General features: G+C 43.2%; 1 long non-coding RNA gene across 1 annotated transcript; it reads left to right on the top strand.

Annotated features, from left to right (window-relative positions):
• The first annotated feature begins 11,157 nt into the window (after positions 1–11,157).
• Positions 11,158–26,293, top strand: LOC115477286. Its single transcript, XR_003943308.1, has 3 exons — positions 11,158–11,168; positions 20,015–20,021; positions 26,205–26,293. It is a non-coding gene; the product is annotated as an uncharacterized LOC115477286 (long non-coding RNA).
• The last annotated feature ends 34,655 nt before the right edge of the window (positions 26,294–60,948 follow it).

Raw genomic sequence — 60,948 nt, 5'->3', positions numbered from 1 at the left:
TCTCCCACACTGCTATGCAACCCAACAACATCCAAAACTCATTTTACTAACCGGACTGAAGTCGTGACTGCAGAAGCAGAGTAAAGCCGGCTCAGCCTTCCCCTTCTCTCTCAGCATCCTGCCCTTGCGTAAACAGGAAATGAGGGCGGGACCAGAGCTGAGAGAGAAGGGGAAGGCTGAGCCAGCTTTACTCTGCTTCTGCAGTCACGACTTCAGTCCGGTTAGTAAAATGAGTTTTGGATGTTGTTGGGTTGGGGCTAGTTAGGGTGGGCGGGCCTGGAGCAAATGTGGCTGGGCCCATCCAGGCCTGTCCGTGGCTACGCCCCTAGGACCCTTTAGTAATTTTAAACCATCTCGATTCTTCCCATACATTAACAAAACCCATCACAAATTTAAAAGCACACATCTGCCATTATAAGAAAATCTCTCTTTTTTTGCATCAGCTCCACATACTTCATTCATTCCTAGAAAATAAAGACCTGCTAATTCTTCTTCATACATTTATTCTTAAGAGACTGACTACTGCAATGCCATCCTCACTGGCATTTCTGTAACTAGCATGAAGTGCCTTCAACTTATTCAGAATTACTCTGTGACACTCATCATCCTTTCTAAGAAGCTAGATCATGTTCTCTCTCTCTCTCTCTCTCTTTCTCCCCCCCCCCTTTCTAAAAGCCTTACACTGATTTCCATTCCCCTATCATGTCAGGTTTAAAATACTCACACTAGCCATTAAGTCTATCCTTACTGACACATCTATTTAATCACTGTGTCCGTTATTCCCCACTACAAAACCTGAGATCTTCTCATTTGTCTGTTTAGGGGTACGTTTACTAAGGTGCGTTAGCATTTTTAATGCGCCTATAAAGTTAAGGCATGTTAAACGCTAATGCGCCAATACATTCTTATAGGCGCGTTAGCGTTTGACGCGCATTAGCATTTAACACGCATTAAAAATGCTAACGCGCCTATAGTGCGCCTTTGTAAACACAGGTGTTAGTAATTTCCTTTTTATCCCCCCCCCCCCCCAAATAATTAGACTTGAATGTACTCATCAGATACATGTGTATAGGGGACAAGAAGACATTTGTCGTCATCCCCTCCCTCACCCTGACTGGCTACTGCATCACCCTTCCTATTACTAGTTGCTCCATAGAAAGCTCTGTTGGATAATGCAAAAATGTTGTCCCCCCATTTGAATAAATTCCCCCTCCTCTTTTCCCGTCCCCTTTTCCTTTCACCTTTTTCCTTTTCTCTTTCAGTATTTTACAATCTACTCATTCCTTTAAAGTTGCTTATATGCATTTTTGGGACATATGCTATGGTAATGTATATAATTTTTTTTACCGTTTACCACCCACCTTTGTTTATTATTATTTAGCAGCTTTTCAAACATCTTTTAAATAGAATATTTAAAAAATAGAATATTGTTTTATTGTACCCTTAGGGTTGTGTCTGATTATACTACTCGATGTTTGAGCATTTCACAAAAACACATCAGGCTTCAGGTTGGATTTATTTAAATAAGCTGGTCAGATAGCATTCAACTATAGGGCTGCCTTACTCTGCAATTCCTTGCCAGCTTATCTTTGCAGTGGTTTGCAAAATCATAGCTCTTCCAGCAAGCTTTTGGCCTCACCTCCACCTGTCAGAGGAATGGGAATCTGTGTGCTGAGAGGAGCACTATTGAACCTAGGCCTCTGCTTGACCCTGACTTGATTTATGCCAATGTCTTTCATTTTGTTAACATTGATCTTCCCTAACCTCAATTCCCAGCTTCTTTCTTTCCTGCTGTACTCCTTTTTTTTTCTTTTTAATTGTGTAAACCATTTTGTTGTGAATAACTCAAAGAAAAAATTGACTCTAGTGTCCAATAAACCTAATCTGGTGGGATGTTGGTTGGATATTTTGTATTGGCCTAATAAAAGTTGTATAGCTGTTCAAAGATTCACAATTAGTTTAGTCTGAAGGAATAGCACCTTTGAGATTGTGTATACTTTGGAATACTTATGAACCAGTTCACTTTCTCATCCATAAAAGCCCTTGTATTTCAGAGGATGGCTAAGAATCAATGATCCTACTTAAATTAGATCTGGACTTCCTCTGAGCCTTAGGTGTCCACAATAATCTTGGCTTCTGGCCACAGTCACATTAGCCCTGAGGCATTTCTGAATAAATCCGAGCCTCTTTGAATATTAGAAAATAAAATCAAAGTCGAATCTGTTCTTATAATCTGAGACCATAAAGATTCTTGAATCAGATTCTTGCTTATTGGTCAATTGATGGTTAATTATTGAATGCAATGAAGGTAGACAGATAGATTTGGAAGCAGATAGCCTTTAAACAGAAGCATAGGTTTGGTACTTTATAGCTGTTTTTTTTTTCATTTAGATGGTGAAGATATAAATTCAACTGCACATTATAAATTTGAGTATCAGTGTTAATGGGGTCAAAGCAGGAGAATTTTATTTATTTGGGGCCCGATATTCAGCGCTATTTAACCGGCCAGGAACTACTCCTGGCCTTTAAAATAGTGATTAGTTGGCTAAGCGCTGATAGTCAGTGTGAGATAGCCGGTTATCTCTCCTGAATATTAGCGCTTAGCGGCTAGCTGCTAAACCGCTAAGCTGAGCAGTTAAGACAGGACTGTTATTTAAGTAGCCTATCTTTAATCACTATTAACTTAACCGACTAGCGTTGAATATTTGCTTAGCCAGTTAAGTTGCCACAGCCAAAACTAAAACTGGATATTCAATGCCAGTCACCAGATATAGCCTGGCATTGAATATCAAGGGTCAGTGTTGCCGGTGGCAGCTTACCATGCTGCCTACTGCCGGCATAATATTGGGGATTAGCATTTAGCTCACACCTTTCCAGTATTGAAGGAGTAGACTAATGGTTAGTGCAGCAGGCCTTGATCCTGGTAACCTGGGTTCAATTCCCACTGCAGACCTTGGGCAAGTTACTTAACTCTCCACTTTCCTAAGTAGAAAAACTTAGATTGTGAGTCCTCTAGGGACATAAGTACATGCATAAAATCACTGGTGTTTCTTGGTCTGCTGACACCTGGGGCAGATCGTCACTGGGCACTCCCCCCCCCCCCCCGGGTGCAGCTTCCCCCCCCCCAGGTACAGCGTCTTCCCCTCCCGGTGCATCACCTCCAAACACCTCCCCCCTGGGTGCATTGCTCTTACCTCCTGGGGTGCTAGGAGCAGCTGCACGGCTGTCAGCTCCGCCGGTTCCCTGCTCCCTCTGCCCAGGAACAGGATGTAACATCAGAAGGAGCAGGGAACTGGCGGAGCTGACAGCCGCACAGCTGTTCTCTGCACCCCCCCCCCCTGCAGCGTGCACCCAAGATGGACTGCCCCCCCTGCTCTCGGTACGCATATAATGTGTACAGTGCAGTATAAGTCTGGTAGCACTATAGACATAATTAGTAGTGGTAGTACAAGGCAAGTTACATTCAGATACTGTCACGTTTACAAAGCTGGACACTGGGTTTGTGAGCCCTTGGACCACTGCCGAGGAGCGGCAGTGGCAGGCAAGACCACCCCACGCTAGAGACAGGGCAGATCTCTGACAAACAGTTAGGCTTCACCTGCACCTGGCCACTTTTCACCAAGAGTTGAGCTCCAGGCTTCAGGTGGCCGGCAGGACTTACTGGAAAGGGCAGGACTGGATAACAGCTAGGCAGCACAGGGACAGCAAGGCAGGGAAAGGATAGGCTAAAGGACACGACTGAAAGCTGTGAGCAGCCACTGAAACAGGGAACAAACACCGCTAGACAGGAGACTGAACTGAAAGCTGCAAGCAGCCACTGAAGCAAGGAACAAACACAGATAAACCCAGAACTAGACAAAGACATACAAACAAGACACAAGACTGGGAAACAAGCAATACAGTAAACAAGCAATACCCTAAACTAAACATAGACTAACTAGAACAGGCAAGACTTCAGGCAAGAACTAGAGCAAGGAAACAAACTCAGGCTGAAGTGCAAAAGCACCAACATACCAGGGCCTTAGACGCAATGCAAAGGCAAAGCAGAAAGGTTTCAAAATGGCTAATAAGCCCAGCAGCAGCTGAGACTCACTGCAACAATCACCAGGCAACTAAGGGTGCTGTGAAGGTTCAAACAAAACAAGCAGGTCTGGCAGTCTGGAAGATCCGGACCGGACTGGGCTAAAGTCTGGAACGGGTGATAGTCCATAGCAGCCACCGGTTCTGGCCACCAGAGGGCGAGGGGAGCACAGACGTAACAGATACAGTGGGTATTTCCCTGTACCCAGAGAGTTCACAATCAAAGTTTGTACCTGAGGAAATGGAAAGTTAAGTAGCTTATACAAGGTCACAAGGAGGTGTGTCAGTGGGATTCAAGCCCTGGTCTCTCTGGTTCACAGCCTGCTGCTCTAACCAAATACACTAATGAAATTCTATCATGTTATTCCTAGTTCTAGAATTCAGTTTGCCATCTCTAAGTTTGCCTCATTGTTTGTATTTATGCTTATGTTGGATTATTTCCTTATTGTTGCGTTGTTAACAAGATTGCAATTTTAATGTCAAGCTGTACCTTCTGTACCTGCTGTGCACTGCCTTGGGGGAATCTTTTCATAAAAGCAGTTAATAAATCCCAATGAATGCAATCTCCTCAGACTGTGATGGATTGTGGTGTTTTGTCTTGTTACACCTGCAATTGCTGGAAATATATGGAGCTGTTGCACACACAGGGCCAGATTCTATAAAGCTGCACGCCCAGATTTCCGACTAGCATGCAAATTTGGGCATGCAAGTTATGGAATAGCGCCAGTTTCATGCCTAACTTAATTGTTAAATTAGGTACCAACTGGCCTTAAGAACCAATAATAGCCTTTAAATGGTGTTAATTGTGCTAATTGGCTCTAATTTGTAGTTACACATTTAATTGCACTTAGTTGCTATTCTATAAACTTACCTCCACTATTCAGCCTGCAGGAGCAGGCCAGCTAAGCCTCATTGTCAGCGCTTAGCCCAGATATTCAATGCTGTTTCCTGTGACCAGCATTGAATATCTGGTGGTGGGGGGGGGGGGGGGGGGGGGGGGGGGGTGGCTGGTGGGTGTCAAAATATTTCATCATTTTGACATCAAAGGTGTTACATTTCTGGACTGTCTTAACATTTCCTTTTAATATTCTCAACATAAAATGATTGATGCAGTGTTTGACAACCACCAGACAGGACTTAACAAAGATCTAGGTTATCTATCCCATTATAAAAACCATAAAATTCTACTGCTTTGATACCCTCTTATCAGCCATCCTTCTCTCCCTGTCTCTCTCCCACCCAGCTCTCCCTGTTTCTTACCTAACTCACCCCACCCTCTTCCTGTGAGACTGTCATTGGAATGCTTTTGTATTTCACTTATATATTCTGATATTTGTCAAGATGTGCTCATTTCCTATCTGAAGAATAAGGTGTTGTCTTTGAAAGCTAATAAAAAAATATATATTGTTAGTTCAATAAAAAAGGTATCAGCTTATTTTCATTTCTATGTTTTGATTTGTTTCTATTTATTACCTTTAAAAGTGGACTAACATGGCTACCACACCACTTTACATAGAATGTGGAGACTACAGGGATGTACTCAATTCCAGCATTACTTTAGAAAAGGCTCTTCCAATGCTGCCATGTGCAGTGGGAGCAGCCATTTTAGAAATATGCACATGGATAAATTAATCCCAGCAGTTTCCAACTATAAGTGGAACCACTTTCATAGATAGTTACCTCATTTTACTAACCAAAATACATTCATAGTGGACCAACTTGCCGAACAATTAAAAAAAAGTTTTTTGTATTCCTTATTTTTTGAATTAGAGATGTTTTTATTGTTCGGCAAGTTGGTCAACTACTAATCTATTTTGTGTTATACATTTTTTGAGTTAGTGGACATTTTTCTACCATCCTACAAACCTACACTTGTAAGTGCTACCAATTAAGTAGTGAGGCTGCTATTTTAATTTGATTTCATTGTGGAGGTCAAAATAAACAATGGAGAATTAAGGAGAATGACTCCCTTAAGGGCCCTTTTATGAAGCGCTGGCAGATGTACCTTTGCATCGCCGCATGCCAATTCGGCCCTATCACCGTGCCCAGAAGTGTGCCCACGGTGTGCCCTATCACCGTGTTTCAGAAGCCCAAACATTACATCAGGCTCAGTGATTACAGCACTAGAAAACACTTTTATATTTTCTAGCTTAGGGGGCGTGCCCAGTGATGTTATTGCTGGGCTTCCACCGGAGCCCCTATCACCTCCTAAATAGGAGGCAGTAAGGGCTCCCCCAGGAAATAGCCGCACACCAATTCCTTGGCTTTGCACATAGTCATTTCCTTCTGGAAAGAAAACACCTTTTACCAGCGGAGGTAAAAGGAGGCTTCGGCCAGCGGCAAACCCATGTGCCGATGCCACCACAGGGCCATTTTTACTACCATCTGGTAAAAGGACCCCTTAATCCCTTGTATAAAGCCCTTGCCAAAGCAAGCACTGTTATGAAACCTGTGTGTGCCTCTGAGGTGGTGTAAAACTCAATAGGGAATATTTTTCGCATATATATAAATATTCCCTTTGTAAAATATGGAACACATGTGTAGAATTTTGTCCCTGTCCAAACCATGCCACCACATACTCCTGAAATTTCTGTGTGGTGAGGATCTCCATGTGCACACAACGGCTTTCTGAAGTAGCAGCATTTACTTGTATAGATTTGCATATACATGCAAATGACAATTTACACATAGAGATGCTTCTAAAACAAGGATCATAATTTATGTAAACTGTTTTTTTTTTACCTAATCAAACACAGTGGGACCTTTAGATGCCAAAAACAGCAATGTGACAATAGGCGAGTATTTATTCAGGATGTTTCACTCCAGTATAGCTCATGTTTCACCCTTATGAGCTTTCTCAAAGAGCCATTGGTATATTGATGTGTGTTAACTGTCTAATATCATCTTTCAAAGGTATCACCAAAACAGGGAAGATAGGGTATCCCAGTAGTGAGGTTGCAAAAGAGACCATAATAGATTAGGAGGGGCATAATCGAACGGAAACGTCTATCTTCATGGGCGTTTATCTCTGAGAGCGGGTCCGTGAAGGGGCGGGCCGAACCGTATTTTCAAAAAAATGGACGTTTTTGAGCTGGGCGTTTGTTTTTTTTAGCGATAATGGAAACTAAAAACTCCCAGCTCAAAAACGTCCTAATCTGAGCCATTTGGTCATGGGAGGGGCCAGGATTGGTAGTACACTGGCCCCCCTGATATGCCAGGACACCAACTGGGCACCCTAGGTCAGTGCGGTGGACTTCAGAAAAAGCTCCCACATGCATAGCTCCCTTACCACGGGTACTGAGCTCCCAACCCCCCTCCCCCAAAACCCACTACCCACAAATGTACAACACTACCATAGCTCTTAGGGGTGAAGGGGGCACCTACATGTGGGTACAGTGGGTTTTGGAGGCCTCCCATTTACCAGCACAAGTGTTACAAGTAGGGGGGGATGGGCCTGGGTCCACCTGGCTGAAGTGCACTGCGGTACCCACTAAAAGTGCTCCAGGGACCTGCATACACGCAGGCCTCTAGGACTTGTTACTGCTGTATAACATTGGCACACCAGTTTACACCTGAAGACTAATCTCTCCGAAAACGTCCTTTATTGGAATAAGCACGCTTACTCACAGTTAACTGCAGATCAGAGGTTGTGCCCCACCACTGGCAACGAGTCTTCCTGGTAGTGAGAGTAGCAGGTCAGTGCTGGCAGAATGCTGTACAATGCCCTCTTTCAGCCACATTCAAGGTAAGAACTAAGTTCTCTAACGTGGCTAACACATGGAAGGGATCTAAAACTGGCTAATAAAAATGGCCACTACCTCATGGACTACCGGAAACACAACAGGGCACACTCTGACCCAGTAGGCAGGGGGAAAAGCACCATGGGAGAAGCGCCTACCAACTACCAACATCGTGAGACTGTAACACAAGCTAATGAAATCATGGAGCCCAATACCCTACACCCACCACAATGCAATGCTGATGTGACCCTGTAGTGCACCCGAGGGCCACATCTGACCCAGGGAAAGGCTGTGAGAGGATCGAACATATTCTGCTGTCATGGAGGTGGGTACGGCATTTGAGGGTGGCATACAGGCTGGAAAAAAAGTTTATAAAGTGGGTTTTTTTTTGGTGGGAGGGGGCTAGTGACCACTGGGGGAGTCCAGGGAGGTCATCCTCGATTCCCTCCAGTGGTCATCTGGTCAGTTGGGGCACTTTTTTGGGACTTGTTCGTGAAAAAAAAGGGTCCAAAAAAAGTGACCCAAAATCGTGGTAAAAACGCCTTTTTTCGATTATCAGCTAAAGACGCCCATCTCTCCTCGGCTGCTAACCACGCCCCAGTCCCGCCTCCGACATGCCTCCGACACACCCCATCAACTTTATTCGTTTCCACGACGGAGTGCACTTGGAAACGCCCATAATCGGCTTTCGATTATACCGATTTGAGCACCTTTGCCAGAAAAACGCCCATCTCCCGATTTGGGTCGCAATATAGGCATTTTTCTCTTTCGATTATAAGCAGGTGGGTGTCCATAAATAAAAATAAAAATCAGACAAAAGATTGCAAAGTAACACTGTCAAGTACTGAGCATGATGTAAATAGGAACAACAAACCATAGTTTGAATTGTCTATATGTGAATGCCAGAAACCTAAGAAATAAGATGGGAGAGTTAGAATATATTGCACTACATGAAAAATTAGATATAATAGGCATCTCTGAGACCTGGTGGATGGAGGATAACCAGTGGGACACTGTCATACCGGGGTACAAATTATATTGTAGTGATAGGGTGGATCGAATTGGTGGAGGGGTAGCATTGTATATTAAGGAGGGCAGAAATGTCTGTCGTATTTTTATGTGGTAACCCATGGCAGCTTAAATGGTGAATATTGACTTAAGTGGTTATGTGTTAGCCAGCTTAAAAATAACCAGATATTCAAGCCCACACATGTCCCAGCTTTGTACAGGCCAATTTTCATCCAGCTTGCTGTAGCTGCATTAAATCCAGATCTTCAGTGCTGCTATCCAGAAAGTAGCTGGTGCTGAATATCTGGATTCAGTGGCAATATTGAAACTGCTATCTGCATAACAAACTGGATAATAGTAGGACAGTATTTTTACTCTCCTAATTGAATTACCGTGTGTTAAATGATAAAAAGCCCATAGGTATAAAATGGGCTTCCTAGCATCTAGCTTACGTTAAGTCCCTTTATCATGACAGTTATCTGGTTATCAAACTAAACATTGCCTTTAACCATAAAACACTGAACTCTGCCCAAGCTCAGCCCTGGATAGTACCACTGAATATCTGCAGATAGGCCTCACTAAACCATTTATCTGGATAACGGTATCTATTGTCCGGATAAATGCCCTGCTAATTTATATATGTAGTAGCCTTGAGCATGCAGGGTGGTTGTTCTCTGTTTGGACTGGTGTATGCAGCCCAGTGGCATAGCTAGGTGGGGCCACTGGTGCCTGGGCCCCCCCCAAATTTGCTCTGGGCCCCTGGGTGGCTAGTGGGGGTCTCCAACCACTACTACTACTTAACATTTCTAGAGCGCTACTAGGGTTACGCAGCGCTGTACAGTTTAACAAAGAAGGACAGTCCCTGCTCAAAGGAGCTTACAATCTAAAGGACGAAATGTCAAGTTGGGGCAGTCAAAATTTCCTGAATAGAGGTGTAGTGGTTAGGTGCCGAAGGCGAAATTGAAGAGGTGGGCTTTGAGCAAGGATTTGAAGATGGGCAGGGAGGGGCCCTGGCGTATGGGCTCAGGGAGTTTATTCCAAGCATGGGGTGAGGCGAGGCAGAAAGGGCGGAGTCTGGAGTTGGCGGTGGTGGAGAAGGGTACTGAGAGGAGGGATTTGTCTTGAGAGCGGAGGTTACGGGTAGGAACTTAAGGGGAGATGAGGGTAGAGAGGTAAGGAGGGGCTGCAGATCGAGTGCATTTGTAGGTTAGTAGGAGAAGCTTAAACTGTATGCGGTACCTGATCGGAAGCCAGTGAAGTGACTTGAGGAGAGGGGTGATATGAGTATATCGGTCCAGGCGGAAGATAAGATGTGCAGCCGAGTTCTGAACGGACTGAAGGGGGGATAGATGGCTAAGTGGGAGGCCAGTGAGGAGTAGGTTGCAGTAGTCAAGGCGAGAGGTAATGAGAGAGTGGACGAGAGTTCGGGTGGTGTGCTCAGAGAGGAAAGGGCGAATTTTGCTAATGTTATAGAGGAAGAAGCGACAGGTCTTTCTATCTGCTGGATATGCGCAGAGAAGGAGAGGGAGGAGTCGAAGATGACTCCGAGGTTGCGGGCAGATGAGACGGGAACGATGAAGGTGTTATCAATTGAGATAGAGAGTGGAGGGAGAGGAGAAGTGGGTTTGGGTGGGAAGACAATAAGCTTGGTCTTGGCCACGTTCAGTTTCAGGTGGCAGTTGGACATCCAGGCAGCAATGTCGGATAAGCAAGCCGATACTTTGGCCTGGGTTTCGGCAGTGATGTCTGGTGTGGAGAGATAAAGCTGGGTGTCGTCAGCATAAAGATGATATTGGAAACCATGAGATGAGATCAGGGAGCCCAGGGAAGAGGTGTAGATTGAAAAAAGAAGGGGTCCAAGGGCAGATCCCTGAGGAACTCCAACAGAGAGCGGGATGGGAGTGGAGGAAGAACCATGAGAGTGTACTCTGAAGGTACGGTGGGAGAGATAAGAGGAGAACCAGGAGAGGACAGAGCCCTGGAACCCAAATGAGGACAGTGTGGCAAGAAGTAAATTGTGATTGACAGTGTCAAAAGCGGCGGATAGGTTGAGAAGGATGAGGATGGAGTAGTGACCTTTGGATTTGGCAAGGAACAGGTCACTGCAGACTTTAGATAGTGCCGTTTCTGTCGAGTGTAGGGGGCGAAAGCCGGATTGAAGCGGATCGAGGATGGCATGAGAGGAGAGAAAATCAAGGCAACGGCTGTGAATGGTGCATTCATGTATCTTGGAGAGGAAGGGTAGGAGGGAAATGGGGTGGTAGTTGGAGGGACAGGTAGGGTCGTGATGGTTTTTTGAGGAGTGGTGTGACTACAGCATGATTGAAGGTGTCAGGGACAGTTGCAGTGGAGAGAGAAAGGTTGAGGATATGACAGATGGGGGGTGACGGAAGGAGAGATGGTGTTAAGTAAGTTGGTGGGAATGGGGTCAGAGGAACAGGTGGTGCATTTCGATGAGGAAAGAAGATGGGCGGTTTCCTCTTCGGTGATATCAGGAAAAGAGGAGAAGGAGGCCTGGGTTGGTTGGTTGAGGGAGTGGGTTATAGGGTGAAGAGGAGGAGATAGTTTGGTGGTGAATTCGAGGTTGATCTTCTGCACCTTGTCGCGGAAGTAGTCAGCCAGTGATTGAGGAGAGAGTGAGGGGGTGGGTGGGAGCGGTGGGCACTTTGAGGAGGGAGTTAAGGGTGGCGAAGAGACGACGAGGGTTAGAGCTGAGGGAATTGGTCAATTGGGTGTAATAGTCCTGTTTGGCAAGGAATAGGGAGGACTGGAAGGAGGATAGCATGAATTTGTAATGGATGAAATCAGTATGGGTGCGAGATTTACTCCAGATGTCCTGTGGTGGTTGTTGGTGAGCCCTTAGGTTCCCGGAGGCCTGGTAAGACCTCCGAGGACCGCCGCGCACCCCGAATCTTCACCCGCGGTGACCGCCGTTCACCGAGGGTTGAGCCCTCAGCTGCAGGCGGTCAGCAGGACTGCTGGAACCGCGGGGTGACGGTCGGCTTGGCTGGTAGTCAGCAACTCAGTCTCTAGAGGGCAGCTAGCAAGGACGGCTAGCGCAGGAAAGGACACAGTCTCTGCAAGGGGCTAGCAGGGAGGGCTAGCTGGAAGAGGAACGCAGTCTCTGGAGGTGGCTAGCAAGGGCGGCTAGCTTGAAGAGGACACAGACTTCGAAGGTGGCTAGCAAGGACGGCTAGCTGAAGAAGACACGGACTCCGAAGGTGGCTGGCAAGGACGGCTAGCTGAAGAAGACACCGTCTCTGAAGGTGGCTAGCAAGGACGGCTAGCTGAAGAAGACACAGTCTCTGAAGGTGGCTAGCAAGGACGGCTAGCTGAAGAAGACACAGTCTCTGAAGGTGGCTAGCAAGGACGGCTAGCTGAAGAAGACACAGTCTCTGAAGGTGGCTAGCAAGGACGGCTGGCTGAAGAAGACACAGTCTCTGAAGGTGGCTAGCAAGGACGGCTAGCTGAAGAAGACACAGTCTCTGAAGGTGGCTAGCAAGGACGGCTAGCTGAAGACACAGTCTCTGAAGGTGGCTAGCAAGGACGGCTAGCTGAAGAAGACACAGTCTCTGAAGGTGGCTAGCAAGGACGGCTACCTGAAGAAGACACAGTCTCTGAAGGTGGCTAGCAAGGACGGCTAGCTGAAGAAGACACAGTCTCTGAAGGTGGCTAGCAAGGACGGCTAGCTGAAGAGGACACAGTCTCCGATCCACTGTGTGGGCTTCTGACGAACGAAACGGAAGCACTGGACTCCTTCCGTTTCGTGGTTTAAATCCCCCGCCCGTCCTTCCCCTTCCAGCAGCTGGAGCCAATCCCCCTGGCCCAGGCAGGCAAAGGAGGCCTGGATTGGCCAGCCTGCTCGGCGGGCGGGGTCTCCTTGTCGATGCGCCAATCCGGCGCGAGTAGGCGGGGCTGGCTCGCTGGTCTGCTCCAGCGAGGAGGACGACGCCGCCGGCGCCGCCATCTTGGCCGGCGTATCTCCTTCTCCGAGGCCGGCGCTCCAGCGGAACGCCGGCCTTGGAGCGGCCCGCGGCAGCGCCGGCCCCGTCGGCGGCTCGTCCTCGCCGCCCCGGATCCCGCGGCCTCAGTTGGTCCTCGCCCCCTACTGCGGGCCGCCAGGTAAGAGCCCGGGACGGGACACCAGAGGCGTTCAGCCGATCAGACGCAGGAGCGAAGGTATTGGGTGCAAGGGGTCAGCCAGGGCTGGGGATTAGTACGCCTTGTGGGATGGGAGATGGATGGTGCAAGGGTGTCCAGAGCAGAGGAGAGAGTGGCATTGTAAGTGGAGACAGCCTTGTCGACAGACTCGGAGGACATGATGGAAGGGAGGAGATTAGAGATACTAGAGGATAAGGTGGGAGGGTCGACAACCTGGAGATTCCTGGAAGTAGTGGTTAGTGTTGGGCAGGAAGTGATTAGGTGATGGTCAGAGAGAGGAAGAGCTGAGGCACAGAGATTGGAGGGTGAGCAGGTAGAGGAGAGGATGAGGTCAAGACAGTGGCCAGATTGGTGAGTAGGGGTGGTGAAGCTCAGTTGGAGGTTGAAGGAGGAGGTTAGAGTGAGGAACTGAGAAGCGTATGAGTCGGATGGGTTATCAGTGTGTATGTTAAAGTCTCCAAGAATGAGGGATGGGGATGAGGGCTCAAGAAAAACGGAGAGCCAGGCATCGAAGTCAGTAAGGAAGGAAGATAGGGACTTATCAGGGGGGTGGTAAATTACTGCAACTCTGAGTGGCAGCGGGTAGAATAGACGGATGGAGTGAACTTCAAAGGATGAGAAGCAGTGAGACTGCAGTAGGAGGAGAGGTTGAAAACTGCAGGAAGGCGAAAGTAGTAAACCAACGCCGCCACCACGGCCAACTGGGTGGGGAGAATGGGAGAAAAGATAACCTCCGTGGCATAGGGCTGTGACTGAGGCAGAGTCATCAGGGGTGAGCCAAGTTTCAGTTAGGGCGGGGAGTTGGAGAGAACGGGAGATGAAGAGGTCATTGGTAAAGGAGAGTTTGTTGCAGACAGATCGGGCATTCCATAGGGCGCACGAGAAGGGGAGGGAAGAGGGGGAGAGGAGGGGAATGGAAATGAGGTTGAAGACTTTCTGGAGTGGTCTGCATAGATAGGATGAGGATTGATGTGGGGGACCTGGATTGGGATTGATGTCCCCTGTGGATAGTAGGAGAAGGAGTAAGAGAATACGAAGAAGGTAGTTTCACTAAAAGGAGTGTGCCAGACGTGAGAGGAAAAGAGAGCAGGGCAGGCAATGCGGTGGAACCAGAGACCAGCGCTGGATTAAGTCTTCAGTTGGCGGGGGTTGCTGACCCCCCCACCAGCCAAGGTATTTGCGATGGCAGTGCTTCAGCTGGCGGGAGTTGGGGACCCTCACCAGCCAAGATGTACAGCAGTGGCAGTGGGCGGCGGAGGGGGGGGGCAGTGGCGGTGACCAAAATGTGTCCACCCCACCTTGGGCTCTGTCCCCCTCCCACCTCGAGGTCTGTCTAGGCCCCTGATGCAGTCATGATGTGTGCGTATATGCTACCATGTACTCCCATGCTTACACATACACAGAGCAGAGTTAGTTTTAGAAAAGGGTAAGCAGGTTGATCGTTCAGGGCACAATATAACGAGGTGTGCCATTGCTGCACCAGAGTGAATGTAAACATTTATTTATTTATTTATTTGTTACATTTGTACCCCACATTTTCCCACCTATTTGCAGGCTCAATGTGGCTTACACAATACTGTAAAGGCATTCGCCAAGTCCGGTTGAGAACAAATACAAGGTTATGTTGTAGTCAAATAAGGTAGGTGCGTTTGAGGTACCATGAAGGAAGGGAAGATTGTATATTGTCCAGTATGATCATTGGTTTTGCTGTGTTGCCAGGTGTGGGGGTTTACGTTGGATCGGTGGAGTAAACCTTTTTGAAGAGGTTGGTTTTTAGTGATTTCCTGAAGTTTAGGTGGTCATGGATTGTTTTCACAGCTTTTGGGAGTGCGTTCCATAGCTGTGCACTTATGTAGGAGAAGCTAGATGCATGGGTTGTTTTGTATTTGAGTCCTTTGCAATTTGGGTAGTGGAGGTTTAGGTATGTTCGTGATAATCCAGTTCTGTTCCTGGTTGGTAGGTCTATAAGGTCTGTCATGTAACCTGGGACTACACTGTTCTCTGATGATACAAACTGCCCCTCCATCCCAAGTATGCACAAACCTGAAGCATGACATACCTGCCCTCTCTGTCTGGCAGGACATGGCTGGAGGAGGCCACCCCCTGTTACTTGGGGTGTGTGGCCAGTTGGGGAAGCTGCCACCTACCCCACTTAGGGCACCACCCATTCAAAAGCCAGCCCTGCTCGTGAAACCCCAACCTGTACATCTACTCCACCATATATAATTCTAATCTGTGGGTGTTGCCCCAATTATGCATGCAGTTTTGACTTGTTGTTATGAGAGGTAAAGAGTTGATTTTTAGGGGAGGGAAGAGGTTGCCCCAGATTTGCACAATAAGATTAATCCAATTCTGGTTTTACCCTCATCTTGCTTTTCTTAGGGAATGCAATCGGGAAATTACAACTGAAAGTCTTGCATACAATTGAATCTGGAGCCAGTTGGCAATCCATGGAGGTAGCTTGCAGGGCCTCTGGAGAATTTCCATAGCTAGTCCTGAATAAGTTTTCAATCACTTGAGAAATTTGTCCAAATAGAAATCATTCAACAATCAATAGGACTTAACTACTAAATTAGATACAAGCACTACTTCACATTCAAACAGTGGTCATAACAACATGGCAGTGATTTCTTTATGGTGGAGGGAAAAGCCTCTGTATCCCCGGACCTCAGTTAATTTCATTCTGGTCTACGGGGTGGGATCTTCATTGGCTAAAATCCTCCTTAGTGACATGACAAATAGAAATCATACCACACAATCTGCTGCTTTCTCAATACTGCTATTGTTTCTGTAATTTTCAAAGAATACAATACAAAGTACTCTAACTGTTTGATGTGTTTCCTTGTACTTCAGTGATTTGGATCACACCCAGAGAAGCTACAGTGGAAAAAAAACAATCTTGAAACTTGTCATAACTTGACCCAGGTCACTGAATTTCTCAAATGCCTATTTACATGAGTGACTTAAAAGGAATCAAGGAAGTATTTGAAAAATTCAGTGACCTAGGCCAAGTTTATTACAAATTTCTCTATAGCTTATGTGGGGGTGAACAGCAGCTATATTTCAGTAGATAGTAGGATAGAAGCAATAGCCTAGGGCAGGCCTTCTCAACCCAGTGTTCAGGGCACACCAGTGGTGTAGCTATGTGGGGCCACGGGGGCCTGGGCCCTCCCAAATTTCCTCTGGGCCCCTTGTTTTGCTGGTAGGGGTCCCCAACCCCCGCCAGCTGAAGCCTTCGTCCAGAGCCAGTCTCTGGCACCGCCTTGTTGCCTGCCCTGCTCTCTCTTCCCCTCACGTCCAGCACGCTCTTTTTAGTGAAACTGAGCATGCTTAATTTCACTAAAAGGAACGTGCAGGACTTGAGCAGAAGAGAGAGCAGGGCAGGCAAAGCAGCAGCGCTGGAGATCGGCGCTGGACAAAGGCTTCACCTGGTGGGGGTTGGAGACCCGCCAGCCAAGGTACTTGCAGCAGCAGTGGGTGGGGAGTGGCAGGGCAGCGAGGCAGCAGACAAAAATGTGCCCCCCTCACCTCGGGCTCTGGCCCCCTCCCACCGCAAGGTCTGGCTATGCCCCTGGGGCACACCAAATCCCATCGGGTTTTCTGGATATCCACAATGAATATGACAGATAAATTTGCATACAAAGGAGGAAGTGCATGCTAATCTATTTCATTCACATTCATTGTGGATATCCTGAAAACCCGATGGGACTTTGGGTTCCCCGAAGACTGGATTGAGAAGCCCTGCACTAGGGTGTTCATTTTTTCATGTGTCTTTTTGTGAGTTGAACTGTACTTATGGTTTAACAAGGTTTTCAACTCATAGAAAAGATGCTTAAAAAAATGTGTGCTAAAATTAGTATACCTCCATGCAAATCCCATTTAAATGAAGGTATTGATTATTGCTTCTTAGTGAAGGGAGGTACATTAAGGCCCTTAAGGATTAACCCATGTGTTTTAAGAGACATATTTAACTCATATTTCTGCGGCTAGTATTAGTCTATGATGCAATGTCATCGTGGTCTGAAACCTGGAGTTCCTGGCTGCAGGGATCCTGGATTCGAGTTTCATAGGGACAATGCTGGCATAGCACCATAAGCAAACATTAGCCTCAGAAATGTATTCTACCACTGAAACAGAAATCTTTTGTCCCTGAATCTCTAAGTCAGAGGGACTATATCCCCATACCCCAGGGTCCCATCCACCTACATCTTCCTACCCACCCAACTACTCTTTACTTAGGGGCCCTTTTACAAAAATGCGTAAGCGTCTACGCGTACCCAACATGCTCCAAAATGGAGTTACCGCCCGACTACTGCGTGGCTCTTGCGGTAATTTCATTTTTGGTGTGGGTCTGCAAAATATTTTTTATTTTCGGGCTTGCATAATGCCAAGTGGCATATGATGCACGTAGGTCATTACTGCCCAGATTCTTTACCACTAGGTCAATGGCTGGCAGTAAGGTCTCAGACCCAAAATGGATGCACGGCAATTCTGATTTTGCTGCACGTCCATTTTCAGCAAAAAAAGGGGTCTTTTATACAGACACGCTAAAAAATGGATCGGCACACGAGCAAAACCCGCACCTACACTACTGCAAGCCATTTTTCAGCATGCCTTTGTAAAAGGACCCCTTAAATACCCCCAATCCAAGATCTTGCAAAAAGGAAAGCCTTCAGCAGCCCTCAGTGGCTCCAAAAAGAAGCACCCCTTTGGACACACCCTTTTGGAAGTGCATCTGTGGCTGCTTGCCTCCAGTTATGTTTTGCAACTAGCCCGAATTTTAAACAGCACTGGTGACCCTTGCAGATGTCATGTGGGACTTCCTCTCACTGGACCATGGCTTTGTTTCTTGATTGGGTAATACCTGCGGTTAAGACGTTTGTGTTCTTCAATTGAGATTACAAATTGCAGGCTGGGGCTGTGTTTAATAGATTTATTGAAAGGGGTTATCCTCGTAAAGTAATTAAACGCGCATATAAGCATGCTTTGTACGGTCATAGATCATTGTTATTTGTGACTCAACTAAAACAGTGAGAAAATGCACTGGTACGTATTCTCCCATAATCTTAGAGCGCATTTACTATAAGAAAGTTAATGTTAAAGTATTGGCATGTTTTAGGAGTTCATCCTACCCTTAATGAGTTACCTAGATGTGCTTATTGTAGGAGCAGTAATATAGAGGAATTACTGACACAGAGTTTAAATCCCATGGTATTGGATATAAGAACATAAGAATAGCCATACTGGGTCAGACCAATGGTCCATCTAGCCCAGTATCCTGCTTCCAGCAGTGGCCAATTCAGGTTACAAGTACCTGGCAGAAACCCGATTAGTAACACAATTCCATGCTACCAAACGCAAGGCAAACAGTGGCTTCCCCCATGTCCATCTCAATAACAGACCATAGACATTTCCTCCAGGAATTTGCCCAAACCTTTTTTATACCCAGATACACTAACTGCCATTACCACATCCTCCGGCAATGAGTTTCAGAGGGGCTAAGAAAGCAAATAGAATGCCAGGTATTATTAGGAAAGAAATGGAAAACAAAAATAAGGACGTTATAATGCTTTTGTATCGCACCAAGGTGCGACCGCACTTCGAATATTGTGTTCAATTCTGGTCGCTGCATCTCAAAAAGGATATAGTGGAATTAGAAAAGGTGCAGAGAAGGGCAACGAAAATGATAAAGGGGATGAGACGACTTCCCTATGAGGAAAGGCTAAAGCAGCTGGGGCTCTTCAGCTTGGAGAAAAGACGGCTGAGGGGAGATATGATAGAGGTCTATAAAATAATGAGTAGAGTGGAACGGGTAGACGTGAAGCGTCTCTTTACGCGTTCCAAAAATACTAGGACTAGGGTGCATGGGATGAAGCTACAAAATAGTAAATGTAAAATGAATTGGAGAAATCTTTCTTCACTCAACGTCTAATTCAACTCTGGAATTATTTGCCAGAAAATGTGGTAAAGGCGGTTAGCTTAGCAGAGTTTAAAAAGGGTTTGGACAGCTTCCTAAAGGAAAAGTACATAGACCATTATTAAATTGGACTTGGGGAAAATATGTTTGGGATAAGCAGCATAAAATGTTTTGTACTTTTTTTGGGATCTTGCCAGGTATTTGTGACCTGGATTTGCCACTGTTGGAAACAGGATGCTGGGTTTGGTGGACCTTTGGTCTGTCCCAGTATGGCAATACTTATGTACTTATGAACTATTTTTTGAGTGAAAAAAATATTTTTTCCTATTTGTTTTAAAAGTATTTCCATGCAATTTCATTGAGTGTTCCCTGGTCTTTGTACTTTTTGAATGAGTGAAAAGTCGATTCATCTCCACCCACTCCACACCACTCAGGATTTTCTAGACCTCAATCATATCCTCCCTCAGCCGTCCTCAGCTGTCTCTTTTCAAGCTGCAGCCCTAACCTCTTTAGCATCTCCTCCTTTGGGAGCAGTTCCATCCTCTGTATCACTTTGGTTGCTCTTCTTTGAATCTTTTCTAATTCTGCTATATATTTTTTGAGATAAGGCGACCAGAATTGAACAAAATACTCAAGGTGAGGTTGTACCATGAAGCGATACGTATTCCATGCGGCCACTGTTTGTACTGTCAGTATTCTATGACACATCTAAGATCCAGATCCCTCACTCTACAGCAATGTTTTATTTGAAATCTTATACTAACTGTGAGAGTGAACAGGTGGTTTAATGTGTGGTCTGCCCTTGTGGCCTTTACTATATTGGACAAACTCGTAAGAAAATTAAACAGTGTATAGCAGAACATTTGGTTGCACATTGGTTGCTAGCTGGCCATTCATTCCAGGATTTGCATTATGTGGTATTAATCCTAGTAGTTTTGCGTAGAGGAGGGGATGTGTCTGGACCACTGTTGCAAAGGAAACAGAGAATGATATATTTGTGAAAAACGGTGGTTCCAGGACGTTTGAACAACGAGGTGGAGTGGCTGATTTAAATGGGATACGATTGGAGAATTAAGGAAATTGTTAACCTATCAGCATTTAAGGGTAGTGTTAATGTAGTTTAAACATGAACAGGTGTAATTATACTGGGTTTTTACAGTGTCTTTTGGCGGTTACTGCCCAGCTATGATTTAGGATTGTGTATTTCCCTGGTAAGCTGCTGATTTATATATTTTTAAAAATTGTGTTAATTATTAGTAATGAGATGTAAAGGTGAATGTTGTGGATGAGTCGCAGGGAATTTTGAGAGTTATAATTTGGAGGTTGGGTGTGTAGATGTATTCTGTTGTATATTCACTTTCAGGTCGAGTGTTCTGTCCTCCAGAGGAAGCAATTTGTTAAATACAGGACTGTATTGAGGACAACCAGGTTGACTTTGGGGATATTGAACTGATTTTTAACCCTGTATTAACTTCAAGTGGGGGCTCTTACACCATCATCACAGCTTTGAGGGGCTCTTTTATTAAGGCGCATGGGTGCCTGCGTGCATCCCACGCACATCAGTTTGGAACTACTGCCCAGCTACCACATGCCCCGGACGGTAATTCCATTTTATAAGTGCGTCCAATACGCACGGCAGAAAATATTCTTTATTTTCTACCATGTGGCGCTAACCGGGTGGTAATCAGCAGTGTACGCATGCTGACGATTACCATCCGGTTAAAGCATGAGACCTTACTGCTGAGTCAATGGGCGGCGGTAAGGTCTCAGGTCCAAAATAGATGTGCCAATTTTTATTTTGCCGCACACCCATTTTCGGGCAAAAAAAGAACTTTTCTGCAGGCACACTGAAAAGTGGACCAGCACACGTCCAATACATGCACCTACAACAGCACAGGCCATTTTTCGGCACACCTTAGTAAAAGTACCCCTTAGTGAGGAGCTGGTGCATGCCACGTCGGTGGTTAGCTTTATCTGCTGGCAATACTGGAGCAAGCCTTACGAATCCTACACTCTGTGAATGATTGAATTTTTGGAAGGACTATTTGATGCAGAAGTGAGAGTTCTACTAATTATATATTCCTCAATGGTGATTTGACTGGATGATTTCCCACAGGTAAGTGACTGAGTTTTTTATTCCTTCATTGGGACAGATTGGAATCATCATTCATTAAGGAACAGTGTTTGGGGTAGTCTGTGATTGGGGCTATGTGGTTTTTGTTTGATGTATGTTTTAAGACTGATTAATAAAGATAATGGGGACCTTTAACTAAAGCACATAGGGGCCTGAGTGCGTACAATGCCCAGCTACCACATGCCCCGGGCGGTAATTCTAATTTTGACGCACGTCCAAAATGCGAGGCAGAAAATAATTTCTATTTTCTACCGTGTGGCACTAACTGGGCGGTAAGCAGCAGTGTATGCACGCTGACGATTTCTGCCCGGTTAATGTGTGAGACCTTACCGCTCAGTCCATGGGTGGTGGTAAGGTCTCAGTCCCACAATGGATGAGCACCAATTTTCATTTTGCCGCACGTCCATTTTCAGCAAAAAAAAAAGGCCTTTTTTGCAGGTGCACTAAAAAATGGCCCTGTGCGTGTCCAATACACGCGTCTACACCAGCGCAGGCCATTTTTCAGCGCACCTTAGTAAAAGGGCCCCGATGTTTCATATACATTTGGGTATATACCAGGGTTCATTTATTATTTTTATTAGCTTTATAGATCTGGTATGATAGGTTTTTATACCCCTTGATATTTATTTTTTCCACACAATAGGCCAAGATATGGGGTTCAAGCATCTCTGCTCTCCCTCTTCCGCAGGCCACTACTACTACTACTATTTAGCATTTCTATAGCGCTACAAGGCATACGCAGCGCTGCACAAACATAGAAGAAAGACAGTCCCTGCTCAAAGAGCTTACAATCTAATAGACAAAAAATAAATAAAGTAAGCAAATCAAATCAATTAATGTGAACACTCTTCAGCACATTCTTCCTTTGTAAATCACGTTAAAATGTGGATTACATTTTAGTACACATTTGTACTCATATTTGATTACTTCTTCATTGAAAGGAAACTACCCATTGAAAATTAGATAAGCACAGAGTAAAACCATTTAGAATGCAAGGCTGCAGTGCTAACAAAAATAAAACAAGATATTGCACAGACTCGTTAGACTTTTTGGGTTGTCTGCCTCCCCCACAGTTGTTGTTAGTATACAGAAGCAATGAGCTTGGTTGCAGTGTCCTTGTCAATTTGGTGAAAACTCAAAAATCAATGAAAGGCTTTTGGCAGCTGCAATTTGAGTAAGCACTCTACTGCAATCTGACTCAGTCTCTCTGAACATGAATCGTGATGATTTATCGCAAGCTTCTCCCATTCTGTGCTTATTGGGAAAACACAATGGCTGCTTTTCTTGCTAGCAGTCAAGTTGTTTTCAGATTATACAAATTCCTTTCTGGTTTAGAATAACCAGGTGACATCATACGCACTGTGACAGATTTGACAAAGTACTTTCATTCACTGGATTTCATTTATAACCCCTGTATTTCCAAGAAGCATATGCAGAATTATATGGTAATCCTCCTGTGGTCACTGCTTGTGACTCTGGGTAATGGAAGGTTAAGTGACTTTCCCAAAGTCACAAGGAGCTGCAGTGGGAAAATAAATAAATAAGTAACATACCTTTAAAATCACGCGATTAAGTGTGATCAAAATTTTAAGCAAAATGCAGCCCTAATTTCTTGTGTGTGCACTAGTCAAGTACAGTTCAGTTGAACATTGTCGCAAAATATTTTCATTTTATGATTTGATCCAGTAAATAGTTTTAGTGGTGGTGGTGATGAGTATGGTTTTTTTTAGCTGCTGCCAGCATTATTCCTAGATAGTCAATGCCGAGGTCATTCCTGGGCACTGGCATTGAATTTCTGAGTTTATGCGGCTGGCTATGTCTTATGTGGTTACGTCCAATATTCAGAACCTAACCACAGAAGTGATACCTCATAAAGATAGGACTGACTTTTCTGCAGTCTGATTTAACCGCTAAACATAGGGGTCCTTTTACTAAGGTGCACCGAAAAATAGCCTGCGCTGGTGTAGACGCATGTATCGGACGCGCACAGGACCATTTTTCAGTGCACCTGCAAAAAAGGCCTCTTTTTGGGGGGTCGAAAATGGACCTATGGCAAAAATGAAAATTGGCACGTGTCCATTTTGGGTCTGAGACCTTACCGAAACCCATTGACTTAGCGGTAAGGTCTCACGTGTTAACCATGCAGTAATCGTCAGTGCGCATGCAATGCCAATTACCGTGGAGCGGACATGCTTCAAAAATGAAATTAACGCTTGGGCCAGGCGGTAGTTCAAAATTGACGCATGTAGGACGTGCGAACGTGCTGCCTATGCAGCTTAGTAAAAGGGCCCCTTAGGCAGTTAAGTGCTGAATATTGACACTTAACTGCATAAGTGCTGACTCCGCCCCCACTGTTTAACGGTCTATGGTGATATTCAGAGGCACTAACCAGTTAATTGTGCTGAATATCAGCAGATAGCCCTGCACAAGCGATTTAACCAGCCAGGAGCCGTTTCTGGATGGTTAAATCACTTTGAATAGCAACTCTAGTGTGCTCACAGGGATCTGGAAGAAAATGTCATCTGCATAAGACAACTTAAGCTCATCTGGATTCAGCTTAATTCGTTCAAGAGAGTTCATGTACAAATTATACAGAACTGGAGAAATGGGAAAGCCTTGGGGAACACCGCAAAGAGATACCCATGACGAAGAAAATCTGCCGTCCTTCAAAAAGTACATACTGTCTGTTCCTCAAAAAAGATTCGAATCAATTAAGTACCAAACTGCTAAAGCCAAATTCAGATAACATGTTTAGTAGGATATCGTGATTGACGGTATCAAAGGTGTCTGAGATGTGAAATAATACCATCTCTCCACCATTACACAAAATTTGTCTAACCTCAGAGGTTATAAACAGCAGCAGGGTCTCTGTGTAGATCAGAAACCATGCTGAGAGCTATGCAGAAGACTGAACCTTTCAATATAATTAACCAGTTGAGATCCTACAACAAATTCAGGAGCCCTCTTACGAAGCGGCGGTAATCCCAATCCAGGCTTACTGCTCAGTAAAATGGAAGTACCGTTGTGCTACCACAGCAACCTGGCGGTAGTTCCTCCTTCAGCACGTGCCATTTCTGGCGCTGTAAAAATATTTCAATTTTTCTAGCGCTGATGTGTACCCAGCGGTAATCAGGCATTGCTGCCCGGTTACTGCTGGGTTAGCGCAGGAGCCCTTACTGCAGTGCTCCTCCCCAAAATGGCCGCACGGCAAATAGTTTATTTGCCGTACAGCCATTTCTTTAAGAAAAGGGAAACCTGCCTTTTACCTGCTGGGGTAAAAGGGGCCTCAGCGTGCATCAAAAACACGTGCCGATGCCAGCGCTGGCCCACTTTTGCTGCAGCTTCATAAAAGGACCCCTCAATCAACTTACAAGAAAAGGAATGTTTGCAATAGGTCTAAAATTGGAAACCAAGGTTAAGTCCCCCTTAAATTGTTTTAATATAGGTGTCAATACAATATGCTCTAAATCTAAGAGGAACCAACATAGTTTCAATGCAGAATTCACAAACAGACTCAACTATTTTAGTAGCTCAGTAGACGGATCCCTTAATAATTAGGATGGAATTACAACTAACGGACAACCAGATCTAGACAGCCTACTTACTAGAGAGCTTAGAGGACTGAAAGACAGGTTCAAATGTAGTCCATAATCTATCAGATGGGATATTATCAAGCATCACTTTATCCAGATTCCCTTTAACATTGTCTTCAAAATCTAAAGATATCTTAAATGACTGATGAATAGTATCTACTTTTGAAGCAAAGTAATTGACCAAAGCCTCAGCAGTGGGCTGAGCAGAAATAGATGAATTAAGTAATTGTAAATTTTCTTGTAACAAACCAAACAACTTCTTCAAATTAGGTCTCTCTGTTCCTACCAGCTCTGAATAATAAGATCTTCTAGCGAAACTTAAATGATTTCTATATTCAGTTTCTGCAGTCCTCCAACAAACTTTCTATTCTTCATCCTTGGATTTCCGCCAGCTGCGTTCTAGCCTTCGACATTTCTTCTTTAGTTGTAATAGTGATTATAAAAGAGTTTGTTTGAACAGTTAGCCGCCATCTTGACTGGAAGAATCAGAGCAGTCGGCAGTGTGGGTTGGGCTAAACATGAGGTAAAACACTTTTTTGAAAATATTATTAAGATGAATGGTAATAGAGGGTCTCTTTACAAAGCTGTGCTACCAATTCTTGGTGCGGCAAATGAGAGAAAACCTATTCAGTTCCTATGGGCGTCTTCTCAGTTGCCACGCGGGAATTGCTAGCGTGGCTTTATAAAAGAAGCCCAGAGTGATATCTTAATTTTGATGGTTTTTAAAGAGGGTTTTCCTGAAGCAGCAATAGCAAAACATGATGCATGTTGGAAGAGAATTCCCCCAAGGCCGACAGCTATTAAGATGAGTTTTAAAAAATTATTTTAAAATTCTTTAAATTGTTTTAAAAGAGCAGTAAAATGTTTACAATAAGAACTGATTTAGAGGTAAGTGTATAAAACTCAGAGGTGAGAAAGGTTTATATACCCTGAGAGTTCTTTATTTAAAAAAAAAATTGTATATATATAATATACTGGATATTGATATTGGGTGGAGTTTGACTGTTATTACAAGAACTGTTGGAACAAACCTAATATGTATAGAGGCGTATTTTCAAAGCACTTAGACTTATAAAGTTCCATAGGTTACTATCAAGCTCATTTTCAAAAGAGAAAAATATCCAAAAAAGTGGCATAAATCTGCATTTGAATGTTTTTCTCACAAAAACATCCAAATTGGTATTTTCAAAACCAATGTTTAGACGTTTTCAGCCATAATGGAACAAAGCCATCCAGGACTAAAACTAAGACGTTTAGAGCTAGACCTGTTTTTAGAACAAATAAGGCACAAAAGGGTGCCCTAAATTACCAGTGGGCTCATTTGCAAAACAGAAAAACATCTAAAAAGTGGCATAAAGCAGCATTTGGACCTTTTTCTTACTAAAACGTCCAAATCAGTATTTGTTTTCATCATCGGAGGTGCTAACACCTCACGGTACTATGTAAGCCACATTGAGCCTGCAAATAGGTGGGAAAATGTGGGGTACAAATGTAATAAATAAATACATTTTTAGACTTTTTTCTATGAGGTCCGTCAGAAGTGCGTTCAAATCTCAATGGGGCGTGTTCAGGCCAGGACTTGGGTGTTCCCAAGACTTAGACGTTTTTCAGCCATAATGGAACAAAACAAAACCGTCCAGGACTAAAACTAAGACATTTTGAGCTACAACTGTTTTTATAACAAATATGGCACAAAAAGGTGCCCTAAATAACCAGATGACCACTGGAGGGAATCAGAGATGACCTTCCTTTATTCCCCCAGTGGTTACTAACCCTTTCCCACCACCCAAAAATGTGATGAAAAACATTACTTACCAGCCTCAGATGTTATACTCAGGTCCACTAGAACAGCATGCAGGTCACTGGAGTAGTCTAGTGGTGGGTTCAGTGCACTGCAGACAGGTGGAACCAGGCTCCTACCTCTCCCTACCTGTTTCACTTGTGGAGGAAACTGTGAGCTCTCCTAAACTCACAAGAAACCCACTGTACACACATATAGATGCCCCCTTCACCCGTAAGGGCTATGGTAGTGGTGTACAGTTGGGGGTAGTGGGTTTTGGCAGGGTTTTGGGGGTTCAGCAGATAAGATAATAGCAATAGTGAGTTGTGTACCTGGGAGCATTTATTTGAAGCCCACTGCAGTGCCCCTAGTGTGCTTCACTGTTCTCCTGGGATGTCTGGGGAACCAGTGTAGTAAAAATGCTGGCACCTCCTATATCCCAATGGCTTGATTTTCTAGTTTTTTCATTTGAACGCTTTTCTTTTTTTTTTTTTCAAAAATGGTCCAAAAAGAAAAATGTACAAAGCACAAAATCTTGTTCAAAAAAGTTTTTTTCTTTTTTCAAAATAACTTTCTTTCCTATTCAGATTTTGGACGTTCTTTGCAAAACATCCAAAGTCGGACAGACACCATATCGAAAATGCCCCTCCACGTATGCCAATTTTGTGCACGCTATTGTTTGGGGAGCTCAGCAGGCAAGGTAAGGGAGCAATGGTGAGATGTGTACCTGGGAACGTTTTATGAAGTCCACTGTAGTGCCGCCTAGGGTGCCCTATTGCTTTTCTTGGATGTCAGGAGGACCAGTCTACTAAAAATGCTGGCTCCTCCTACATCCCAATGGCTTGATTTTGTACGTTTTGCACTTGGACCTTTTTTTCGAAAATGGGCAAAAAAACAAAATGTCCAAAGCACAAAACCTTGTTAGAAACAGTATTTTCAAAAACATAAGACAGACGTTATTCTTTTTTGAAAATTAATTTTTTTCCTATTCAGATTTTGGACGTTTTTTGCAAAATGTCTAAAGTTGGATTTAGACATCATATTGAAAATGCCCCTCCAGAAGACCACTGGAAGGAATCAGGGGTGAGCCCCCCCAATAGAAACAATATTTTCTAAAACAAAAGATAGACGTTTTTCTTTTTACAAAATGAACTTCTTTCTTATTCAGATTTTGGATGTTTTTGCAAAACGTCTAAACTTGGACTTAGATGTCATATCAAGAATGGCCCTCCACATAACTTTGTAAGTCTAAGTGCTTTGAAAATGAGCCCCATAATAATATTGCTATATAAGATTATGTTCTGAAATATCAACATACATGTGTAACGGCTGACACAAACCTGTATGTTGCCATGTTGCCTCGGTTAATGTTTTAGATATTGACAAGTGCAGAATGGGAGCTGCCACTGCGCATAACCAGCACATACACGTCCATTCCTGCATGAGGCTCTACTTTAGCACATCCTTTTCTAAAATACAACTGGAATTTCTTTACATCCTGACTGGGACGTCTGAATTCCAGTTTGTATGTTCAATCTAAAATTTGCCTTCACATAGCCCAATCTTCTACAATAAACATTTGATCTAAAATATATTTTACAACACTTATTTGACTGTTTTCTAATATGTCAATCATTACACATTGAGGGCTCCTTTTACTAAGCGGCGGTAAACCCATCACGGGCTTACCACTCGCTATAATGAAAGTACTACCAGGCTACCGCAGCAGTCTGGTAGTACTTCCCACCCCTACCATGCCATCATTTCCGACGCTACAAAAATGTATTTATTTTTGTAGCACAAGACTGTACTCGGTTATCGCTGGGTTAGCATGGGAGCCGTTACCGCCACCTCAGTGGGTGGTGGTAAGGGCTCCCCCCGAAATGGCCGCGCCGGCCATTTCCTGCAGGAACGCGAGACCTTTTCTTTTACCAGCTGTGGTAAAAGGGGGCCTCGGCTTGCATGTAAAACACACTTCAATGCCAGCGCTGGCCCCCTTTTGCCGCAGCTTGATAAAAGGGCCATGAATTTCCTGAGCAATGCCAGCTAACTCAGCTAGTGTTATATTTTAACCTGCGCATCGATTTATTATTTAATTTTTGAATTTATCTGGATTTGCCTACCTGCTTCTCATTTCACAGTATCTTAGCAGCTACAAACAAAAAGACAATAGTTAGACTGTAAGTTTTATTTCATTTACCTGTATATGAATCTAAAATGTATTCTGCCTCAGTTAAAAACTTAATTCAACTTTCCTATGAATGAGACTGAAATGCATTTAAGGCACGCTACACTTTGAAGTGGAAATGCATTTTCAAAGCAATTTTTGGAAAAGATGAGAGCTATGTCGCAATGTACAATTGAACGCCTGCTAGTATAATCTTTTGAAGGGATTTAATTCAACTCTAATTAAGATAAAAGTAGCATCACTCAGAGGCAACATGGATTAAATCTAAATACACTAACTGAGTTGTAGCTTATATTTAAGAGAGAATGGAACTAAAAGGCCATAGACCTGGAATAACAAAGAGTAAAACACTTTTCTTAGGGGCCTTTTTACTAAGGTACGCTGAAAAATGGCCTGTGGTAGTGTAGACGCGTGTTTTGGGTGCGTGCAGAATCATTTTTTAGTGCACCTGTAAAAAAATGCCTGTTTAAAATTTTTGCCAAAAATGGACGTGCGGTGAAATGAAAATTGCCACGTGTCCATTTTGGGTCTGAGACCTTACCACCAGCCATTGACCTAGTGATAAGGTCTCACGCAGTAACTGGGTGGTAATGGTCTATGCACGTAAAATGCGGATTACCGTCCACACACCAGAAAATAAAAATATTTTCTGGCGTGCTTAGCAGACACGCATCAAAGATGAAATTACCGCAAAGGCCATGCAGTAGCTGGGTGGTAATTCAAAACTGACCCTCATTGGGCGCACGTGGAGGGGCATAATTGAACGGGGCACCCAAGTTTTCCTGGGGGCGTCCTCGCAGGACGTCCCCGCGAAAGGGTGGGGAAACCCGTATTATCAAAACAAGATGGGCGGCCATCTTTTGTTTGGATAATACGGTCAGGGATGCCCAAATCTCCACATTTAGGTCGACCTTAGAGATGGTCGTCCCCTATTTTCGGCGATAATGGAACCCAAGGACGCCCATCTCAGAAACGACCAAATGCAAGCCCTTTGGTCATGGGAGGAGCCAGCATTCGCAGTGCACTGGTCCCCCTGACATGCAAGGACACCAACCGGGCACCCTAGAGGGCACTGCAGTGGACTTCACAAAAAGCTCCCAGTTGCATAGCACCCTTACCTTGTGTGCTGAGCCTCCCAAAACCCACTCCCCACAACTGTACACCACTACCATAGCCCTTAGGAATGAAGGGGGGCACCTAGATGTGGGTACAGTGGGTTTCTGGTGAGTTTTGGAGGTCTCACATTTACCACTACAAGTGTAACAGGTAGGGGGGATGGGAATGGGTCCGCCTGCCTGAAGTGCACTGCAGTACCCACTAAAACTGCTCCAGGGACCTGCATAATGCTGTCATGGAGCTGGGTATAATATTTGAGGCTGGAAAAAATATATTAACATTTTGTTTAGGGTGGGAGGGGGTTAGTGACCACTGGGGGAGTAGGGGGAGGTCATCTCTGATTCCCTATGGTGGTCTTCTGGTCATTTAGGGCACATTTTTGTGGCTTGGTCGTAAAAAAAAAAGGACCAAGTAAAGTTGGCCGAGGACGCCCATGTGTTAAGCATGCCCCAGTCCCGCCTTCGCTATGCTTCCGACACGCCCCTGGGAACTTTGGTAGTCCCCGCAATGGAAAGCAGTTGAGGGCGCCCAAAATTGGCTTTCGATTATGCCAATTTGGGCAACCCTGGGAGAAGGATGCCCATCTCCCAATTTGTGTCGAAAGATGGGCGCCCTTCTCTTTCGAAAATGAGCCCAATAGGCACCTACACAAATTGAAGAGCAGGAAGCGACTGAGAAGAAGACGTCGGCTGGCGGGGAGTGGGATCCCCCGCCAGCAAAAGTAAAGGTAGGCTGCAGCGGCGGTGGGTTCGCGGCGGGAGGGGGGGCGGCAATGTTGGCGGGGGGGCGGCGCCGGGGGGAGGGCTAAAATGTGCCCCCTCCCCCCGGGCTCTGGACCCCTCCCCCACGGAAGGCTGGCTACGCCCCTGCTGCATAGACAGGTGTAGGTGTGTATATGCATATGTAAATGCTAAAATTCCGCCTATGTGCCATTTTATAAATAGACACATATCTTACATAGCTTGCATTTGACAGATGGGCATCCAGATAGGCAGAGTCTGGGTGAAACATTGGCAGGACTCACATGGGTGGAGTTTATAAAATGCTATAAGTTACTCACATATCTCTGGCATTTAGGTTCAAACACACCAGGTCTATAGCTGGCGTAAATGTTCATACCTAACAGCGTCTGGACATATATGCCCAGTTATATTAGTATTTCATAAGGGAATTATTGGAGGTTTAGCTGTTTTCCAACTGGCTAACACAGCCCTACCGAGACAAGAGAATAGCACTAAAGATAAGAGTCTAAAGTGGAGTTCCAAGGTTTATTAATAAACAACATCCGACATGGGACTCTGTTTTTTGGCGCTATTCTCTTGTTTCCCTTGTTTCTGGTTCAGCACCTGCCTATGCTTGTGCAATTCAGCTGTACATCCTGCTAGTATCAGCTTTTAACTTATTCTGCTGACCTTTCTTCATCCAAGTCTGGAGGGAGCTATATAAAAAATATAAAAATTTCAATCAGCTGTTAACCTCACGTATACAATATTTTTGATGTGTTTTCTAATTTGATCCCAGAAGCCTTGTACCCTCAGACAAGAACAAATTATGTTGCATAAGGTACTTCTGTGCCCACACTCATTCCAGCAGGAGTCATTTACCCTACTATTCATCCTTTTTAGTCTCTTCAGTAAAGACAGGTCTCAAGAGAATTTTGCAGTGCTGACCAATTATGTTTGCAGAGCTAAAACATTTTCAGGTGCTGTTGGAGAGCTGATCTCAGATCTCATTCCACATCTTCCTTGACCCAGTTTGATTAACTGAGGTGCTCATGCATATGCTTTCATATATTCTAATTCCACCTTTGGACTCAGCCTTTATGGAGACCACTTTTTCTACTATGTGAGGTGTCCTTGCTAATTTCGTTAAAACATGTAGCAAATATACTTAGTTGTAAAAAAAAAAAAAGCAAATATTGGGAAGTCCTGCAGATTAATATTCCTGCTTCAAACAATTTTGAGAATGTCTTTAGGAGTGAATTTCACTCAAGGATCTTAGGGGCCCTTTTATTAAGCCGCGTAAGAGCCTACACACACCCAACGTGCACCAATGCCGAGTTATCGCCCGGCTACCGCGTGGCCCGTGTGGGCATGCGTCAGAAAATATTTTTATTTTCTGTTGCACTGGCGGTAATTGGCATTTCTGGACGCGTGTTGACCATTACCGCCTGGTTAATACATTAGATCTTACCGCTAAATCAATGGCTGGCGATAAGGTCTCAGACCTAAAATGGACACACGCCAATTTTCATTTTGCCGCACATCCATTTTTGACCCCCCCCCCCCCGAAAATGCATTTTTTACAGGTGCGCTGAAAACTGATTCTACACATGGCCAAAACATGTGCCTACACTACCACAGGCCATTTTTCAGCACACCTTAGTAAAAGGACCCCTTAGTGCAAGCTAGAATGGGGGTTACTGTGACTAATTTCTTCAATTTCAATCATTCTGCTAAATATCTACATTTGCTTTTCGTTACCTCAGATCCATATTGCTAATTCATTTTGAAGATCCCTCAGGGTAGCCAAACTCCTATAACCCCCCCCCCCCCCCCAACTCCCTCATTTCTCATTCCATCTACTGTTGATTGTGCAAACAATAGCTTGTTTGGTGTAACAGCCTATAAGTGGAGGTTGGGTAAGGGGTCGATATTCAAATCAATTTAACAGGGTAAGAGAGGCTCCTTCCTGGCTAAATTGCCTTTGTGGGGTTCTCTTCCGATATTCAGTGACACTTAACTGGACAGTGCCACTGAATATCTGCACTAACTGGCCATTTGAGATCTGCCCTGCTTTGTGTTGCGCATGCTCAGTTTCACTAAAATGAGCGTACATGGCGCAACTGAGAAGAGCAGGGTAGTGGGTAGGCAATGCAACAAGACCAGCATATATGGTAGAAATTATTGGTATATTTATTTTAGTTACATTTGTACCCTGTGCTTTCCCACTCATGACAGGCTCAATGCTGCTTACATGGGGCAATGGAGGGTTAAGTGACTTGCCCAGAGTCACAAGGAGCTGCCTGTGCCTGAAGTGGGAATTGAACTCAGTTCTTCAGTTCCCCAGGACTAAAGTCCACCACCCTAACCACTAGGCCACTCCTCCACACCATCTGATATCCTCCATATATCTGATGTGGTCAAAGTTATTTCAGTACCTCACTTATGCTCTAATATTGTGTGACAGATGCTGTGAGAGCATTTTGAACTCTTAATTGCTGTTTTATTCCATTACTAAAATAACCTTGTTAGGGATTTGATGTATAATTGTACCCCTGATGTACCCTGAGGGTGAAACTGGCCACTTTGGGTATACCAATAAAGAATAATTTCTATAATTTATAGTGTTTATTCACCAGCACTTTAGTAGAAATAGAGACATGTCATCCAACCACTGCCTTGAATGAATTCCTTCAAAAAGGTGGTAAATAAAATCAATCGAGCATCTGGTTGCAAGCAACCCCCCCCCCCCCCCCCCCCCCAATGATTTACCAGTTTTGCTCGTTATATAAGATTTGAAAACAGTCACTGCCAGCCTGTCACGATGGTGACTACTTTCCTTGGCTGTGCTCACCTTGTCCTCTGGGCCAGAACCGGTGGCTGCCATAGACTGTCTTGCTGTCTCCCTACACATTCCAGACTTTCATTCCAGTCCGGTCCAGCTATTCTAGCCCTCCAGACTTGGTTGGAAGTTTGGCAGCTAGCTTCACCCTTAGCTGCCTTGAGATTCCTGCAGCTGAGCCTCAGCTGCTGATTGCCTTTATTAGGCACCTGGCCCTTTCAGCAGGGCCTTTGCATTGCCAAGGGTCTCGAGGTAACCGGTGTACAGTTGCACTCTTGCCTTGTTCTGTTCTGTGCTTATTTCTTGGTGCCTGTGTGTACTTTAGCCTTGTCCTATTCTGTGTTTAGATCTTGGTGCCTGTGTGTACTTTAGCCTTTGTGTTCTCTGTTTGTTTATCTGCTAGGTTCTGCTTTCAGTCTAGCTTTATTGCTTGTATGTATGTCTTTCTTAGCGGCTGCTTGGCAGCTTTCAGTCATTGCCCTAGTTCTTGTCTGTGTAGCCTAGCTTTGTGTCCTGTCTAGTCTGTCTTGTTTGGTTCCCTGTTCACCTTGGGCTGCCCTACCCTGGTTAGTCAAGCTTGTCTTAAAGTCCTTTACCCTGTATAGTATCTGTTCTTCCTCTGTTTATGGCTGGTTGTCTTCAGCTTCAGTTCTCCTCCTGCTTGTGTCTGCCCTGCTTGCTTTCAGTTTCCTTCCAGCCTAGCCTGTTTGGAAATCCTGAATTCTGATTCCTATCCTGAACCCTGTTTTGGCCAAGCTTGTTTAAGAATCTTTTCTAGTGTGAGTTTCTTTGTGTTCCAGCCTGCTTGCTCCAGTACCAGCTTTCCTTTAAGTTCTGCCGGCTGCCTGCACCCAGGGGCTCAACCCCTGAGGAATGGCAGTCAAGTGTAGGTGAAGCCTAGTTCCAGTCCAGTGTGTTCCAGCCCGTGTGTTCCGGCTTGCTTATCAGCGTCTGCAGTCCCTGTCTTGCTGGTGTGCTAGCCCAGTGCTGGTTGGGGGGTTTTGCCTGCCGCTGCCGCTCCTCAGCAGTGGTCCAAGGGCTCACGAATTCAGGTTTAGCCTTGAGAGTCCTGACACAGCCCAACCATTTCTTTCCTCTCCAGCCTTCTCTACAAAATTAGAATAAAATAAACTTTCAGCTTCCCAGACCTCAGTCAGTGGAACAGGGTCATTGAGATGAAACCACATTAGTTAGGGAAATTACAGGAACATGTTCGACACAAGCAAACACATATAAAATAGATAATGCAACACTTTTTAAATGTGCATTGCAACTCTATGCACAGAAGCAGTAATTTTATTACTTTAGAAATAGCAGTTGCCACAGGTATTTGACAGATGATATCTTATACACATGTCAATATCCCACTGAGTATAGCATTTTACTTATGTTTGAGTTAAGAAAGCTGTACAGATAAAGAATGTTAACATGGATTAGAAGCTTGTATCTGTGACTAGCACAGAAACCTAAAAGGAAAATCAGATACAGTGCTGTATCTATACGGAGGTAACCTAAATTGGATACCTTTCAACATATTTTATATAAAAACAGTTCTACCACTGTTATCCACTGACAAGACATAAGTATGCAGTTCTATTTCTATTAAGATTTAACTATTGGTGTTATTATGGATGGAAATCTATCCCTGACGTTTAGGATTGTGAAATCCTGTGCACTCCTTTCAGGTAACTGAATATGTTTCTGTCAGTAAGGATGTGAGAAGTTCCCTTGTCATAATGATAGTGAGTTCTACCTGTACACACAATGATGGATAATGAAAGGTTATCCTAAAAGTACAATTAGAAGGAGTTAAATCCAAATTATAACTAGATCTACTTGTCTAAAAAATTGAATATTTGCCTTACTATTAGTTTGCTGTACTGAAGTATAATTTTAAGTATTATTTTGAGCCCTGCTTGAAGAATTTCAACCATTTTTTGAGCATAAACTGACCTCTTTACTGAAGTGCATTCAGTGGCAACTGAAAAACTGGTTAAACTTTGAACCAGACCTCATGGGCTCTTGCTTCTCCTTCTTCGAAACCTCATGGCTTCCATTCTTCCCAACTCTATGTTTTTCATGGTTCTCCGAGTACAGCAATGGCAGACCCAACAGCAATACAGCAAATAGAACAGGAATTCACAGATCTCATGTATGGTCACATCCAACCAGTCAGCTTTTCAGGATATCCAAGTTGACATGAGAAAAATTTACATACACTACCTCTGTTGTAAGCAAATCTACCTCATACATTCATTGTGGGTATCCAGAAAACCTGACTTGCTGGATGTGACTCAAGGACTGTGTTGAGAACCACTGGTCTACAAGTATGACTATGGTCGGAAAGGGTGAAAATCACGGGAAGGGAGTGTAAAAAAATCAATAAATGACAGCATCATATTTATTTAGAAAATGGTGGAGGGTTCTGGGAAGCTGTGAATAACTGGGCTCCATTATATCTCAAAGAACTTGACTGCAGTATATTTACAAAATGCATTGCAATCTTATGTATCAGCAACAGACCTCGCATCAATTGAACAGGCATTTTTGGTGGTTTTATTTTCTGTGATATGAAAGATTTATGCATTTAGGGCTAGATTAGTACCTAAGTACATAAGTATTGCCATACTGGAACAGACCGAAGGTTCATTAAGCCTAGCATCCTGTTTCCAACAGTGGTCAATCCAGGTCACGAGTACCTGGCAAAATCCCAAAACAGTACAATACATTTTATGCTGCTTACCCTAGAAATAAAGAGTGTATTTTCCCCAAGTCATTTTTATAATGGCTTATGGACTTTTCTTTTAGGAAGCTATCCAAACCTTTTAACTTCCAGAGTTTAATTACACATTGAATGAAGAAATAGTTTCTTTGATTCGTTATAAATTTACTACTTTGTAGCTTCAGTGTGTGCCCCCTAGTCCTAGTATTTTTGGAAAGAGTAAACAAGCGATTCACATCTACCCATTCCACTCCACTCATTATTTTATAGACCTCTATCATATCTCCCCTCAGCTGTCTCCAAGATGAAGAGTCCTAGCCACTTTAGCCTTTCCTCATAGGGAAGTTCTCCTATCCACTTTATCATTTTTGGTACCCTTCTCTGCACTTTTTCTAATTCCACTATATCTTTTTTGAGATGTGGTGACCAGAATTGCACACAATATTCAAGGTGTGGTTGCACCATGGAGTGATACAAAGGCATTACAATGTCCTCATTTTTGTTGTTCATTCCTTTCCTAATGCTACCTAACATTCCATTTGCTTTCTTAGCCAATGCCACACATTGAGCAGAGGATTTCAACGTATCATCAATGATGACGCCTAGATCCTTTTCCTGTTCGGTGACTCCTAATGTGGAACCTTGCATTGCATAGCTATAGTTCAGATTCCTCTTTCTCACATGCATCACTTTGCACTTGCTCACATTAAATGTTGTCTGCAATTTGAATGCCCAGTCTCCCAGTTTCGTATGGTGGTCTTGCAATTCTTCACAATCCTCTTGCGATTTAACAACTTTGAATAGATTAGTGTCATCAGCAAATTTAATTACCTCACTAGTTATTCCCATCTCTAGATCATTTATAAATATGTTAAAAAGCAGTGGTCCCAGCACAGACCCTGGGGAACCCCACTATGTATCCTTCTCCATTGAGAATACTGACCATTTAACCCTACTCTCTGTTTTCTATCATTTAACCAGTTTTTAATCCACAATAGTATGCTTTCTTCCATCCTATGACTCTCCAATTTCTTCTGGAGTCTTTCATGAGGTACTTTGTAAAATGCCTTTTGAAAATCCAGATACATAATATTGACTGCCTCACATTTATCCACATATTTGTTCATCCCTTCAAAGAAATGTAATAGATTGGTGAGGCAAGATTTCCCTTCATTAAATCCATGTTCGCTTTGTCTCATTAATCCATGCTTTTAAATATGCTCTGTAATTTTGTTCTTTATAATAGTCGCTACCATTTTGCTTGGCATCGATGTCAGGCTCACCAGTCTATAATTTCCTGGATCACCTCTGGAACCTTTTTTTAAAAATTGGCGTTACATTAGCCACCCTCCAATCTTCCGGAACCATGCTTGATTTTAAAGATAAATTACATATTACAACAGTTCTGCAAGTTTGTTTTTCAATTCTATCAGTACTCTGGGATGAATACCATCCGGTCCAGGTGATTTGTTACTCTTCACAATTTGTCAAATTGCGTCATTACATCTTCCAGGTTTATAGAGATTTCATTCAGTTTCTTTTCTGGCACTGGTATCTCTTCCAAATCTTCCTCGGTGAAGACCAAAACAAAGAATTCATTTAATCTCTCCGCTATGGCCTTGTCTTCCCTGAGTGCCCCTTTTAGCCCTCAGACATCTAGCGGTCCAACCGATTCTTTGGCCAGCTTTTTGATTTTAATATAACTAAAAAAAATTTACTATATGTTTTTGCCTCCAACGCAATCTTTATTTTCACAGTCCCTCTTTGCCTTCTTGTCAGCACTTTGCATTTGACTTGCCATTCCTTATGCTGTTTCCTATTATTTTCAATCAGATCCTTCTTCCATTTTCTGAAGGATTTTCTTTTACCTCTAATAGTTTCCTTCATCTCATTTTTTAACCATGCCAGCTGTCGTTTGGGCTTCCTTCCTCCTTTTTTAATACAAAGAATATATTTGGCCTGGGCTTCCAGGATGGTATTTTTGAACAGCATCCACGCCTGATGTACATTTTTAACTTCCGCAGCTGCTCCTCTAAGTATTCTTTTCACCGTTCTTCTCATTTTATCATATTGTCCTGTTTGAAAGCTAAATGCTATCTTATTGGATTTCCTGTGTGTATTTACTCCAAAGCCCATAGCAAATCTGATCATATTATGATCAGTTATCAAGTGGCCCCAGCACCAATACCACCTGCACCAGACTGTGTGCTCTACTCTACTAAGGACTAGGTCTAAAAGTTTTCCTTCTCTTGTTGGCTCCTGTACCAGCTGCTCCATAAAGTAGTCATTGATTTTGTCAAGGAATTTTACCTCCCTAGCATGCCGTGATTTTACATTTACCCAGTCAATATTGGGGTAATTGAAATCACTGAGTTCAAAAAACCGGAATAGGTAGAATATATTATCAAACAGTATCTCTTTCTACCAAAACTACAACGTGTTCACAAGCTACACAGGCCAATTCTGGGCAATGCACTTAATGTGGAGAAAAAAAGATATCAGGTATAACAGACCACCTCTTTGTCAAAGGACAAGCCTTTTGTATAACTAGGGGACCGTATCAATCACGTGTCTTGAAAAAAAACTCCACACCGTAATTTGCAATCTCTAACCTGCCACTAGTATGACCATGTGTCTTGTCAATACTTGTAAAGGAGATTCAAACAACAATCTCTAAATACCAAAAAAAGAACTTGGAAAGAGTACTTATCTTGACTGGAGATTTATCTTGCCTAATAACTCCAGCTCCTCTCACAACGTACTCCACCTCTAATGTATCAAAATCCCGACAGGGTTGCCCTGTTTCGCTAGATTCAAGCTGCTTCAGGGGAATTTTTAAGAAATCCAAGCTCAGATGTCTCGCCGTCTCCCTTAATCATTGGATCAAAACATGGCGGACCAGTTTTGATCCAATGATTAAGGGAGACGGCGAGACATCTGAGCTTGGATTTCTTAAAAATTCCCCTGAAGCAGCTTGAATCTAGCGAAACAGGGCAACCCTGTCAGGATTTTGATACATTAGAGGTGGAGTACGTTGTGAGAGGAGCTGGAGTTATTAGGCAAGATAAATCTCCAGTCAAGATAAGTACTCTTTCCAAGTTCTTTTTTTGGTATTTAGAGATTGTTGTTTGAATCTCCTTTACAAGTATTGACAAGACACATGGTCATACTAGTGGCAGGTTAGAGATTGCAAATTACGGTGTGGAGTTTTTTTTCAAGACACGTGATTGATACGGTCCCCTCGTTATACAAAAGGCTTGTCCTTTGACAAAGAGGTGGTCTGTTATACCTGATGTCTTTTTTTCTCCACATTAAGTGCATTGCCCAGAATTGGCCTGTGTAGCTTGTGAACACGTTGTAGTTTTGGTAGAAAGAGATACTGTTTGGTAATTGAAATCACCCATTATTATTGTGTTCCCCAGTTTGTTAGCCTCCCTAATTTCTGATATCATTTCTACATCCGTCTGTTCATCCTGGCCAGGTGGATGGTAGTACACTCCTATCACTATCCTTTTCCCCTTTATACATGGAATTTCAATCCATAGGGATTCAAAGATGTGTTTTGTCTCCTGCAGAATTTTCAATCTATTTGATTCAAGGCCCTCCTTAACATACAATCCTACCCCTCCACCAACTTGATTCATCCTATCACTACGATATAATTTGTACTCTGGTATGACATCCTTCCACCAAGTCTCAGAGATGCCTTTTATCGCTAAGTTTTCATTTAGTGCAATATATTCTAACTCTCCCATATTAGGCTTCTGGCATTCGAATATAGACATTAACATTCCTATTTACATCTTGCTTAGCAGTTGATGGTGTTAATTTGTAATCTTTTGTCTGATTTTTATTTAAAGACACCTGGTCTATTATGGTCTGTATTGCAACCTTGCTATCGGGATACCCTATCTTCCCTGTTTTGGTAATAAATTTGAAAGATACCTTGTTCTGAACCTAGCGCTTTTCAATGATTGTCAGTCTTCCCCCAGGTTCTAGTTTAAAAGCTGCTTTATCTCCTTTTTAATTACTGACGCGAGCAGCCTGATCCCACCCTGGTTAAGATGGGGCCCATCATTCCAGAATGAGATCCCCCTTCCCCAGAATGTTGCCCAGTTCCTTACAAATCTAAAACCCTTCTTCCTATACCATCATCTCAACCATGCATTGAGACTCGGAGCTCTGCCTGTCTCTTGGGCCCTGTGCATGGAACGGCAGCACTTGGAAAATGCTACCCTAGAGGTTCTGGATTTGAGCTCTCTACCTAAGTGCCTAAATTTGGCTTCCAGAACCTCTCTCCCACATTTTCCTATGTCATTGGTATCCACATGTACCAAGTCAACTGAACTAGGCCCTGCTATTCCTTCTAGAGTCTATCTGTTAATGCTGTGGCAGAAAATTCAAGTTTTAAAACTATGGGGAAAAGGATATGGAGACTAGCTAATAAAGTTTTCTTCTTCTTTTTTAAAAATTCTAACTGTGTTTATCAATATCCTACAATTCCTCTATTAAACCCAATTAAGTTACCAAGCACAGATCAAAATAATGCCACTTGCCAGAGAAATGCCCTCTTCTCTCAGAACTTCTCAGAAAGAAAGTTAAGTGGAAGCTTTCCTATCTATATAGTTTGGATTCTAAGGAGGCTGCTTCAAACAAACCCTTTAAAACTATCCCAGTAATCATATTGCCTTTAGTAACCTTTGCAAATATTCTACTTCTTTACACTTTAATTAACACCTAATTCAGGTCAGTAGGAGTGCTACCTCTCCAGCTGACAAATAACAGAAAATAACTTTCTTTTAGGACAGTTTGAGTCTTGCTACTATCCTTTTTAATACTCTTGGCTGTTAAGTTTCCACCTCAAGAGAAAATTTCAGTTTAAAACTATGGGGAAAAGAGCTATACACTATGGAAACTAGTTAATAATGCTTCCCTCTTTTATTTTTTTCTAAGACTGAACTAGGCCCTACTGTTCCTTCTAGAGTCTATCTGTTAATGCTGTGGCAGAAAATTCGAGTTTTAAAACTATGGGAAAAAGGGTATGGAGACTAGCTAATAAAGTTTGCTTTTTTTTTCTTTTTTTAATTCTAACTGTGTTTATCAATATCCTACAATTCCTATTTTAAACCCAATTTTAAGTTACCAAGCACAGATCAAAATAATGTCACTTACCAGAGAAATGTCCTCTTCTCTCAGAACTTCTCAGAAAGATTCTACATATGGTGCCTGAAAATTCCGCATAGAAAAAAAATACGCCTAGGTGTATTCTCTAAGGTATGCCTAAATTTTATAGAATAGGCTTACATTTCCACATGTTATATAAAATATGCCGAGCACCTCTCCACATGACCAAATTTAGTCATGGTCATTTATGCCACGTTTTACTTGGCATAAATCCCAATGCCCTAATTTGGGTGCAGAGAGGGTGTAATGTATAACAGCGCACATAGGGCCCTGTTTACTGCTGTAGGCATGTAAACAGGACCCATAGATTTAAGAAATGCCTATGCCTATGCCCTGGCCATGGCCTTCCTCCCTTTTCAACTATGTGACTTAGAATTTACCCACACTGCGTTACAGAATACACTTAGTGAGTTGTGCGCGTAAATCTTAATTAATGCTAATTAGTGCTGATAATTGCTTAACATCCAATTGATAGCACTGAATAGCTAAACAATTAAATTAGGTGCATTTTTATAGAGTACGCTTCGATTTCTGCATAGAAATTAAGGCGCTATATATAGAATCCAGAGGTGGAGTAGCAAGCCCCATTTGTTGGAACATTCTTTCTGTAGAACTAAACTTGGAGTCTGATCGGCTGCTCTATAGGAAATGGATGAAAACTTTTTCAATTTTACAGGCTTCATCATTTACTTTATCATTAGATCATTATGGGACCCTTCTAATAAATTGCATTTAGGTTTTTGCACTTATCTCTCTTTAACAGCACAAATGAATGTGCAGTAAGTGCAAAGGCTGGGCAGGAACTGTTGAGGGTGTGTCCAGCATGTCCCCTGCAGTTACCACATGGAGAAGTTCTTTACTGCACATTATGATCATTCAGAATTAGCACAGAAACACCTAATATTTCCTTTTGCACAATCGGTAAATACCCCTGCACTAACCGCATAGTGACAACATGCAGCAAGTATCTACACTAACTGTAATGTGCGGTCTATGCTAGAGGTCAACCGAAATTGCTTTTTTCAATTTCAACCAAAACCAAAACTGCAGCAGACACTCATCACCTGATTTTGGCCACAGACAAAATTGAATCCAAAAACTCAAGTTTGGTTGTGTGAATGTGGATCATTGAGGGCTGCTGGGGATTGTCAGAGCTTGCATTCTGCATCCCTCTGCTAAACGCAAAGTATCCAAGCCAGAATATGATAATTTAAATTATGAAAGACTGCATTTTACCTCCAAGCAAAATAGCTTCCATACGCATGGACTGTAGTTAATGAAAACTAAAACTAAAAGCCACATCTACTACTACTACTACTATTAAACATTTCTATAGCGCTACTAGACTTACGCAGCACTGTACAAATTAACATGAAAAGACAGTCCCAATGCCTTACCTCCATCTATGGACCTAGCAGTAAGGGCTCATGTGCTACCCGCATGGTAACCATGCAGCACCCAACAACTGCTGATTATCGCTGGGAATGTCCCCCATGGTAGAAAATAGAAAATTATTTTCTACTGTGGGATTTGGCACATGTGAAACTCAGAATTACCGCCAGGCGCACGTGCCAGTCTGGTGATAGTGCTAATTTGGCATGCGCTGCCCGTGAATTAGCCCTCCTGTACCTTAGTAAAATGACCCCTAAATGTTCATCTCAGGCTGGTGCAGTGGGGACCATGTGTAGCAAGACAACGAAGATGACATATATGAATATAAAATGAAATTAAAACTAAAGTTTAACAAATCATAACAATCGATTAATAAAAAGATATATGTATACTCTTGTATTAATCGATTGTTATGATTTGTTAAACTTAGAAACTGCGTCAAAGTTTTTAACTTTAGTTTTAATTTCATTTTATATTTGTACATGTTTACATTATTTTCATATTGGGTTGTACCCTTGTATTTGTTAGTTTTTATATGTTTATTTTAATAGACTCCTGATGCAGGCCTATCTGGCCGAAACACAGCTGTGTCGAGTCGAGTCCAGAATCATCTGCACACTCTAGAATTATTTACAATAAACTGTTTTTACTGGCTGGAACGTCGTTCGCTCATCTTTCTGTCATCTTCGCTATCTTGCTTCACGTTGTGTATCTTGCGGAGATTTGTTTTTGCAGTGGGGACCATCACAGGCAGTAGTAACTACACTTCCTATTTAGCTATTGTATTTCTTTTCTGTGTTTTTATGTATTTTATTCCTATATGGAATTTACCAATGAAAGGTATAACAAATATAAAATAAACTTGGAAACTTGAGGGGAGGCACTTGGGTGGGGTGGGGTGGGGGGGGGGGGGGGGTCCGGGAAGAGGGGAAACTCCTGTTCAAGGGGAGGGAGAGGGAGATAAATGGGACAAAGCACAAGTTTTCAGCTTCCACCAAAAACACATGATCATTTTTTGCCACAAATTAAGATGGCTTTTCGTCCCAAAACCAAAACCAGGCAGAAAAAAGATTTTGTGAATGTTTCGGTGCCATAACCAAAAGCAAACTTTGGTCAGCCTCTACAGTTAGGACTGACAGTCAGTCAGTCAGTCAGTCAGTCAGTCAGGACTCACTGTCATTCAGACTATCAGTCAGTGAATCATGAAAAACTGAGAGCACTAACTGCCACTCAAGCAATCCAGCTTGTATGGACACACCCCTCAAACAACCTCTGACTCAGGCTGGCTAGGTTGACTCGACTGACTCAGGAACAGGGTGGTTTTAAGGGGTGTTTGAAGAGGTATGTATATAGGTATATATGGGCAGGTTTAGGGATAAATGTGTGCATGAGAGGGTGTGGAACAAAGGTTTGTAGGGCGATGTAGTTGAGAGTACGGAAGACAGGTATGTTGTGATGTATATGTATGGAGTGTATTGCTATATATGTGGGCATGTGTCAGGAGTGTATGTGGTGAGAGAAGTGTGTGAGAGATGACTGAAATGCAACTGCTCCAGTCGTTTGTTTCTATGTTTTTCTGAGTTGCTGGAAAAGTGGTGAGGGTCATGGAGCATTTGGAATGGAGTTGTCTGAATTCTAACAATTGCAATAGATTCTCTTTCATTTTAAAACAATTATCAAGAATAAATTTGAGTAAGAAAAATTGGATGTGCAAGCAAAGGAATAAAACAAAGCAAAAAAAGGACAACAAAGACAGAAAAAAAGATGAGATGCCACTTTTTATTTTGGACTAACCTCACGTTTTTTGACTAGCTTTCAAAGGTCAGAACCTTCTGCCTCAGGTCAGGATAGTATGAGCAAAGAATGATAATATCAGAATCCATGTGAAACATAAAAGCATTCCAATAGCAGTCTCAAGAGGAAAGGAAGAGGTAGGGTGAGAAGATGGATGGCTGATCAGAAGGTGACAAAGCACTTTTATGTTTCACTTATATATTCTGGTATTGTCTTCTATTGCTCATACTGTCCTGACCTGAGGAAGAAGGTTCTGAACTTTGGAAGCTATTCAAAAAATGTATTAAGTTAGTGCAATAAAAATGTATTTTTCTTTTTGTTTTGATATATTTCTATCTATTAACTTTTAAAATGGATTAACATGGCAACCACACTTCAATATCCAAGCAAAGGGAAAAAAAACTACAAATATCAAAAACAACCAAGAAATAAGTTACTTTGCTAACATTGCCATAAGAACATCAGAAAATCCATGCTGAATCAGGCCAAAGTCCATCAAGCCTAGCAATCTATCTCTGATAGTGGCTAGTCCGGCTCACAAGTACCCAGCAGATCCCAAAAAATAGAGTTAGGGGCCCTTTTACTTAAAGTGGGGTAAAATCTGGGCATTACATAGGACTTATCGCGTGCTGTGCCCAGATTTAACATGGTACTTTTTAGAGCATTTAAAAAAAATTAATTGCAGGTTGTGTACTAATGTTCCCATTCGCATGTGGTACCTAGATAACGTGGAGGGGCATAATCGAACGGGGCCGGTCATCTATAAGAGCGGCCATCTGTAATGACGGCCCCGTAAAATGGCATACCCGACCGTATTATCGAAACAAGATGGCCGGCCATCTTTCGTTTCGATAATACGTTTGGGGCCAGCTAAATCTCAACATTTGGGCCGGCCTTAGAGATGGCCGCCATTGGTTTTCGCCGATAATGGAAACTAATGGCAGCCATCTCAAAACCGGCCAAATCCAAGCCATTTGGTCATGGGAGGAACCAGCATTTGTAGTGCACTGGTCCCCCTCACATGCCAGGACACCAACCGGGCACCCTAGGGGGCACTGCAGTGGACTTCACAAATTGATCCCAGGTGCATAGCTCCCTTACCATGGGTGCTGTGCCCCCCAACCCCCCCCCCAAAAAAAACCCCACTCCCCACAACTGTACACCACTACCATAGCCCTTAAAGGGTAATGGAGTGCACCTAGATGTGGGTACAGTGGGTTTCGGTTGGGTTTTGGAGGGCTCCCATTTACCAGCACAAGTGTAACAGGTAGGGGGGAGATGGGCCTGGGTCCGCCTGCCTGAAGTACACTGCAGTACCCACTAAAAACTGCTCCAGGGATCTGCATACTGCTGTCATGGAGCTCGGTATGACATTTGAGGCTGGCATAGAGGCTGGCAAAAAAATGTTTTTTATTTTATTTTTTTTTTGGTGGGAGGGGATTGGTGACTTCTGGGGGAGTAAGGGGAGGTGATCCCCAATTCCCTCCGGTGGTCATCTGGTCAGTTCGGGCACCTTTTCAAGGCTTGGTCATGAACAAAAAGGGACCAAGCCGGCCAAATGCTCGTCAGGGCCGGCCTTCTTTTTTCCATTATTGGCCGAGGCCAGCCATCTCTTAATACCGCCCCTGTCCCGCCTTCGGTACACTGCCAACATGCCCCCTTGAACCTTGGCCGGCCCTGTGATGGAAAGCAGTTGAAGCCAGCCAAAATCGGCTTTCGATTATACTGATTTGGCCGGCTTTAGGAGAAGGCTGGCCATCTCCCGATTTGTGTCGGAAGATGGCTGCCCTTCTCCTTTGAAAATAAGCAGGATAGGCACTTGCATGTCTGCACCTCTCAAATCCTTAAACAAACCAAATCAGCCAGCCGAGGCCATTTATTGGTAAAATTGGCCACAGTGTTATTAATTTCATTAATACATCAACTGTTTCAAATTCAACCTTTTTTGCACATAATAATCACACCCCCTCCCCTTTGTAGTTAGTCAGTACATTTGAATAATTATCTTTCTCCTCCATGACAGGATCTGCAGTAATGCAAGATCTTGCATCTGTCCTCCCCCCTCCCAAAGATTCATGATGGTGCAGCACATGAACCATATTCTCAAGCCCATCCCCCAATTTCTTCACCACAATGAGCCAACACAGTTCTGCAAATTACTGATGGCTACAGCCACCCACCATTAGTGGTGACAGCTTAGCTTGTCACTGCACCCCCATCCCACAGCTGCTGACCAGTAAGGTTGGACACAGGCTTCCAACAAATCCTGAATTCCTGATAAAAAAAGATATCAAACCTAATCTCGGACAAATCGTTTATCATTTAATAAACTTGATATACCGTTTTAGTCATCACACAAATCAAAGTGGTTAACAATGCAAGCAATGTTAAAAATTAGAAATGAATTCTACAAGTTGATAGCAAAGTAGCATTCACTGAAGAGACCATGATCCGCACTCCAGCAATCTTGCGCTCTTTACCATCGTGCTCACACCATTCCATGTAGATAGCAAACGTACTTTTTTTGAGCAGGTAAAGTTTTTGGAAGAGAGTGAAATGTGTTGTAGGACTTTTCTAAATGGAGATAACATGGAAGGGAATTCCAAAGTGCCAGAACTAAGAAATAAAAAGCACGTATATCTACTAGATCTGGTCGATTTCTATCTGGCTTTAGAAGGATTACGAACAAGTCTATTGTCAGTAAGAGAGCGAAGGTGATGTGAAGGGTAAAAGGAATAATGTGCAAAGCTAAATAAGATGGGGGTTCCAGTATAATGGACTTTATGTGTCAGAATTAGTATTTTGAATTAGACCCTATACTCAATTGGTAACTAGTGTACATGGGCAAAGGGGTACCCGGTCAAAATAGCACTGACAAATTAGCCCCGGCAAAAAAGCTCCAAACAAAAAAAAGCTCCCGACATAATAGCCCCTGACATAACAACCATTGTCAAAACGGCCTGCCAACAATATAGCCCTTCACAAATTAGCCCCCTGACAAAAGGGCCCAATCAGGTTGCCCAGAATATGGCACTGTATTTTTTTCTAGGGGGCTATTTTGTCTAGGGACTATTTTGTCAAGGGTTAATTTGTGGGAGGGGCCATTTTGTCAAGGGCTATTTTGTTAGAGGCTGATTTGTCAAGGGCTATTTTGTTACCAGGCTGTTTTAGCAGGGCTTTTTTGTTGGGGCTATTATGTCGGGGTACCGGGCAAAGGCCTTGCATGGTCTCAACATTTGGCTTGACAGAGAGTCCTAGCAGCTGTGATTTGTAAGGTTTGTAGATGTTTCAAATCTGATTTAGTGATTCCAGCATATGCAACATTGCAATAATTGAGATGGAAGTTATTGAATGCATAAAACAATAGCCGGAAGGAGTCATCATCCAAATAGTTCCTGATGGCTCTTAGTTTCTGGAGAAAATAGAAGCCTGTCTTCATCACTTGAGATATTTGAGGAATGAAAGTGCTGAATCAAAAATAACACCTAAATACCTAAAGGAGGAGACTGGGGTTATCTGAGTATGCAATAACATAAGAACTGAGGAAGGAGGGGTTAAAAGCCTGTGATCTAGCATGCTACGGTTTTATCTGGGTTTAAGACCAGATGATGTACACGTAACTATGTGGCTACCTCTTTCAAACAAGATTGAAGTGGTTGAAGATTGATCAGATAGCCAGATCTGACACCACATTGGCTCATATCGGGCAGAACACTTCTTCCAAAGGTAGATCCAAGTAACATTCCTAAAAATTATGGAATGGTAATTTGTCTACCTACAGTCTATAAGTTGTGAAAATTCTTTCATGCCTATGAGATCATCTATAAGAATCAGTGTATGTCTAGACTATACATTCCTAGATCTGAATGATGGGTCTCATAGAAATAGGTTATACCTATCGAGCTACTGTGATAGGCTTCAAAGCTTACCTAACGGCATCATCAGATGACAATGCACGAAGGTATTGAAATATGAAAGAAAATTTACAGAATCCAGTTCCATCATTAAACTTGGACAAGCATTCCGATGAGTAGAAGGAATGGTTGAAAATCCATCGGTACCAAACTGGAAGAAATCAACAGAATTTGTGAAGGAAGAGAAAAAAACTTTTCAAGGAATTGGATCAGCAGGGGAGAAACAAGAAATGGCAAATGCATATGTACAGCAGGAAATACAAAATGTTATTCCAGGGACCATTCGTGGATGAGTGATTGATGGTTGCAGCCCAGGACAGCAGATTATGGACAAGATGGTTTTCAGCAAGCATTGAAAAAACTGGTGCAACAGACATCTATAGATTCTGTAAGAAAGAGCTAGAAACAGTTAGTCATCTTTGGCTAGCTCTGAAGTGCTGATGGTGGAAATTTTTTATGCAGAAAGATACAATAAGATGGCATGTCTCATTCATTAGAAACTCTGTAAGTATTACAACATCAGTGTACCAGAAAAGCACTGGGATCATGACCATGGGTCCGGCATCCCAATTTCCCTCCCCGTGGGATACGGTACCTCTCTCTCTGTTCCACTCCCTGCACTGCTGTCCTCCTTTAATCTTCTGGGTGGCCAGCAGCATCAGTGAGGTAAGCACACTGACTTCGGTGGCCCCAGAAGCTTTCTCTCTGCAGTATCCTGCCTATGCAGAGACAGGAAGTCATAGGAGGGAGTGTGAAGGGAGAGAGAAATATTGGATCTCATGGGGGAGGGAGTGGTGGAAACAAGAAATGCCACACCTGTGGACTGAGGGGGAATGAGAAAGAGCTGCCACATTACCGAGGGAGGAGGGATGGATAGATATGCCAGACTGTGGGGGAGGGGTGGGGGAGAGTAAGGAGAAGGGAAGGGGAGAAATGCCAGATTGATTGCAGGGGGGATAGAAGAAAGAGAGAACTTGGATGAGGGAATAGGGAAGCAAGGGCGAGAAATTCTGGACCCACATGGAAAGGGGGAAAGAGAGAGAGAGAGCTGCTGGGATTAGGGATAAGTGAATGGAGGCAGAAAAAAAGAGATTGGATGGATGGGTGGGGAAGAGAATAGGAGAGTCACTGGACCAAAGCAATTTAGAGAGAGAGAGAGAGAGAGATGCTATACCATGGGGAGAGGGCAGTGGCGAGAGCTGGAGAGATGCTGGCCCCAGGTTGGGGGTGCAAGACAGGACAGATAGGAACACAGAATTATGGTGGACATGGAGAGAGAAGAAGTATCAAAATGGCAGATGATCACAGAAATTGCAGAAGATGAATGAAACATAGAGGGTGGAGGAGAAGGGATTAAAGTAGAAGATGAATGGGACTGGGAGGGGAAAGAAGGGGAACAGAGCAGAAGATGGGACTAGAGAGAGAAAAGACACAGAGAAGAAGATGGATGGGGGGGGGGGGGGGAGAAGGGGAACAGAGCAGAAGATGGATGGGACTGTGAGGTGTGGAGGAACAGAGCAGAAGATGGATGGGACTAGGGAAGGGAGGAGAAGGGGAACAGAGTAGAAGATGACTGGGACTTGGTATTCAAATGGGAGCGTGTTGGGGGGCAGAGCAAGGAATTATGCATGGAAGAGATGGGATGAGAATTTCAAATGCATAGTGAGTATTTGGAAATTGGTGGGTATGAGTGGGGTATGTTAATGGGTTAGGAGAATGAGTGAGGGTGTGAAATTAGGGGTAAGAGAATGGAGATGAAGTAGGGGGAAAGGTTGAGACATAATGTGAATGACCTGGAAGAATGGAAAGAGGATGAGAGGCATTGAAAAGGGATGGGGGTACTGGGGAAGGATATGAGAGGAAGGGAATGGGTCTCCCATGGGTTTGAGCAAGGGAGGAAATAGGGTTAAAAAGATGGTGAAAGAGAGGCAAAGGATATGGGGTATAGAAGACTGGCCTGGAGGCAAGGAAGGGGAGACAGGGTTGGAGCTAGGGCTGGTGAGGAGATGAGAGGCAATGAAGAGTAGATGAGTACAAAATGGAAATGGGAGACTGAGGAGGAGAACAGGAAACTTGGTAAAAAGAAAGACTGAGAGAAGGGGCAATGAAATTGCTGGAGAGGGGATGAGAGGGAGATGGGAGAATCTGGTAGGTAGATGAAAGGTGAAATGGAATGGAAACTAGACCAGAGCATGAGAGGGAGAATGGGGGTAAAAATCATATGTAGGTGGATATAGAAGCAGAGAAGGGAAAAGTAAGAAAAGAAACATAAAAAAGAAAGATCAGTGCCAGATGGATAAGACCTAGAAAAGAATTTAAGAGAAGACTGACACAAAAAGTAGAACAGATAGGACCAACTCAATTAGAAAAGTGCCTGGACAACAAAGGTAGAAAAACATTTTTTTAATTATTTTTAATGATTGGAATATGTCTGTTTTGAGAAATGTACATCTTATCAATTTTTGCGTTTTGCAGGAGAAAATGCATTTCTGTTTCTTTGACCAGACGTGCACTGCTTATAGGGATCTTTTTACAAAGCGGTGCTACCGATTAGCGGTTCGTTAAATGTGACGAAGCCCATTCAATTCTCATAGGCTTCTTTGCATTCAGCCCACGCTAATCGGTAGTGCTGCTTTGTAAAAGGTGCCCATAGAGTCTGGCTTTATTTATTTATTTGGCAGAGGGGAAGGAGGTCTCCATTTCAGTTTTTGTCTGTTTTTTGGAGGTCTTCTGTTTTGTATGAGGCGAGGATCTGGAATACATAGAACTAACCCATCTGAAGACATTATTCTGGAAGGTATGAAACTACTTGCTATCACTTTCAGCCATTTTTCCTCTCCAATACTGCATTTCTACTTCTAGAGCCTGTGTATTTCTAAGATCCACATTGGGGAAAGGAGAGAAGTGCTGGGTAAGGAGGGAGGGAGAAAGAGCTGGGCTTTGAAGAAGGAAAAAAGGTGAAAGTGTTGGTGTCATATTTAGGGAAGGGGCAAGGAAGTGTGCTCTCCCCTTGCTACTTCATGTGAAAGTGAGAGGGGGCATAATGAGAGAAATTTCCCATTGTGGGCTAATTTTCAGGATTGAGCGGAAATCGATTGTCCAGTGATCCTGAAGCAGAATATGTAAATTTGAAATGCTGGCCACCGTTGATCACGGTAATTGTTAAACAGAAAAACACAGAGATCTACGAATAAAGCTAAGTTTATTTTTAAAATTTTTTTTGGCTGAGTTTAAAGTTTAACATCAAAATATTTAGTGAGTCTTTACCCCATATGGAAGTTTTTCTGGCCGATGATGAGGAAGCCCAGCTCCCTATAGACTTCTTTATGTGTCTGGGGGTTTCTCGAGGCCCTTTCCTCCGAACATTAACAAGTGTGTTTGCTACAAGTATTGAGAACCTTTTATATATATACTTGTGATAAGATTTGCATTGGACAAACCTTGTTGATGTTTCGCACATGGATGAATGAACCTAAAAGCTGTTTAAATAGCAGCTGGGAAGAAGCATAAATAGTGGTGCATTGTTTGGCCAATGGACATTCAGTTCAATCTTTATGCTGTTTTCTCATAGATCACATGTTGGCGAAATGCAGGGGAGGAGATCGTAAATGACTTCTATTGCAATGAGAGCAGAGCCGCGTTGTTTAGTTAAACAGTTTAGTACCACATGGACTTAATGCCAAAATTGAATGATAACATTTTTATTGATATTATTTATATTGCATTTGTGGATGTAAGTTCCTGTCGTATGATTCACTGTGCTCCTCTGTTGGGTTCATATGTTATCTTTTGTTTGGTGTATTTGCATGGCAACATCTTTATAACATGCCCATCGCTATATTTGTGAACTCCAAGATGGCAAGAGTATTGATATCAAAGAGTGAGTAAGCACTAAAGATTTGTGTCTTCTTTTTTTTTTAATCTTTGTTGTTTCATGAGCTTTTCCCTGATACTGGCCATCAGACCTGGGATTTTTTTTAAAGATGATGCACAAGTTGACCTGCTAAAGCTATGTTTTTTTTTTTTTTTATATTTTTAGGTTTTTTGAAGTTTTAAGAGGATGCATCTGATAGGTTTACAAACTTTATACTGGCTGTTTAGAAAAGGGAAGGTTTTTTAGCCTATGACTGTGTTGATTAAGCATTTGAAATGCCAACATTGTGCAGATTTCTGAGGCGTTTTTTCTTTCCTTTCTTTCAGCCATACTATTTGTAGTGAAGTGTGTTTTTTATTATTATATTACTTACATATACAACCCCCTCCCCAAGTGCTGCCATTCTTTTTCTGAACATGCTTTTCTGTAAAATGGATTTTTCTGCTCTATGTGCTGCCAAGTAAACAGATTTTTTTTTTGCACCCTTATGCATATTTTACCAAAGGTTCTCCATTTAGCAAACTTCTTGTAAACTATTTAGCAAATTTTGAGAATTACACTTCAACTATAGTGCTCACTAGAATAAATTCTAACAATTAATACCACTATGGCACTTTACTCTTATCAACACAGTCCTTTAGATAAATCTAATAATCTTGACTTCAGATTTCCGATGTGTTTATTAATTCTTTGCTTCATAAACTACACCTCTCCGCTGTATCGTTATTCTAACAGCGGGAATCCTCATTAGTCTAGATTAATCATTTTTTACTTTTTCACCAGTGAGAAAGCCTGGAAAATAAGATGAGTGCTAAGTTAAAAAAGCAATAAGAACAAAAAGTGAAAAAGTAAAAAATGTTGAAATTTTGAGAATACCAACTTGAACTTCCCTTTTCCAAGCTACACACCCTATGAGTAGGCTAATGGGATCAATTCCCACTGCAGCTACTCATGACTCTGGACAAGTCACTTAGGGGTCCTTTTACTAAGCTGCGGCAAAAGGGGGCCTGCGCTGGCAGCACGTGTTTTTGATACGTGCTGAGACCCTTTTTTACTGCAGTGGGTAAAAGGCTGGTGTTATGTAATATGTCTGTGCCTATTGATGTGTGAATAAACAATCTTTAAAGCAATATCCGAACCCTTGATTTGTTACAGCTGGGTTTTTAAAAAAAATATTTGGCTGTGCAGCAAGTGCTTCACTTGCTGCATGGCCATTTCGGGGGGGGGGGGGGGGGGGGGGGCAGCACTTACCGCCACCCATTGAGGTGGTGGTAAGGGCTCCTGTGCTAACCCGGTGGTAACCGGGCAGTGCATGGCTATGCCCAATTACAGCTGGGTAAACACCAGCGCTACAAAAAACAAAATATCTTTGTAGCGCTGGAAATGGCACACACTGGGGGGTGGGAACTACTGCTGGGCTGCTGCAGTAGCCTGGCGGTACTTCCGGTTTAGCCAGCTGTATTGGGCTTACCACCACTTAGTAAAAGACCCCCTTAACCCTCCCTTATCCCTACCTCTCCTGCCACTTTCTTACCACAACCATAGGCAATTTTTTGAAGTAACATAATTGTTAACTATTGTGAAAGCATAACCAGAAACTATAGCTAACATCTTTTCAAACCATAGTTAAATGGAAGATTCAGAGAAAACATGAGAGAGCACTTCTTTACTGAGAAGTTGGCAGACCTCTGGAGTAACCCAACAACAGAGGAAGTACAAATGGAGGTTAACAGGTAGAAGAAATGAGGGAAGGGGTGTGAGTGTTTGCTCAGTTATATAGGACTTTTGAGGGCCAAAGAGAGGACAATCCAAGTGCAATGAGTGAGAATAGAAGTACAACTGCATCAGGTTTCCAAGTAAACTGGAATAACCTGCATGGGAGAAGCCATTGTTCCTACCCTAACATCAGAGAAATGGCTGAATTAAGCTTTCAAGAATCAGGGGCGTAGCCAGACCTCGTGGTGGGAGGGGGCCAGAGCCCGAGGTGGGGGTGGGCATATTTTGGTCTGCCACCTCGCCACTGCCCCTCCGCCACCTCACCACCCTGCCACTCCCCACCCACTGCCACAGCAATACCTTGCCTAGCAGGGGTCCCCAGCCCCTACCATGCTCAGTTTCACTAAAAGGAGTGTGCCGGACATGAGGGGAAGACAGAGCAGGGCAGGCAATGCAGCGGCGCCGGAGACCAGCGCTGGACAAGGCTTCAGCTGGTGGGGGTTGGGGACCCCTGCCAGCAAAACCAGGGGCCCAGAGGAAATTTGGGGGGAAGGCTCAGGCCCACGTGGCCCCACGTAGCTACGCCACTGTCAAGAATACTGTGATAGAACCATGACTGCCCAATTCAGGTTAACACAAATATAAATATGGAGGCAACAACCTTGCTAGTTATTATTATAAAGCTTTATGGTGTGAGTATGGGGGGGGGGAGGGGTTGGGTGTGAAATTAAATATAGGACTTGTAAGAATCAAAGAGGAAGAGGACAAAGTCATAATAAGCCTATCGGCAGAGGTAACAAAATCCAGCACTGTAATACAATTTAGATATGCTTAGATCAGATATAGAGGGTATTGGTAGGAACAGAGTTCAGAGACCAGGGAAAGACATGGTGGGTGAGGACTCTCTGGTATTGGGGTCAGTATGAAAATGTTTATTGTCCTCTTCTCCAAATGGTAGAGAACCAGAAAGGAAGACAATATCTGTGTCAGTTATGTTTGAACTGGCCTGTTTGGTATATAAGGTCTTTTGAAGGTCTCGTTCATCTCTTGTCTTTGCCCAGGATATCAAAAGCCATGAGGGCAAAAACATATTACTTTTGCATTTTCCAATAGTGCAAGGTCTACCTTGTAGAAAGCCTTTGGACAGCTGGTTTCCACATCCAGTACCTTTCGTTCGAAATAGTCTTCCCAGAATGGTTCACTGCCAGCCATCATTTTCAATTTCCACCATCAATTGGAAACTTTTTTATTTTGTAAGATTTGTTTCTTAATTTAGAGTATTTATATTTTTATGACTGAGGTATGATAATACAGAAATTTGTAATTATACTGGTTATATTATTGTAATCTGCTTTGGGCTCGTATGGGGATTTAGCAGAATATAAATGAGTGGATTAGATTAAATTAGATCATCTGATATTTGCCATGTTAAACATGCAAGAAAGGTTCAATAGATGATGAAGTTTTTGATTCATCTGAGAATTTACTACCGTGAAAGAGAAGAAAACTATATTAACGTTTCATTTTGTTATTTCTCCCTGCTGATTTCAACATTGGGCTGACAGGGCAGATAGCACTTGTGCCCTTCATAGACAAAAACAACATTCTGTTTAATTTATTCCCACATTATGATCCTTATTTTCTTTTATACCGAAGCATCTCAGACATATAAATGAAATTTTAGAAAGAATTAAACCTAATGGCATTAAGAACCCTAGCAGAAAAAGAAATCATCTTTCTGCATTTGTTCCTTTGTTCTCATCAGGAGTACTTATTAGGCAGAAAATGTCTTATGCAGAAATCCGCCTCTGCATTTCTAACTGGCCTTTCGGTGTGACTCATCATGCATACTAGCAATTTCTACAGGAAATACTGGAAGCAATAGATCACAGATCACTCTTTGCTGTGGACTAGAAATACGGATTGCGATACCTAATCAAAGCAAATGAAAAAGCTCATTACATTAACATCACTACCATAGATATGTTACTGTGTCGCAAAATGTATTAGTCTAATGTTTCCTCCATAGCAACATTCTTCTCATTGGATTAATTAGCAGATCGACAAAGACAAGAAATGTATCTGAGCTTATGTTTGTTCAGTATTATATTAATCAAGGGTTTTCCCCATCTGATTAACATGATATTCCTCATAGCATTTCAGGACATGCTTGGAACAGTCTCTATCCTATAAAGTATCTGAGTTTGTTAAAGCAACACATGATGCTTTCTGGTATTTCCTTTGTCTGGTGATGTCACTTCCTGTTCTTTCACAAAACATGACCATGATTTTTCTTCTCATATCTAGCTCTTTCAGAACCATTGACTCTGAAAGGATATGGGACTAGGAATATTTTTGTCATTACCGAATATATACAGTCTTGAAATAATTTTGTAAATGTATTTTTTCCCATGGAAAAAGTCTGTTATAAAATGCAGGGATGCACTTTTATATAAGTACGCGTGGAGACAAGACAGTATGTCAGGACCTCCTGTGGGCAGAAGTGTAGATGAAGCAGTGAGGCCCAAGGCAGGGTGAAGCAATGCAGGTGTAGTGCGGCATGAAGCAGAAATAGGTGTAAAGTAGGAACTAGGCAGAAGCACAGTAGGGTAAATATCTCTACTAGGCAATCAAGGGGAGCTGGGTAGTAGCAAACACAGGGTACACCCAACAAGAACTGTTGTAGAAGCAAGAATGTGTCAGTCTGGCTCTCCTCATGTATGATCACTAATTAGAAACACCCATGCTGATCCAATGGGCTCCTCCAGGGGGACAGGCATGTCTTTCTACCCCTGCAACTCATCTTCTTGCATATAGGTTTTAGCTAAGTGGTCTCTACAGCTCAAATCTCCTGTGTCTACTACACAATGTTGTGGGTTTGAATATTTACAGAATATATGTGCCATGTGTAGGCCGGGCTTGTGCTTTTTTGGACTTTTCATATCAAGGCCAATATGCAAAACAGTAATTTTTTAATTTGAGCTATTGGATTCGTGGTATGTATTCCAAAATATCATTTAACATTGAATAAGAAAACAGATCAATAAGCATTGATTAATTATACTTATCCAGGAAAATCTTTCCAAACACCTAAAAAATTCATCTGTATAAGAGATATTCACTTTATTATTGAATTAAATGCTCAATTAAAACATGTCAGTGATAGAAAATAAAATGGCAATGACAGCAATAGAAAACTAGGGATGTGCATGCTGATGAATGCACATCCCTAATGAATGCACATCCTTAGTGCTTTGCTGCTGTTTTTCCAGTATTGTGCTATGTATATGGTGTGATTTGATTTTTTGCATGTACTTTGCTCTGTGCATGCAAGTTGGGAGTATTTAAAGTGAACAAAAATTATAAATGTTTTTAAATTATCAGTAGCAAGATTCAGAGCCCTGTTTGCAAAGGTGCACTAGCGTTTTTAGCATGTGCTAAAAATTAGTGCATGCTTACTGTGTAGACACCCATAGGAATATTATAGACATTGTCACGATGAACCTCTTCTTCTTCTTCCTTTTGCTAGACCGAGTATGAGATCAGCTCTCCCAGTCACTTTCGGGCAGTAAGTTCCCAGAACAAACCAAGAAACAAAGTTCAATCCAATCCCTTATGTTTCTTTAATCAACTTAATTAATCAACTCCTTTTACCAGGGCCGTGCCTAGGGTCTCCGGCGCCCCCCTGCAGTTGGCCCCGCCCCACCCCTGCAGTTGGCCCTGCCCCCCAAAAACGATTGCTACACTACCCGCCCTCTTCTCCCAGGATTCTTTTCCTTTTTTTTTTGCTTAAATTTACCTCTGTCCAGCGGCAGCGTAGCGTTAGTGAGAAGGAGGCGGCGCTCCCCCGCCCCAACGTGTCAGTCTTCCCTTCGCTCAGTGGCCCGCCTTCTTCTGACATCATTTCTGATGTCAGAAGAAGACGGAACTGAGCGAAGGGAAGACTGATGCGTCGGGGCGGGGGAGCGCCGCCTCCTCACTAACGCTACGCTGCCGCTGGGCAGAGGTAAATTTAAACAAAAAAAAAAAAAGGAAAAGGATCTGGGGAGAAGAGGGCGAGGTAAACATGGTGCGGCGGGGCGCCCCCCAGAGGATGGCGCCCTCCTGCCATGCTTACCTCGCTTACCGTATTGGCACGGCCCTGCCTTTTACCGTTCACTTTAGCCAAGTTTTAAAACACGGTTCACTTTAGCCAGGCTTCAAAACACAGTTCAATTTAGCCAGGCTTCATAGATCCACCACCCTCATCTGTCAGCATTTTCCTCCTGACATCCACCCGCAGGATCTCTGTTGGCCACTGTGATTTCCCCTCGTGTACTCCCCCAGTACTCCCTGCTGAAACCTCCATCTCCTCCTCTAACTCCTCTTCCTCTACTTGTTCTGATTCCTCCCACTCCATAATCTCATTCTCCCTGTCCTTTTTCAGGTGTTCCACACTCTCCTCATCTGATTCCATTTCCCAATCAAGCTCCTCCCCTCCCTCCTTTTGAACCTGGTGGTTTCCCCTGCCCTGATTTCTCCTGTCTTGCAATGCCCTCTGGGACCTGTAGTTTCCCTGTTCTGGATTCCTCCTGTCTCGCAATGCCCTCTGGGACCTGTAGTTTCCCTGTCCTGGATTCCTCCTGTCTCGCAATGCCCTCTGGGACCTGTAGTTTCCCGGTTCCTCACAACATCTACATGGTTAGCGCGTGCTAATTTTTAGTGTGCACTAAAAACACTAGTGTGCCTTAGTAAACAGGGCCCTGAATCTTGCTACTGATAATTTTAAAACATTTGCAATTTTTGTTCACTTTAAATACTCCCAACTTGCATGCACAGAGCAAAGTACATGCAAAAAAATTAAATCACAACATATACATAGCATAATACTGGAAAAACAGCAGCAAAGCACTAGGGAAATGCATTCATTAGCATGCATTTAATTTATAAACACACCTTAAAAGTTTAGCGTATGCAAGATTGAACTAATGCATATTAACCTACAAATTAATGCATGCAGAATTGGTCTGATGTTGTTGGTAACACTCTTGTTTAGACTAGCAGTGTTTATTAGGTAAGCATTATCATCCTAATTCTATATGAGTCGCAAAAAATTGCACATACAAATTTGGGCGCACACCCTATTTCATGTGCAATTTAATTGAAATTGAGCCAATTAGTACATTTAACGCATCAATGATGCGATTAACTCATTAAATGTTTAACTTGCATTAAAATTTTCATTGTGAGTTAACATGTCTCTCTCCCACCTGCAAACATCCAGCATTGCTCTGCCTGCACCTCCTTCCACCTCTCTGGCACTCTCTTCTCTCCCATGGCACCCAAAGCACACCATGTGTCACCCAGCTCCCAGCCCCCCTCTGAAACAGAAAGCCCCATTAGAGGAGGCGGAACCCCCTGACACAGAGAGGCTTCGGCATGGACAACTACTACTACTACTACTAACTAGCATTTCTAAAGCGCTACTAGGGTTACGCAGCGCTGTACAATTTAAACATAGAAGGACAGTCCCTGCTCAAAGAGCTTACAATCTAAAAGACAAGAAAACAATCTAAAGACAAGTGAACAATCTAGAGGACGAGTGAACAGTTAGTCTGATAGGGTGGATAGATTGGGGTATTTTATATATCTCGAGTGGTTAGGCGCCGAAGGCAGCATTGAAGAGGTGAGTTTTAAGCAGAGATTTGAAGATGGGTAGGGAGGGGGCATGGCGTATGGGTAAAGGAAGATTATTCCAGGCATGGGGTGAGGCAAGGCAGAATGGGCGGAGTCTGGAGTTGGCAGTGGTGGAGAAGGGTACTGAGAGAAGGGCTTTGTCCTGTGAGCGGAGGTTACGGGCGGGAACATAGGGGGAGATGAGGGTGGAGAGGTAGTGAGGAGCCGCAGACTGAGTGCATTTGTAGGTAAGGAGGAGGAGCTTGAATTGTATGCGATAACTGATCGGAAGCCAGTGAAGTGATTTGAGGAGAGGGGTGATATGAGTATATCGGTTTTGGCGGAATATAAGACGTGCAGCAGCGTTCTGAACTGAATGAAGGGGGGATAGATGGCTGAGTGGGAGGCCGGTGAGGAGTAAGTTGCAGTAATCAAGGCGAGAGGTAATGAGAGCGTGGACGAGAGTTCTGGTGGTGTGCTCAGAGAGGAAAGGGCGAATTTTGCTGATGTTGAAGAGGAAGAAGCGACAGGTCTTGGCAGTCTGTTGGATATGCGCAGAGAAGGAGAGGGAGGAGTCGAAAATGACTCCGAGGTTGCGGGCAGATGGGACAGGGAGGATAAGGGTGTTATCAACAGAGATAGAGAGTGGAGGAAGAGGAGAAGTGGGTTTAGGAGGAAAGACGAGGAGCTCGAGCCTCCACTGCAGCGCCCATGAGGAGCAAGGAGAAAGAGCCGCAGAGGAGAGGGGATTGCCTGAGTGCCAGAGAGGCAAGAAGAGGTGCCACTTCCAGCAGAAAAAAAAGGGAGAGAGCGAGAAAGATGTGGACTGGGGGTTGTGTGCACATCTCAGTTTGCAGTTTTGTACATGGAAGTTTGCACACCATTTACTGAATCTGGCCAATAAGGGAAGAGTTAGAAAGAAAAGTTTACCTTGTTGCTGATGACATGAAGATCTACAACAAAGATGCACCTGAGAGGGTGCAGACAAGTTAAGAAGTGATCTAAAGAAACTAGAAGAGTGGGTGATTGCTTGGCAGTTAAACTTTAATGTGAAGAAGTGCACAGTGATGCTTGTGGGGTGCAAAAATCCAAACGAGCTCTGTGCAATAACAGAGAGACCTAAATTAATATGGCTTGGCAAATATCAGAATGCAATTTCTGTAAAAAATTACTCTTTCTACAGGAATTTCCTTAAAGATAGAATGCAGTTCTAGAGTGCTAGGTATAACGCTAGATTCAAATCTTACCTATCAACATCAGATTAATGGTGTGGTAAAGAAATTCTTTTTTCATCTACATAAATTACAACCCATAAGATAATCATTGAGCCCATCTAGTTTCAAAACAATTGCTCAGGCAATTTTGATTCCTTTACTTGACTACTGTAATTCGTTGTACAAATAATATTAACAAATA

This window comes from Microcaecilia unicolor, chromosome 9 (assembly GCF_901765095.1).
Source record: "Microcaecilia unicolor chromosome 9, aMicUni1.1, whole genome shotgun sequence".
NCBI classification, from domain to species: Eukaryota; Metazoa; Chordata; class Amphibia; order Gymnophiona; family Siphonopidae; genus Microcaecilia; species Microcaecilia unicolor.
Note: the sequence above shows the minus strand (reverse complement) of the source record. Positions and strands in the feature narration are given on the sequence as shown.